Here is a 72,089-nt window from a genome sequence, read left to right as displayed (position 1 = left end):
TACCCGTTTCCTGCTGTGATGGTGTTTCCCCCTGAAGTCAGGCAAATCTGCTAGCTATCATGTACACACGCATGACTCATCCCCTCTTTCCTTTTACTCATTTTACTGACGATACCTTAGCATGAATTTTCCCCTGATGTCTCTACTTCATATCATTTCTTTCCTTGTTTCACTCTCAAAGCTCCATGTGACCTTCCCATTTCCCAGATTTTTCTGCCCCGATACTTCCAACAACTCCTTAGAATATATGCATCTATATTAAAAATGATGCTAGTAAGTCTCTTATCATATCAAGAAATTGATATTTCTAGTATAGAATTTTGAGACTGGGATACATTTTAGAAGTTACCCAACTGTAACCCCTTCATTTCCCAGGAGAAAAAAACTTGAGATCTAGAGATCTTAACCTGTTCAGGATCAAAACTTCGGTCTCCTGCACAGGGTTTTTCTGCTACCCCTTGTTCTATTTTAGAGTTACCTCCCTCAACACAGTTATTTTAATCTGGTTACTAGCACAACTCAACTACATTAACGTTTCCTATTATGTTAGAGTTTCCGTCTTCCGTCACTTACTAGCTGTTAATATCTGGATGTTACTTAAACTCCTTAAGTCTCATTTCTTTCTGTGAAATGGGGACCTTATCAGGTGATTGTGAGGTTTAAATGAGATGATCCATGTACCTGGCACTTGGTAGATGCTCAATAAGTGTTAGTGGTGGTGGAGATGATGATGAATATAGTGGTGAACACAAAATATTTGTACTAGGTTGATTTCATTTATTCTTTGAAGGTTACTGCCTGGTTCTCCTACCTTTTAAAAAACATGCTCTCTAATCAATGAATATAGTAAAGTTGCAGGATATAAAATTAACACACAGAAATCCCTTGCATTCCTATATACTAACAATGAAAAAACAGAAAGAGAAATTAAGGAAACAATTCCATTCACCATTGGAACAAAAAGAATAAAATACTTAGGAGTATATCTACCTAAAGAAACTAAAGACCTATACACAGAAAACTATAAAACATTGATGAAAGAAATCAAAGAGGACACAAACAGATGGAGAAACATACCGTGTTCATGGATTGGAAGAATCAATATTGTCAAAATGGCTATTCTACCCAAAGCAATCTATAGATTCAATGCAATCCCTATCAAGCTACCAATGGTATTTTTCACAGAACTAGAACAAATAATTTCACAATTTGTATGGAAATACAAAAAACCTCGAATAGCCAAAGTAATCTTGAGAAAGAAGAATGGAACTGGAGGAATCAACCTGCCTGACTTCAGATTCTACTACAAAGCCACAGTCATCAAGACAGTATGGTACTGGCACAAAGACAGAAATATAGATCAATGGAACAGAATAGAAAGCCCAGAGATAAATCCACGAACCTAAGGACACCTTATCTTTGACAAAGGAGGCAAGGATATACAATGGAAAAAAGACAATCTCTTTAACAAGTGGTGCTGGGAAAACTGGTCAACCACTTGTAAAAGAATGAAACTAGAACACTTTCTAACACCATACACAAAAATAAACTCAAAATGGATTAAAGATCTAAATGTAAGACCAGAAACTATAAAACTCCTAGAGGAGAACATAGGCAAAACACTCTCTGACATAAATCACAGCAAGATCTTCTATGACCCACCTCCCAGAATATTGGAAATAAAAGCAAAAATAAACAAATGGGACCTAATGAAACTTAAAAGCTTTTGCACAACAAAGGAAACTATAAGTAAGGTGAAAAGACAGCCCTCAGATTGGGAGAAAATAATAGCAAATGAGGAAACAGACAAAGGATTAATCTCAAAAATATACAAGCAACTCCTGAAGCTCAATTCCAGAAAAATAAATGACCCAATCAAAAAATGGGCCAAAGAACTAAACAGACATTTCTCCAAAGAAGACATACAGATGGCTAACAAACACATGAAAAGATGCTCAACATCACTCATTATCAGAGAAATGAAAATCAAAACCACAATGAGGTACCATTACACGCCAGTCAGGATGGCTGCTATCCAAAAGTCTACAAGCAATAAATGCTGGAGAGGGTGTGGAGAAAAGGGAACCCTCTTACACTGTTGGTGGGAATGCAAACTAGTACAGCCACTATGGAAAACAGTGTGGAGATTTCTTAAAAAACTGGAAATAGAACTACCATATGACCCAGCAATACCACTTCTGGGCATACACACTGAGGAATCCAGATCTGAAAGAGACACGTGCACCCCAATGTTCATCGCAGCACTGTTTATAATAGCCAGGACATGGAAGAAACCTAGATGCCCATCAGCAGATGAATGGATAAGGAAGCTGTGGTACATATACACCATGGAATATTACTCAGCCGTTAAAAAGAATTCATTTGAATCAGTTCTAATGAGATGGATGAAACTGGAGCCCATTATACAGAGTGAGGTGAGCCAGAAAGATAAAGAACATTACAGTATACTAACACATATATACGGAATTTAGAAAGATGGTAACGATGGCCCTATATGCAGGTCAGAAGAAGAGACGCAGAAGTACAGAACAGACTTTTGAGCTCTGTGGGAGAAGGGGAGGGTGGGATGTTTCGAAAGAACAGCATGTATATTATCTGTGGTGAAACAGACCACCAGCCCAGGTGGGAGGCACGAGTCAAGTGCTCGGGCCTGTTGGGCTGGGAAGATCCAGAGGAATCGGGTGGAGAGGGAGGTGGGATGGGAGACTGGGATGGGGAATTCGTGTAACTCTATGTCTGATTCACATCAATGTATGACAAAACCCACTGAAAAATAAAAAAAAATAAATAAATAAATAAATAAATAAAATTAAAAAAAATAAATAAATAAAAAAATTAAAAAAAAAATAAAAATAAAAAAATAAAAAAGATGCTCTCTTCCTTATGGGATTCTCATGAGTGACAATTTGCATCCAGTGATTGTATGAAGGTTGAGAACAAAGGAAGTCATCAGTGTTAGGTCGCAGAAGTAGTGAGTAGGAATGGGTCAGCTGGCTGGGATGATGATAGAAAAATAGGGGAAAGCTTATTCTCGTCTTCAGAGGCAAATCAGATCTAAAACACCAGGAATGAAGTATAGTTAAGCACCAACACTTAAGTGACTTGAGGTGCAGCGGCTGATTGGAGAAAGACGCGCCAAACCCGAGTTTGCGTGGTCAGGGAGGATTTCTGATGACAAGGGACTTGCCCCAAGCCCTGAAGTCTCAGCGTAGAACAGGACAGCCCTCACCTCCCAGAAGTGCTCTGTGCACGCAGAGGGGGGTGGCCTGGCTAAAAAGCCCGCGTCACCGTTCATTTCTCACTCACTGAATCGCAAAGCTGTGTCTCCATCTCAGACCCCATGACTCAGCCTTAAGTCTCATCTGTTAGCTTTTTCCTTTTCATTTCCCTCACTGTTTCCTGCACTGAGACTCAACGCTCTCGCGCGCTCTCTCTCTCTCTTATGAAGAGCTGCTCAAATATCATCTTGTCAGTTTCTCTTGGCTTCTGTTCACTTCTTCCCAACAGATGTATCTGAACTAAAAACACAAGACTGATGAAAATAACGACAGTCGTAATGCACTAAGCACTTAGATAATCTTTTTAGTAATCCAGAGGTATCCCCTTTATATAGGCAAAGGCTCAGACTTGGAGGATTTAAATGACTGGCCCAAGGCTACATAACTGATGAAAGTTGGATAGAAGATTGAAACTCACCTCATTCTGACTCTAAGGTCCATGCATTACCCCAAGCCACATGCCTGGATTACTTCACATAAACCAAACACTGGAAATAGTGACAGTTTATTTGCTTATGGTCCCTAATGTCTCCAACTCCAACTGCCTGCATGCAGTCTCTGTTTGTCCCTCATCACTGGTTATAAGCTCATGGTCCTTTCCCAGAGTAAACTCCACCTGTGCATACAAGTGTGTATTTGCACATGCATACACAGTCTACTTGTGCACCAAACTTAGTAAGATTTAAATTGTTAGTAGAAGTTTCACAGTGAACACCTACAGCTTTCTGCCAACTCCTGGCTTACCTTTGCTTCCTTCCCTATTTGAACCTTAAGTGCTCATTTATTCCAATATTGTTTCTGGAATCAACAAGAAGTTCTGTCCTTTGTCCTGCACAGACCAGTGCTGCTTACACCCAGGCCACAAAGAGGTCTCTGCTTTGACCCCAAGAAGAATGTCAAGAAACAGCATTTTCTCCCTCTTCTGGCATTGGGAAGAACAAACCACTCTGTGGTTATCGAGCTACAAGTAGAGAGAAGCATCAGACTTTGGTCTAAAATATAATCACTTCCTGTAATCCAAGAACTTTATCTTTAAATTAGTTTATTTGAAAAGTTCAACGAGGGATATGCTAGGAGATATGAAGATGAGTAATTCCCATTCTGCCCTTGAAATGCTTAGCCTTGTGGGGATGACAGATATAGCCACAGAAAGATGGCTCAGTGGTAAAGAACCCACTGCCAGTGCAGGAGATCCAGGAGACTCGGGTTTGATCCCTGGGCTGGGAAGATCTCCTGGAGGAGGAAATGGAAACCCACTCCAGTATTCTTGCCTGGAAAGTTCCATGGTCAGAAGAACCTTGCAGGTTACAGTCCGTGGGGTTGCAAAGAATCAGACAAGATGGAGCACATACACACACACCTAACATGACACTGTGGCTTGTTCTATATTGTTGCTCAGTTGCTCAGTTTTGTCCAACTTTTTGCAACCCCATGGACATCCTTCACTATCTCCCGGAGTTTGCTCAAACTCATGTCCATCGAGTTGATGATGTAATCCTACTGTCTCATCCTCTGTTGCCTCCCTCTCCATCTGCCCTCAATCTTCTTCCTCAGCATCAGGGTCTTTTCCAATGAGTCAGCTCTTCGAATCAGATAGTCAAAGTATCAGAGTTTCAGCTTCAGCATCAGTCCTTCCAGTGAATATTCATGGTTGATTTCCTTTAGGATGGACTGGTTTGATCTCCTTGCTGTCCAAGGGACTCTCAAGAGTCTTCTTGATGTTAGCAGTATGCAAAGAGGAGATGCATTTAAACAAACTTGAGAGATTATATTCTGTGGAAGAAATGGTACCCAGGTTGAGCTGGACAGATATCTGGAGTTGTTAGACATAGATTTGAGGCTGAGGGGATGGCATGAGCAAAGGTAAGGAAGAGAGAAATAACATGTTGTATGTTGGAGAGGAATAATTAACTGTTTAGAAGAAGACATGGGTGGAGAATTTGGAAGAGGTCAGGTCTAAGGGGACTTGTTTGTCATGCTGAAATGCTTGGACAGTGTCCTAGAGGTGACGATGAGACGGTGAAGCACTCTAAACCAGACAATAGCACTGTCAGGTTTGTGATGTAGATACAACACTTTCATTCGTGATCTCTGATGCAGAGAATAGATTTAAGGCGGGAAAGACTAGGGGCAGGGAGTTCTAGGGGCTATTGCAGTGTGTAGCCTTAGACAGACTTGTGTGGCATAGAGGGACAAATTGGAGAAGTGTTTCGGAGGTAAAACTGATAGGCCTTCATGATAGACTGAATGTGGGAGCTGGTGGAAGGGACTGGGTCAAGATGGCTTGGGAGACCAGTGTATGTTGGTGCCATTCACTAACCCAGGAACCGTAGTTCACTAACCCTGATTCTTCTCATGGAGAAGAAAGGTGATGAGCAGTTCTGAGCATGCTGATTCTTGGGTCCTTGGACATTCAAGTGGAGAAGCATTAATCGTTCAGTCTCTCACTTCCTCAGGGTCTTTACCCATATGTTAGCTTCTTAGTGAAGACCTCTCTGCACACCCCGAGCCCCAGCAATAACAGTCCCGTCCAACCTTCCATGCTGTTTCCTCCTTAACAGTTTTCATCTAACACACTATTAATTTCCCACTTATCTATTTTTCAGTCATCTGCCTTCTCTCATTAAAATGTAAGCTCCATGAGGCTAAGTTTTTTAAAATATACTTAGTACTATCACCTCTGTACCTAGAAGAATGCCTGGTTCACTACAGGCATTTAATAAATATTTGAGAAAAGAATGAATGAATGTCAATGTAGACAGCTGATTTTATGAGCTCTCCAGGGATAGCTGAACAACTGCCTACAGATAGTAACCTCTGTGAGCATCCACTGCCTTATCACCTTGGATCTACTCTGATATGTGCCTCTTCCTGCTGCCTTCTCAAAAAGAGCTTCCCATCTTACTTTCTTCACTATTTGTTTCATAATTTTATAATGATTGTGGTTTTGATTCCTGGAAAAATAAAAACCTCTGGAAATCTAACCTATAGTTTTCTAAGTGTACAAACAAACTCCGAGGTCAACTCTTGATTATTTTTCTACAGCTGAGCCATGAAGTTAAATAAACAAAACAGTCAGCTGCTTGTTTGGAATCTGAGTAATTGGTCTGAATACTTTCCATCACAGCTACTGAGAGAGACCCTGCTGAATTAAAATGCAAAAATGATTGTTAAATCATGAAAATCTAAAAGGCAATACGATTTTTTGTATCTTGTGCTTGTTTTTTTCACCCGTTTCAGAAGTAAAATTCCTTTTTCTGAGATGAATGCTTCTGCCTGTGTGCTAGACTTCATTTCTTCCTGACAATTCGGCGATGGTCTTCATCTCTTCTTACCTGGATGTCACGTTGCTTTGTAACTGGAATCCTTGCCTCCAGTCTCTGTTCCTCCTCCACCCAGTACTCACACCGTTGCCAGACAGATATTTCTGGCACATGACTCAGATAACGTCACCCTACCCTCCTGTTTGCTTGTATAGAAATTATCTACCTGTTGATCTCATTGACTAGACTATGAACTCTTGGAACTCTAGTATCACTTCGTATCAGTGATTAGTGTGCACCTGCCATATAATAACTCTATTAAAAAGTCTTTTATTGGTTCCCATTTCCTATGAAACAAACTCACTTAAATGTTATTCCAAGTCCTTTACAGTTTCACTCCATCTGCGTTTTTAAAAAATCCATGGCTGATTCATGCCAATGTATGTCAAAAACCACTACAATATTGTAAAGTAATTAGCCTCCAACTAATAAAAATAAATGAAAAAAATAATTTAAAAAAATCATCTCCCTCCATACTATCCAGGATTTGAACAGGATATTCTGGGAAATGAGAGATATTTTCACAAATATCTTTTCAAAATGGCCACATCATAATGTTAATCACTATATTTTTAAATCACCCAATAACCTGGGAAACAGGTATCCTATCCTTGTCCCCATTTTTGGCACGTGTCCCTTATTGAATCTCCCCTAACCCTGAACTTCATCACATTCTGAGCCATGATAAAGTGCATTTAAACATTCCTGCTTGATAATTTAAAATGTGGAAAAATTTTTGTGTTTAAGGCCAAGTCAAAAATTCTGTAACCAAATTGGTCGCATAAAATGACTATGTTCATACTGCTGTACACTTTTGCTTCTTTAGTTCAAACATGAATGTTCACATTTGTACCTTATGTCTTTCTTTTTGTCTTGCACTCCACTGCACACCCCACTATTCCCTTCCTGGTTTGTTATTGTTTGGTTGCTAAGTCGTGTCTGACTCTTTGTAACTCCATGGAAGGGTTGCTTCCCTTCCTGGTTCAGTTCAGGTCAGTTCAGTTGCTCAGTTGTGTCCGACTCTTTGCGACCCCATGGACTACAGCACGCCAGGCTTCCCTGTTCAACATCAACTCCCAGAACTGACTCAAACTCAAGCCCATCAAGTCGGTGATGCCATCCAACCATCTCATCCTCTGTCCTCCCATTCTCCTTTTACCCCCAATCCCTCCCAGCATCAGGGTCTTTTCCAATGAGTCAGTTCTCCCATCAGGTGGCCAAAGTATTAGAGTTTCAGCTTCATCATCAGTCCTTCCAATCAATATTCAGGACTGATTTCCTTTAGGATTGACTGGGTGGATCCCCTTGCAGTTCAAGGGACTCTCAAGAATCTTCTCCAGCACCACAGTTCAAAAGTGTCAATTCTTCAACACTCAGCTTCCTTTATGGTCAAACCCTCACATCCATACATGACTACTGGAAAAACCATAACTTTGACTTTACAGACCTTTGTCAGTAAAGCAATGTCTCTGCTTTTCAATATGCTGTCTAGGTTTGTCATAGCTTTTCTTCCAAGAAGCAAACATCTTTCAATTTCATGACTGTAGTCACAATCTGCAGTGATTTTTGGAGGCTTAGAAAATAAAGTCTGTCACTGTTTCCATTGTTTCCCCATCTTTTTGCCATGAAGTGATGGAACTGGATGCTATGAGCTTTGTTTTCTGAATGTTGAGTTTTAAGCCAAATTTTTCACTCTCCTCTTTCACTTTCATCAAGAAGCTCTTTAGTTCCTCTTCACTTTCTGCCATAAGGGTGATGTCATCTGCATTTCTGAGGATATTGATATTGATATTTCCTACAATCTTGATTCTACCTTGTCCATCCAGCCTGGCATTTTGCATGATGTACTCTGCATATAAGCTAAATAAGCAGGGTGACAATATACAGCCTTGACATACTCCTTTCCCAATTAGGAACCAGTGTGTTGTTCCATGTCCAGTTCTAACTGTTGCTTCTTTACCTGCATACAGATTTCTCAGGAGACAGGTCAGGTAGTCTGGTATTCCCACTTCTTGAAGAATTTTCCACAGTTTGTTGTGATCCACACAGTCAAAGGCTTTAGCCTAATCAATGAAGCAGAAGTAGATGTTTTTCTGGAATTCTCTTGCTTTTTCTATGATCCAATGGATGTTGGCAATTTGATCTCTGGTTTCTCTGCCTTTTCTAAATCCAGCTTGAACATCTGGAAGTTCATGTACTGTTGAAGCCTAACTTCTGGTTCATGTGCTGTTCATGTACTGGTTCATGTACTGTTGAAGCCTAACTTGGAGGATTTTGAGCATTATTTCTCTAGCATGTGAGATGAGTGCCATTGTGTGGTAGTCTGAATATTCTTTGGTGTTGCCTTTCTTTGGGATTGGAATGAAAACTGATCTTTTCCCTTTCCTTTTTTTTCTTTTCCCTTTCTGATTAGACCTGTCCTTCTCAACTTTTCAACATAATGCAAGAGCTACCTCCTCGGTACATACTTCACTACTGCCTCTTGGCAGTAATTTTCCACTCCTTGTTTGCACAAAGAAAGTTTTTCCTTTATCATTTCTGGCCTCTTTCCCCTCCCTTACTTCCCCCACAGAGTAAGCATGCAGTCAGTGGGTGACAGCTTTTGGTCCAAGTGTCTGAATTGGATGGTGTTAATCTATCAGTGGTCCCAAGGTTGCATGTTTGGTCTCTGTTCTCATTGCCTCTCTGCTTGACCAGTGGGAGGGAAGACCTGAAGTAAGTGTGTCTACTTTACAGATTTAAACTTTCCATCTGTTGAACTGTTCCCAGATATGAACTAGAGGATAAAGGAATGGCAAACCCAATTTGGTTTTCAAACTAAGCTTTGTCCTTCAATTTAGTTTCTGTTGCTAATGAAGTTGATATACTATTTACATTGTTTTGTATTTTTTACCTTACCTCTGAATTTGATCTGAATTATGGTGGAGAAGGTGTTACTTTTTGAAAAGAGCTCCCTTTATTCCAGTCTGCTTTATATTATTCATTAAGCTCCTAGAGCTGAGACCATGTCAGATTCATCTTGTATCTAATATGTTTGGCTCAAGGACGCATGTTAGGTACTCAGCATGTGTTTCTTTGATTAAATTAAGCAATGTGCAAACGGGGACCTTAAAACTTAAAACTGTGGTGAAGCAGACATGATGGGGTCTCCTGCTGCATATAAAGAGTACAAGCATTTGTTTGTGTAATTTCTGTGTGATTTTGACATTAATTAGCAACAGTGAGCCTGAGAGTTACCTGAAGTAATCTCTGTGTAACCCGATAATCGACAGGCATTGACCTCTGATCTGCGGTGTTCTCTGCCCTAGGGAAGTATGGATCTGACAGCATCCTGAAGGCCTAGGCTTTACCCACTTGTGAGAATACAAGAGACCACATTCATATTAATATTTGAATATCACCAGCACCTGATCCCTACCTATGACCAGCCTCCTCACCTTATTTTGTGTTTTCTCCAAGTGGTTGGAGATCATTGGTGCGTGCGTATCTGCTCAGTTGTATCTGACTCTTTGCGACCCCTTGGTCAGTAACCTGCCAGGTTCTTCTGTCCACGGAACTTTCCAGGCAAGAATACTGGAGTGAGTTGCCGTTTTCTACTCCCAGAGATCTTCCTGACCCAGGGATTTAACCCACATCTCTTGCATTTCCTGCCTTGGCACTGAGCCACCTGGTAAGCGCGGGATCAGGTACACAGGGATAAATCCACTTTGTGTTCTTTGACCCAGTCATTTGAAAGCTACCTTAGGCATGTTCTCTGCTTTCCCAGCCTAGTGTGGAAACACATGCCAGAGTAGTTCTGGATTTTGTTTGCATTTCACAGGGAAACAGTAAAGAGAGGAGTGCTGAGGCCACAGGATTGCCTGTTCTTTGAAGAATGGCTGAAGCCAGTGAAGGGAAAGGGAAGTAGAGGAAGATGATCAGTGACAGACAGAACTGGTAAATTTCTACAGCTAGTTTGGCAGAAAAGCTGAAATATGTTTAAAAGTATTTAGCGATTATTTTTAATTGAAGGATAATTGTTTTAGAGAATTTTGTTGTTTTCTGCCAATTATCAACATGAGTTAGTCATATATATATATATACATATATATATGTCCCCTTCATCTTGAAGCAATTTGTTTTTAAAGATATCATCAGAGATTTTCATGGGCTTCCCGGATATTTCAGTTGGTAAAGAATCTGCCTGGAATGTGGGATATCCAGGTTTGTTCTATGGGTTGGGAAGATCCGCTGAAGAAGGGAAAGGCTACCCACTCCAGTATTCTGGCCTGGAGAATTCTGAGGACAGTCCATGGGGTTTCAAAGAGTTGAACAGGACTGACTTTCACTCTCACTTTCACAGAGATTCTCATAAAGATTTAACCTATGGATTTAGCCAACATTTTTTCTGAGTCACTTCCAGAGTGAAATTTTGGTCAAGTGGTAGAACAAAGTTCTGATTGCAGTGATAAGTGAGTGAGGAGGAAACAGAGGCAGTAAAAACCTGAGGAGAGAAATGTGACAGGACCTTGAGGAGAGAAGTGAAAGTTCCCCATCAGAAACAGAAGGGGAACCAACATGACTGAGCGTACGGAAGAGAGGGTGGGTGGAGATGAGGCTGGAGCACAATCAAGCAGGACTTCATAAGCCAGGGGTCGGGGACTGCGTTTTATTTCAAACGGGATGTTAATAGAAAATAATAATAAGACTTGCTAGGGAGTGAGATGAACTCCCAGAAGTTCAAGCTGGATTTAGAAAAGGCAGAGAAACCAGAGATCAAATTGCCAACATCCATTGGATTGTAGAAAAAGCAAGAGAGTTCCAGAAAAAAACATCTACTTCTGCTTTATTGACTACACCAAAGCCTTTGACTCTGTGGGTCATAACAAACAGTGGAAAATTATTCAGGATATGGGAATAGCAGACCACCTGACCTGCCTCCTGAGAAATCTGTATGCAGGTCAGGAAGCAACAGTTAGAACTGGACATAGAACAACAGACTGGTTCCTAATTGGGAAAGGAGTACATCAAGGCCATATATTGTCACCCTGCTTATTTAGCTTAAATGCAGAGTACATCAAGTGAAATGCTGGGCTGGATAAAGGACAAGCTGGAATCAAGATTGCTGGGAGAAATATCAATAACCTCAAAAATGCAGATGACATCACCCTTATGGCAGAAAGTGAAGAACTAAAGAGCCTCTTGATGAAAGTGAAAGAGGAGAGTGAAAAAGTTGGGTTAAAGCTCAACATTCAGAAAACAAAGATCATGGTATCTAGTCTCATCATTTCATGGCAAATAGATGGGGAAACAGTGGAAACAGTGACAGATTTACAATCTTGGGCTCCAAAATCCCTGCAGAAGATGACTGCAGCTATGAAATTAAAAGACGCTTGCTCTTTGGAAGCAAAGCTATGACCAAACTAGACAGCATATTAAAAAGCAGAGACATTACTTTGCCAACAAAGGTCTGTCTAGTCAAAGCTTTGGTTTTTCCAGTAGTCATGTATGGATGTGAGAGTTGGACTGTAAAGAAAGCTGAGTGCTGAAGAATTGCTGCTTTTGAACTGTGGTGTTGGAGAAGACTCTTGAGAGTCCTTTGGACTGCGAGGAGATCCAACTAGTCAATCCTAAAGGAAATCAGTCTTGAATACTGATTGGAAGGACTGATATTGAAGCTTAAACTCCAATACTTTGGCCACTTGATGCAAAGAGCTGACTCATTGGAAAAGCCACTGATGCTGGGAAAGATTGAAGGCAGGAGGAGAAGGGGATGACAGAGGATGAGATGGTTGGATGACATCACCGATTCAATGGACATGAGTTTGAGTAAGCTCTGGGAGTTGGTGATGGACAGGAAGGCCTGGTATGCTGCAGTCCATGGGGTCACAAAGAGTCGGACAGGACTGAAGACTGAACTGAGATGATCCTGTTGTAAAATATTTATTTAAGCTATATTTGAAGGATAAATTTTAAGGAAAAAAAGTGGAATTAGTGGGAACCAATTAACAGGTTAGAGCAAAAGATCAAAGATTGGACAGCTAGCTGTCAGTGTGAGCCTAACTAATCTGTATTTTCCCCACAATTACACTGATAGCCTTGAAATAAACATATGATACATATTTTCCCATATTTTAAGTTTTTCCCTTCAGAGAGGATTCCTGCATTAGAATGATTAAGAAATGCAAACTTTTTTCTTAAATGTGGTCTGTGTCAGGACTGCTCCCAACAGCCAAAAGATGGACACAATAGAACTATCCATCATGGGATGAATGTGTAAACAAGTCATGCTATAAACCATATATACAGTAGGGTAGTATTCAGCTATACAAAGGAATGAAGTACTGATACATGCAACAAGATGAGGAACCTTCAAAACATCATGCTGATTAAAGAAGCAAGACACAAAAAGATAACATGTTTCATGATTTTATTTGCATGAAATGTCCAGAATAGGTAAATCCTTAGGCAGAAACAGGCTGGTGACTGTCGAGGGATGGTGGCAGGGAGGCACAAGGGGTGTCGGCTTAAAGAGTCCAGGGTTTTCTTCTGGGAAGATGAAAGTGTTTCGGAGTTCAGTATATGTGATAGTTGCCCAACATCGTGAGTGCACTAAATACTACAGAATCACACACTTAAAGGTGGTAAATTTTGTTTTATGAGACTTTCATCTCAACAAAACTTTTAAAAAATTCATTGGGCCATTTCGTAACTTTGAGAAACCTGATTTGCAGCGTTCTCGATGGTGCTTTCTGAAAGGGTGGTAGTGAGTTACTCTTGGTGCCAGCAAGATGCAAGGTCCCAGTTTCACCCTGTGTGCCCACCTGCATGTGTGCAAAAGGCACTTCAGTTAAAAATTCCCATTTCCTCGATTGTCACTGAGTCACATTTTCTCTTATGAAAATTGTCTCTTTTTGTCTTGTATTTATTTACCGAAGTACTATGTTTCTGTTGTCATTTTGTATGTATCTTGTGAAATAAACATATTATTCCCTTTTCTGTTTTGTTTTTTCATGGTTATTTGTCCATAGCTTGCCTTTTTTAAAAGTATACTTTTTAAAAAACTTTTATACCATTAAGCTTATTTTTTTTCCATTGTGATTTCTTCTTTTACCTCTAGGCTGAAAGAGTCACCTCTTTCAAAAGGTCTGACCAAATATTCCATTCTATTTTTATCTGGATTTTTCTATGGTTTGATCTGTCATAAGTTTAATAGCTAAATGTTTTTATGATATTTTCTATGGGCAAATGAAAAGTTGTGATTTCTTACCAGAATAATGTTACTTTGAGTATGGTTTCTCAAAATTGAGTAATCTGCAGACCACTTTCAAAGGAAAACAATGATCTTGACTCTAATGATGACAAATGACTTTTATTATGTTATTTCTTACAATGGATTGAATTGTGTTCCCTCCAAATTTATATGTTGAAGTCCTAGCCTTAGTACTTCTGAAAAATATGACCTTATTTGAATATCAAGTTGTGGTAGATGTAATTCGTTAAGATGAGGTCACACTAGAGTAAGGTGGGTCCCTAATCCAATGTGGTATCCTTATAGATGCAGAAGGGTATAGCAACCCACTCCAGTATTCTTGCCTGGAGAATCCCATGGACAGAGGAGCCTGGCAGACTACAGTCCATGGGGTGACAAGGAGTTGGACACAACTGAAGTGACTGAGCATGCACATGCATGCAGAAGCCAAGGAACTACTAGAAGTTAACAGAAGGACTTGAGAAAGCTTGCTCCCTATTGCTTTTAGGGAGAACATGGCCCTGCTGGCACCTTGTTTTTGGACTCCTAATCTCCAGGATTGTGAGATATTAAATTTCTGTTGTTGAAGTCACCCAGTATGTGATGGTTTATTATAGCAACTCTAGCAAACTAATATACTTATGTATGTATCAATATCCTCCATTAACTTGCAGTTCTTTTGCAGCTATCAAAGCAAAGCAAATTTAAAAACTACACATATTTAAATTTATAAACCCCCAAAAGTTTGCATGAGAGATGCTAAGTTAATGTGGCAATTAGCATAATTTTGCTACAACTGTATCACGGCTCCCAATATGAATATATTCTTGAGTACACGTTCCTGAATGCAATTCTCCCAGTTTTTCTCTACTCCAGAACTTTCCTTTGTAAAATGCTCATGACATCATTTAGTTTTCACTGAGCATGTTCAGCTCTCCCCTGTTCTCAATAATTTATAAACACAACTGCAAATATGGGCCGGGAAACCACAGCACAGTTCCTGGTTCCCAGGTGGTCATCCAAACAACCCAGGATATGGTTATGCTGATCACTTTTTAGAAGACCATTAAAATCAAATGCAAAATAAAAATTTCTCATGGAACCTTGCAGAGGCCTAAGAACACAAGGTACAAACTACCAGGTATACAGAGATTTCAGTTTGAGAAAAGTTTAACCCTGAGGGACCCTCCCATCCGGCAAGGTTTACACTGGAAATGATTTGTCCTGCTCTTTGCTTATTCAGTTGATGAATTAGATCCTTGGGACAGAGACGCTTTCCTGGTGACTTCATTCTGGTTTGATTTTCTTTGCTTTGTTGACTTCTTCATGGCCTGTTCCCTCCTCAGAGAGTCCTGAGGATGCTGTGCTTACTTGTTTCAAAGTTGGCTTCCTTGCTGCCACTGGTCACTAAAAAATGTGAGTTGTGAATATGGTTTGATACAATGTTATCATGACCTAGGGCAAAACTTTCTTTCTTTCTTATTTTTTTTAACAACTTTGGTTCAGCAAAAAATGTGAGATGAAAACAGATCAGTCAAAGACCCACAGGAAAGGATGAATTTGCATAAGCATTTACTGAAGGAAAAAAAAAAAATCCCAGCAATGTAAATCTAGACTGCTGTGGTCTTACTTCCCAAAATGCCCAGGGTAGGAACCGGAAAGCCAGCAAACCATTTCTCACGCTCTATAATTTGGAAGAGGAGAGAACTAGATTTCACAGTGTTTGGACACCTTTGCTCAACTATATTGTAAGCACATTTCTCTTCAAATTTCTGGGAAAACTAGTGTTCCTCTAAAATGAAAGATTTTGCCCAAACTTGGGCCAACAAAATGACTTGAAGAATTTATTCAAGGTTTTTTGTAGAAATAAGTATGACAATCATTGAAACATTCTAAATTAATTTTACCAGTGTTTGCTAATGGGATAAACCAACACAGAGTATGCTGGTCGACTCCCTCGTGCAGTGCCACAGCCTCAGACCGGATGAGAGAAAGGATGTCTGCAAGCTGGGAACACTCAGCTGTGTCTCTTCCCAAGACAGCTGTGAAGGCAAGGTGATTCAGTCAACCCAACAGTCTTCATAATGGGGAGCCTGGACAGAGTATGTACCACAGGGAAAGAAAACTAAATCTGAATCCTGGAAGACCTTAGATAAACTGCTATGCTTTCTTACCTTTGGTTTTCACACGCGTGCCTCGAAGAAATTGACATATTTCACAGGCTATTGTAATAATTACTGAAGTAAAATATGTAAAGTGCTTATGCCTCAAACACACACACACATACAGACACAAACATTACATAATACATACACATACACACAAATATTAGGTTGAACTGTTTGAAATTGCCAGTATTGGCCATTTTGGATGTACACAAACAGCAATTTTATATGGCTTGACCTAATATGCATACTATAGGGTAGGTGACTCAGATGGTAAAGAATCTGCCTGCAATGCATGAGACATAGGTTTGATCTCTAGGTTGGGAAGATCTCCTGGAGTAAGGGCATGGCAACCCAGTCCAGTATTCTTGCCTGGAGAATTCCATGGACAGAGGAGCCTGGTGGGCTGCAGTCCATGGGGTCATAAAGAGCCTGACACAACTGAGTGACTAACTCAGACACACAGTACATATATAAAGAGTTATAAACAGTGGCAAAAATGCAAGAAGCACTGCCTCTTTAGGGTAAAGAAAGCACACATCTATACTTAAAGACATGATGGAAGATTCCTGACCCAACACAACACCCAATACACAGTACAATGGGAGAAGAGAAATAAAAAAGGTAGTGTAGTAGATGCCTATGTCCCCAAAATATGTTTAAGAAAGAGCGCCAAAAGAGAACCAAACTGGTAGTAGAGCCATCTTTGCATACAGAGGCTACGCTAACATTAACTCTTCAGAGGAAGCAGTTTGTGAGCTTACAAAAGAATACGCCCAGCTTTCCAAAGCAAACTAAAAATTCACCTTGACATTGCCCTGCTATTTATTTTTTATTTCCTTAATTAATTAATTTATTTCCTTAAAAGGTGTTGTCTAAGGCCAGGATGTGAGTCATAATGTTTTGCTCATTCACTTCTATTTGCTAGCACAATGGACTGGGCTGGCCCTACAATAGTTCGTCAGCGTTTCAGACTTGCCATGAGCAATGTCCTATCAATTTGCCACCCCCACATTCAGTCTCCTGGGATGACTTGCCACCCCCAGGTCTTGTCTCCTGATTAATGGTTCAGATCCTAACTTTCCAGCTACACAAACTTCCCACCCAGTGGCCAGATGGATTCCTGTGGCTTTGTCCATTGAGGAGACCGAGCTACCGCTAGTAGGAACTGGGTTGGAAAGGTGAAGATTCAGGTCAGGAGTGATTTATTAATTGCAGCCAGCATGACTAAAATAAGGTCAGGAGATCAATTCAGTGTCTGTATTGAATTCTTACCCGTTAGACTTAAAAAGTGAAAAGCCCAAGACATAGGTATTGTGATGGGGGGAGTGAACTGTCAGCAAGGAGAATTTCAGAGCAGTTTATACCCCAATTTCCATTAATTTCCTGAGTTTTCTGGAATTAGGAGTTCAGGGAAACCCTCCAGTAGTTTAGTAAACACAGAAATTTCATCAGGTTTCTTACCAGACAAACACAGACCCAATGCATTGCTCAATGTCTCTATGGCAAAAATTATATGCTGTGGTGTCTATAAAAGAGGAAAAACCGTAAGTGGAGGGCACCTCACCCCACAGTAAAACAGTGCCAACTTCGGAGGGTAGCACCACAGTGGCTTCCAGTAACCTAAAGAAAAATATCATGTTAAACTGTTTCCCTAATGTGATGCTTTCTTCAAAACCGAAACAGTAAAACATTTGACTCAATAACAATACTCTAGATTTTATAACAGGATCTTGATCAACCGTTACTTTTTGCTTGTTTTTAAGCTCTTTTTACCTGGTTAGTTTATTGTTGGTGATTTTTATAGAGATAGAATCTGAGTGACAAACCCTCTTTAGTTTGACTTGGAATTTTTTTCTGTCCTAAATCATTAGAAATCTGTCCCAGTAATTATATAGGACAGATTTATCCAAAGGCTAGTTAAGAGTGTTATGTGGAAATAGCATATGTCGAATATAAGTCAGTATTCATTTGGGAATGTTATTTTTGATCTGAAGAAAATTGGGTTTATATAGGACAAAGTTTATAGTAGTAAAGACATGATCAAATTGAGAATTATGCAGTACAAGTGAGTGTACAGTTTGCTTTCAAGATGCTTCCTCAGTGATCACTGTAAAATACTTTAGTATGCATCAACAGGTGAAAAATATTGGAGTAACACCTTAGGAAATCACCAGTCTAGGATAACTCTCAGATTTCTCCCAGCTTGATGCTTAGGAGCTCTCACGGCAAACAGGTCACTGAGTCAGCAGTGTATGTTGTTAACAGCAAGGAGAAAGTGACTTGTCTGGTCTTTGTGCTCTGCTAAATTGATGGTGCAAGAGCTGTGGAGAGATCTTTTGTATCTTTCAGTCTTGAGTGGTTAGCTCTTGATATTCCAAATCTGAATTTTGACTCTAGCCTCAGGTTTCTTCTGTGAGATATGCTTCTTTTTTTTCTCTTCAAATTCTTTTTCTTAGTTGACCAACAATTCAGAATAGTGGTTAAGAGCATGGGCTTTAGCGCCAGAAAGAACTAGGTTTAAATTCTTCACCTACCGTATATTGGCTTTAAGAAGTGTGTCTTTTCTGAATTTGTTCCTTACCTGTAAGAAAGGAATAATAATAATTCTAAAATGAGGCATGTATTATTACATAAATGAAATAAGATTATTTAGCCTAGTTACTAAACAAACATTAGGTGTTATCATTTTTCTCATTTAGCTTCTGTATCATTGTGCATAATGCCGCAGAGTTGTATGGGAACAAACTAGTCAACATAAATTGTTCTTAACATGACAGTTACTAATTTAAGGAATATCCTTTGGGGAATCCTTAACTTGGGCTGCTTCCTCACCCTCTTTGCTCATTCTGCACCATCTTTCACATTCTAATAGGATTCGCCAACCCTAGGGAAGACTGGGAAACAGCCTCAGAATTTTACGGGAGTTAATGCTTTTCTCAGTACATACCATGCTGACAGCTTCCAGTCCAGAAGGGACTCCTCACACATCTGTCACCATAGTTTATGTGGACCACAACACCATCATGCCCACCGAATTTAACCAGGACCCTTGAAACCAAAGGTAGCCATTCATAAGCTTGCCAGAAAACTCTCTGCCCGAGGAGCAATTCTATATTGGAGAGGGTCTAAGAAATCAATCCGATTTCCTCTCAGAGTGTATCAGAGAGAGAGGGGAGAGGCCGCAAAACCTGCAGCCAGGAAGGTAACAAGCGGACGCTGTGAGAACAGTATCAGAAGCTCTGGAAACAGGAGGACGGGGAGAGGCAGGGCTAGTGCCATCAGCGGAGAGGAGAGCAGGAGCAGAGCCAGCGAGGGGCCCTGAGTGAGGACCGCCACTGGCGGGGCGTCAGCGGAGCTGCTGCAGACAGCTGGAACTGCCGCTGACCTCGGAGAGCAGGTGGGTTCTCCACAAGGCCTGCTAGGTGACTGTAAATATATTAAAGGTAACAGCCGTCCATAAGTCCCTTCAACTATTCTCAGAGATGACTACTTGGTGATCAAGTTCTGATTTCTTTCCACTTCTTCCTTTCTGTTTAGCTAGCAGATAACCTGTCAACACTGCAGGCTTCTGTATCCAGGCATCCCAGGAGCAGGCATTTCACACCTTCAGTCACCTTGCAGGTTGGCCTTGATTTCGAATGGCCATGCATCATGTACTCGAAAGTAAACACTGGTGATGTGAAAACTCAAGGAGAAGACTTCCATGAATGCATTAAAACAATAAAGAACACGATTCATCTACAGAAACCAGCTTATTTATCTCTGTACGTCTGCCTCATACACCCTCTCCTAAAACGCCCCTTGCCCTTTTCTCTACCAGTCCAAGCCCCTCACCAGAGCCCTGCAGGACCTAATGAGAATTCACAGCCTCCAAGAAGTGCTTTCCAGTTGACAGACTTCTACCGGATCTGCCCTAGCTCTTGATCATTTCTGCTGTGCCTTGTTAGAATGAAATAAGAGCAATAAGGGCTTCCCCAGTGGCTCAGCTGTAAAGAATCCACTTGCAACACAGGAACTGCAGGAGACACAGATTCAATCCCTGGGTCAGAAAGATCCCTTGGAGAAGAGAATGGCCACCCGCTCCAGTAGTCTTGCCTGGAGAATCCCATGAACAGAGGAGAATGGTGGGCTACAATCCACGGTGTCAATCCAAGAGTTGGACGTGGCTGAGTGTGCACACATACACATTAGTATTGTTTATTATCTGAAATATGAGTTTTGCAGTTGTTTATTTTGAAAATAATTTGCTCTTCTTTCTTAAATGATTTATGAGAAAATGAAAATCATTTATCTGTTATCTACAGTGCTCCCTCTGTCTCTTCCTCCCCCTCAGTTATGGAAAATCCAGTGGTGATTCATACATGCAAAATCAATTTCAGTTTTTGCTAAAGGTATGCAGCACCCTCTTCCCTGTTCCAAGGGCATGGCTCACAAACACTTCATATCGTTTATACTTTGATCCAATGTAAGCCACAACTGTTGTCTGGAGTTGAAGCCAGACATATGACTCACAGTATTTAGTGACTCTTGGTACCTTAAAATCTTACTAACTTACAAGAGGTTGTAAACAGCTTGTTCAAACTGTATGTATAAATGTCAATAGTATGATAATAATATTTAGATCACTAACATTCTAAGTGAATAAGTCTACTTACAATTTTTTAATACATTGTCTAGGTTGGTCATAACTTTCCTTTCAAGTAGTAAGTGTCTTTTAATTTCATGGCTGCAATCACCATCTGCAGTGATTTTGGAGCCCAAAAGAATAAAGTCTGCCACTGTTTCCCCATCTATTTGCCATGAAGTGATGGGACTGGATGCCATGATCTTAGTTTTCTGAATGTTGAGCTTTAAGTCAACTTTTATAAAGCTGAGTGCTGAAGAATTGATTCTTTTGAACTGTGGTGTTGGAGAAGACTCTTGAGAATCCCCTGGACTACAAGGAGATCCAACCAGTCCATCCTAAGGGAAATCAGTCCTGGGTGTTCATTGGAAGGACTGATGTTGAAGCTGAAACTCCAATACTTTGGCCACCTGATGCGAAGAGCTGAATCATTTGAAAAGACCCTGATGCTGGCAAAGATTGAAGGCAGGATGAGAAGGGGACGACAGAGGATGAGATGGTTGGATGGCATCACTGACTCAATGGACATGAGTTTGAGTAAACTATGGGAGTTGGTGATGGACAGGGAGGCCTTGTGTGCTGCAGTCCATGGGGTCGCAAAGAGTCGGACATGACTGACTGAACTGAACTGAACTGAACTGACTTACAATTTAAACTGAATTTGACCATAGGTGACTTTTCTGTTTAATTTATCCATCAACCAATAGATTTTGAGCACTAAGTTCATAAATAACAATAATTAATAAATATTTATAGACAGCATGCAGACCACAGAAAAACTGTCAAGAATTATGAGGAAGATAGGTTCACAGAGAGTTATCTTCAGACAACTTAAAAAATCTCTAAAGCACCTCCTGATTAATTATATCCTGATCAGGTTGTTGCTTGTAACATGTTTTGTAGTATTTGTTTTCCTGAAACTCAAACATGTGCTTTTTAAAAAGCAGCTGCATTTCTATTGCAGAGCAAAGAGCAGATAAACACACTTTATAACAGGTAATCTGGGTTAGGCTGGTCTGGGAGGGAAAAGTAGTTATAAAGCTCAACTAGGTCATCATCATCCACCTTCCTGTATCTCTACTGCTCTGACATCCTTTACCTAAAAATCATCTCTAGATCATGGCAGTTTAATACAGACCAGAGCTCTTCACAAGAAACTAGTGCTTCCGTGTTAATTTGGACAGAAGAATAGTTGTTAGGTAAAAATATGATTAAAGAATCATATCCAATAATCTATGCATTCTTTTCCACTGAGAGGTACCCATATGAGGATATAGTCAAGAGCAGGGTTTTCTTGGTTTGTTTGGAAACAGAGCAAAAGGCCCTAGGTGATCTTAAAGGATTGTTCCTTCAGATTTTTTTGGTTCCTCTTTTCTCCCACACAAATAGTTACTGCTGCAGACAAAATGGCTATATGTCAATTCTTACTCTGTTACAATTATAAGAAAGAAAGAAAAGTTACAAAGCTCTAAAAGAACCCAAAGAATGGGCGAGTTCAGTAGCACTTGAGAGATTTCAACAAATTTATAAAGTTAACAAAATGATAATACCAGTGTTTCATCACTTGTTTCACAAAATTCTGTGTTTTTTAAAAATTCTATCTGGACAGCACCTTTTTAAATTAATTAATCTGGCCCACCACGCGATACGTAGGATCTTAGTTCCTCAACCATTGCTTGTGTCCCGGCAATGAAGGGTGGAGTCTTAGCCCCTTGACTGCCAGGGAAGTCCCTAAAATTCTAGGCTTGATACTCATATTTTATTTTTAAAAACACATTAGTAATTTTAAAAATTTGAAAAATCACTGAAATTAAGTAGTTAATGTACTTAAAATTTATAAGCACATTCTTGGACATAAAATTTATTATTGTTGTTTAGACTCTCAGTCATGTCCGACTCTTTGCCACCCCATGGACTGCAGCACGCCAGGCTTCCCTGTCCTTCACCATCACCCGGAGTTTGCTCAAACTCATGTCTGTTGAGTCAGTGATGCCATCCAACCATCTCGTCCTCTGTCGCTCCCTTCTCCTCTTGCCCTCAATCTTTCCCAGCATCGGGGTCTTTTCTAATGAGTTGGCTCTGCTCATCAGGTGGCCAAAATATTGGAGCTTCAGCTGCAGCTTTAGTCCTTGCAATGAATATTCAGGATTGATTTCCTTTAGGATTTCCTTTAGGATAAGATTTATGAGCACTTGTCAAATAATACATATTGACATTCTAAAGTAAGTTATAAAAATAAATTGCTGAAATAAAAAACATTATTTTCATAGTCTTCAGTTTCAGCATTTGTAAATGAACTCTTCCTCTATGTGAATTAATTTCAATATTTGCATCTTCATACCTGAAATTTCGGGGAAAGCCTCCACTTTGCTGTCACAACTCAAGAATTTGTCTCCATTAATTGTGCAATGTCAGGCATGAGCAATAATAAAGTGCTGGATTTTTCAAACAATTTATACTTTTACATTTGCTATTTTATTTTCTGGGCTCTCTGTTTTGATATTGTCACTCTTATTGTTTTCTAGTGTGTTTCCTTGAATTGGAGAGAAAAAGGTAGAAATTCACTGGTGCCCTGTGCAGTTCAAGAAAGTGTGTGCTGCATAGGAATGGTACTGTTGCTCAGGACCACAGAACATGGTGAAAAATGGATGCATTTACCTGGATCTCACCTGCAAGACATTTTTGACCTCCACTGGTTTCTGGGAACCATCTCTGATTTAGGGCCTAAATTTAGGGGGTAAGTCATCTTATTTTTTGAGATTGTGACCTATCTTCATTCCCATCAGCTGACTAAATTCTTTAAGATAATGAAAAATGGTGGAACAAATTGGTTCATTTAATCTGGATATGGCAGAATACCCTGGGAGCAAATGAAATTTAGGATGAATGCCTCTTATGCAATGTGCTTGCCTCTTCAAGCTGAAAGCTCTCTAAAGTAACCCAAAAACTGGCGGGTGTAGGACTTTCCAAGATGTGTAAATTGTTTATCATTGGAGGAAGAGTAGATCAAATTCTGTATTTAACCTCTTGCTTGATGAGTTTCATCAGCTTGAATATTTGTACAAGGAAGAATCAAGATCCACTTAATCATTTGTGTTTGTCAGTGTTTTGGAAATTTTGAAAAAAAATTTTGGTATTGGAAAAGTTGACACATATCCTCAATGATGCTTTACAAGAAAATGGCTCATTTCCTAACATCTGGCTTCTATTAATCCTGTTTAGGGTTGGACTTGCTTAAAATGGTCCTGGCAGCAAGGCGGTTAGATGAGTTCCCCAAATGAGGCAAACTAGCCTTGAGTGTGCTCGGGTTGTGATCCGTAGGGAAAGTTCTTCCCATCCCTATAGTCCCGTCTAGCGTTAGTATCTTTGGATCTAGGTGTCTGGGACAGGCTCACTCAGATTCTTGGCCACTCTCTAGTGAATAAGAGTCAAAGCAAAAGGACAGTGCTTGGCTCTGCCTTGTTTCAGAATAACTGTCATCTTCTTTCTAACCCACTTCCCATCCTTCCCACCTTTGCGCCTTCCTTCTTTTTCTATTTTCCTGCATTTTCCTCCTCCTGCCCTTCTTCCCTCCCTCCCTTTCAGCCCTGCCTTTCTCACTTCTTCCTTCTCTCCCTGCCTCTTCTCTCCCTTCCTCCTTACCTTCCTTCCTATGTCAGAGGGCAAATTACAAGATCCCTGTTGCTCAGCCAATTTTAGAGATAAAAGCCTCAAAAAAAAAAAAAAAAAAAGGAAAACCTACATTCTACGTTGAAGGTCATTAAGGAAAGAATGAAAACCTTTACTTCTATCCATAAACCTTTACTTTGGACCAAAGAATGTCTTATACTTGCTCTGTCACTGAACAGACAGCAGTGCAAAAAATAGTGATAAATGAATCAAACTCCAAGATTTTGATCCTGTAAAAGCTCAATGGTAGTGTGGTACAACAAATCATTTTTCTGCAAATTTAGAGAGATCAAAAGTAACAAATGTTGAAACTATATTATTGGGCAGAACTGATTATTTCTCAAGTGAGATTGCAAATTACAACTCAAGTAAAGAAAAGGATTAAGACATAATTTCGGCATGAAATCTGTAGACACTCACCTTGAGCTTATCTTTATTTGCATCCCTTCATTTGTTTATCCATACAACACATTATATCTGAGTAACAAGTGTGGGTTGAATCTCTGGGGTTATAAAAATGAGTAAGAAGCATTTTTGCACTCAGTCTCTAGGACATCAGAAAGATATTTCTCCACTAGTGAATGCCTTTTAAAGTAAAATTTCATTGATTTAAAAGCTGCTGATATAGTTAAATAGTTTGTAGAGTATACATAAATCTCATTTAGCAATATGTTGAAGGAAAAAAAACACCTCAACATTTTCTGGGCTAATGTTTAGTTTTTCTTGGAAGGCAAGTTAGAGTGCAGCAGCTATTTTTCCCCCATGAATCTATGAATTTAACAGTTCTTTAATACTTAAAAAAAAATGTTTTGTCTCCAAACTTTGGGACCACCAATTCAATCATTTAGTATATAACTTATTGATACGTAGCATAGGCTGAATGTTAATTTATTAGTTGCATTGAATTATCTCTTGCCTTGTACTTCAATTGAATTTTAAAAAATCAGATATTTTATATTAAGTAGAATTTTGCACCCTTATTCAAAATGACTAATGTCTTATAGGAATTTTAAAATAATAGGTAATTATAGTGCAGTTGAGTTTTTTTTAACTCAGGATACTTGTAAACACATCCAAGTTGAGGCTCCCTCTAAACAAATTTTAATATACCATAGTGTACCTTATAGACCTCCGATTCTATAAGGAAAGAAGAATCATGAAAAGGCTAGATTCAAAAAGTACAATAGTCTTTAAAAGGTCACATTTCAACGCCTGTGTGTGTTAATCAGGATAGCGAATTATATTCCAACTCTTTCCCCTGAAACTGTGGACCATGCTCTCCAAGCAGTATTCAAGGTTCAGAGTGATAAGACCCAACTCAATTTCACTAGAGTTTTCTGGGACACTCCTTACACAGGATCTTCTTCAAAAGCAGAGGCAATGGTGATGGAAAGATGTCTTTATTGAGGAGGTCTTGTTTTTTAAAGCACTCTACCAGAAGTCAGGGCTTCCCTGATAGCTCAGTTGGTAAAGAATCTGCCTGCAATGCAGGAGACCTGGGTTCAACCCCTGGGTTGGGAAGATAGATCCCCTGGAGAAGGGAGCAGCTACCCACTCTGGTGTTGTGGGCTGGAGAATTCCATGGACCATATAGTTCATGGAGTCACAAAGAGTCAGACACGACTGAACGGCTTTGACTTTGACTTTCACCAGAAGTCATAGGTTTTGTTCTTGTCTTGACAATTTCCCCACAATTATTTTCTGAGTTATTTCCCATTTGGAATATGGAGATTTCTTCCCCCACTTCATGGGTGCTTTGGAAAATTGGCTTATGCTTTTTCTCCTAGTAAGGGTCTGGGAGACAGTGTTCACTTCGTTGATGATAAACTCTGGACAGATGATTCCAAAGGTAAGGGTGAACATTCTTCAGTTAGAATTCATATAACTGTTCATTAAACTTGTGTAATCATTGACCTCAGAGAGTGGTGAAATTACAGAAAGCTCCCATTTCGGAGAAAATTGCTTTGTCCATTAAATGTAAATAAGATGTCAAAACATTGAGTTTTCCATCTCCTATCCCCAACAGCAATTAAGGCAATAAAACAGAATCAACCAAAATGCTTTTTGAGGTCTTGGAGGGTTAAGCTGACTACAGGGATTATGTGGTAACTCTACAAAGTTTGATTTTAATCCAGGATTTTCTTCCCTATGTTTGAAGAAAGTGTAACATAGTTTACTAATTGCTGATCATTAAACTTCAGTCAATTCAGTCGTTCAGTCATGTCTGACTCTTTGCGACCCCATGGACTGCAGCATGCCAGGCCTCCCTGTCCATCACCAACTCCTGGAGTTTCCCCAAACTCATGTCCATTGAGTCGGTGTTGCCATCCAACCATCTCATCCTCTGTCGTCCCCTTCTCCTCCCACCTTCAATCTTTCCCAGCATCAGGGTCTTTTCAAACAAGTCAGTTCTTCACATCAGATGGTCAAAGTATTGGAGTTTCAGCTTCAACATCAGTCCTTCCAGGGAATATTCAGGACTGATTTCCTTTAGGATTGACTGGTTTGATCTCCTTGCAGTCCAGGGGACTCTCAAGAGTCTTCTCCAACACCACAGTTCAAAAACCTCAACTCTGCTGACTCAGCTTTCTTAATAATCCAACTCTCACATCCATACATGACTACTGGAAAAACCATAGCTTTGACTAGATGGACCTTTGTTGGCAAAGTGATGTCACTGTTTTTTAATATGCTGTCTAGGTTGGTCATAACTTTTCTTCCAAGGAGTAAGTGTATTTTAATTTCATGGTTTCAGTCACCATCTGCAGTGATTTTGGAGCCCCCCAAAGTAAAGTCTCTCACTGTTTCCACTGTTTCCCCATCTATTTGCCATGAAGTGATGGGACCAGATGCCATGATCTTAGTTTTCTGAATGTTGAGTTTTAAGCCAAATTTTTGGGTGGTGGAATTAGTTTACAGTGATTTGCAAATAAAACAATAAAACATAATATATTTAAATATGAAACAATGATCTTTGTTTCATGCTTTGCTGATTTATATTTTATTCCTATTCTTCACTAACATTTTGACTAAAAATCATATTAAGAGGTGGACGACACAGGTATTAAGGGCTTCCCTTGTGGCTCAGATGGTAAAGAATCTGCCTGTAATGCATGAGACATGGCTTTGATCCTTGAGTTGACAAGATCCCCTGGAAACGGGAATAGTAACCCACTCCAGTATTCTTTCCTGGAGAATTCCACTGATAGAGAGGCTGGCAGGCTACAGTTCATGGGGTTGCAAAGAGTTGGACAAGACTGAGTGACTAACACTTTCAATTTCAATACAGGCATTAAATATTGATCTACAATTTTTCTTCTTTTTTATTAGAAAAGCAACATGTCATTCTGTCCTTGAACTGGCATAGAAAATATATCCTTCATAATAAACAAATGAGCATTAAAAAAGCTTGCTATTAAACCTTCTCTAACCTGGGCAAATGTGGAATTAGGAGAATGTGCGTTTGTATCAACTACATACTAATAGCCATGTTTGCCAAGTACTTTCTGCCAGAAAGCTTGCCAGAATCAACAAGAATTAGTGTAATTGACATGCATCTTGTTTTTATGCAAATGTTGCTAAATGCTTTAAAACAACCTAAGGCTTCAAATTTGAATCTCCCTCATGTGTCCATTATTGCTTGCAGCTCAGGAACTGTTTTCATAGTGACAAAATAAACTCCAGATAAACTCCATTATCACTAATTCAGATTTTAATATTTGTAGCTACTGTATGTTAAGCACTTATTTTTTGGGTGGGCTTCCCTGGTGGCTAGATGGTAAAGAATTTGCCTGTAATGCAGCAGACCTGGGTTCAAACCCTGGGTCAGGAGGATTTCCTGGAGAAGGGAATGGCAACCCTCTCCAGTATTCTTGCCTGGAGAATCCCATGGACAGAGGAGCCTGGTGGGCTACAGTCCATGGGGTCACAGAGTCAGACATGACTTAGTAACTAACACTTTCACTTTCTTCACTTGCTGGGCACTTTGAATATTAACAATATAAACAACAATCTCTAATGCAGTGATTGAATTCCTATAATGTGCCATATATTTTACATTGAAATTCTGTCACTAATCCTGTAAGAATGATTTCAGTATCCTAACTTCACAGATGAGGAGATGGACTTTGTTCTGTCTGATTTCAGGGTCCATATCCTCTACCAGTACAGGATTTGCTATTTCTTTTATTTATTCCAAATTATTTTTGATATAATTATATAGCTGTGTGGTGCCCACATATTCTTTTTCACGGAAAGTAAAGTGGCCGTAGATTTCTCTTATTGATTAATGCCTGACAAGCAAGGAGTCAAGGGGCACAGCAAAATCAACTATAGAACCTCAGTGACTCCAACCTGCCCCTCTGGACACTGGCTGTGTCAAGGTCATTGGCCCCAAACAGCTGATAGAGGTAGCTCGGCAGATTTTGGATTTTGTTCTTCTTCACTAAATATGCAACAAGGAAGGGACATAAATAAAGCTCAAAAAAATTCATCCCACAAATCCTTTAAAAGAACTGATTTTGTGTGATTCTACCTAGGTCATCAATGCTGTGTGTCTTTATTAACCTCTTTCCTGTTTTTGCACATGAATTTGGCCACACCTTGGGCCCCCATCACTCCAGTAATCCCAAGGCTCTGATATACACCCACTTGAGCCAGAGAAAGATCTTCTCCAAGGATGTTGGCAAAGGGCATCAAGGCTCTGTTATTTGCTGAAGTTTGATTTTCTTCGCGTTCGAGAAGTATTCCTTCACCTTGGTAAACTCCTAAAATAGCTTTTCCCAAACTGTTTACTCTGGAACTGTAATGCTGTAAGAAGCAACTGAAAAGAATGTTCCAAGATCAAATACCTGAGGGAATCACTCCAACCTCTAGCCCTTTTCTTAAATTTTCATGATGTTATGAAACTGAGAAGTTGTCTAGTCATGAAACCAGTTCACAGTTGCTTAACCCACTCTCTCATAAGTTTATTTGACCATGGACATTTTTCTCGCTTCCTCATTCCTTCCTTTAATAGCTTTCTTCCTTCTTACCATTAATATTAGTGGAACACCTCTGATATCTTGTGTAGTGGAGTTTCACAGCACCTCCTTTGAAAAATGCAGTCCTAAGACACATAATAGTGAGGAGTGTTTTTCTTCATGAATTTGTGGAAGTCCAGATCTGAAAGAATCAAGATTATCAGGTTGGTCTCCATTTATTTTTCATCCAAACTTTTAATCTTATTTCAAAAGGCATATTTTACAATAATTTTTCTGTGTATCTCTAGTTTAGGATTCTCCAGATCTTTTGCCCATCTCAGGAGAGAAGTTCATAATTTTATGTTGCACTTTAGCAAATGCATGGCTGGTGCAGACTACAGAATTTTATAAAATCTTTCCTGTTAAAAGTCATATAATTTATGGATTTGGATACAGAACTTCACTCCAAATTTTTTGTGAGAAAAGAAATTTCTGAGAGTTCCTTGGTGGCATAGTGGTTATTATTCTGGGCTTTCACTGCCATGGCCTAGGTTCAAACTCAGATCCTACAAGCCTAGTGGCATGGCCAAAAAAAAGGTAATTTTTATTAATGGCGGGCTCTTTACTAATTGGACTTCTCAGGTGACACAGTGGTAAAGAACCCACCTGCCAATGCAGAAGATGCAAGAGATGTGGTTTTGATCCCTGGGTCGGGAAAGTCCCCTGGAGTACAAAATGGCAACCGCACCCCAGTATTCTTGCCTGGAAAATTCTATGGACAGAGGAGCCTGGTGAGCTATAGTCCATGGGGTCGTGAAGAGTTGGACATGACTGAGCACCTTAGTATGGACATATGCATGCAAATTTTTATTAATTGAAATATATAATATAATTAATATAAAACAACATATCAGTTCAGTTCAGTTCAGTCACCCAGTCATGTGCAACTCCTTGCAGTCCCATGGACTGCAGCACACCATGCTTCCCTGTCCATCTCCAATTCCTGGAGCTTGCTCAAACTCATGTCCATTGAGTCAGTGGTGATATCCAACCATCTCATCCTCTGTCGTCCCCTTCTCCTCCTGTCTTCAATCCTTCCCAGCATCAGGGTCTTTTCCAGGAAGTCAGTTCTTCATATCAGGTGGCCAAAGTATTGGAGCTTCAGCTTCAGCATCAGTCCTTCCAATGAATATTCAGGGCTGATCTCCTTTAAGATGGACTGGTTGGATCTCCTTGCAGTCCAGGGGACTCTCAAGAGTCTCCTCCAACACCACAGTTCCAAAGCATCAATTCTTTGGTGCTCAGTTTTCTTTATGGTCCAACTCTCACATCATAGATAACTACTGGAAAAAGCATAGCTTTGACTAGACAGATCTTATTGGCAAAGTAATGTCTCTGCTTTTTAATATGCTGTCTAGGTTTGTCATAGTTTTCTTCCAAAGAACAAGTGTATAATCTAACTTAAAGACTATGACTGAAGTATAGCTGATTTGCAATACTGTGTTACTTTCAAGCATATAGCAAGATGAATCAGTTACGCATACACATCTATCCATTCTTTTTTTAAAGATTCTTTTCTGTATAGACCATTACAGAGTTCTGAGTTGAGTTCCCTGTGCTGTGCAGCAGGTTATTATTAGTTAATCTATTTTAAATATAGTAGTGTGTATAGGTCCGTCCCAATCTCTCAATTTATCCTCACCCAATCCCCTTGGAATCATAAATTTGTTTTCTACATCCCTGACTCTACTCTTGTTTTGTAAGTAAGTTCATTTGTACTCTTTTTTTTTCTTTAATTTTTAGATTTAGCATATAAGCAATATCATATGATATTTGTTTTTCTATGTCTAACTTAACTTCACTCAGTAGGACAATCTCTGGGTCTACCCACGTTACTGAAAATAGCATCATTTTGTTCTTTTTTTATTGCCAATTTGTATTCCATTGTATATACATACCACATCTTCTTTGTCCATTCCTCCGTTGATGGACATTTAGGGTGCTTCCATGCTCTGGCTGTTGTAAATAGTGCTGCAATATTGGGGTACATGTGTCTCTTTGAATTATGGTTTTCTCAGGATTTATGCCCAGTGATGGGATTGCTGGGTCATATGGTAGTTCAATTTTAAGTTTTTTAAGGAACCTCCATATTGTTCTCCATAGTGGCTGTATCTATTTACATCCCTGTTAACAGTACAAGAGGATTCCCTTTTCTCCACACTCTCTCCAGTATTTGCTGTTTGTAGATTTTTTGATAATGGATATTCTGACTGGTGTGAGATGATATTTCATTGTAGTTTTGATTTGCATTCCTCTAGTTATTAGTAATGTCGAACATCTTTTCATGTGCTTTTTGGCCATCTGTATGTCTTTGGAGAACTATCCACTTAGATCTTTCACATATTTTTTACTGGGTTATTTGTTTTTTGTTATGTATATATAAATATATATATATATACACATTGACCTGCATTAACTTTTTGTAATATATAATCTAATTAGGACATGGCATCAGTCTTTGGCCAGATCTAGGAGTAAATATTCCTTACCTATAGGTCTTGGGGACAGGGTAAGATAATTATTACATTTGTTGCCAAAATAAAACTTTTGTTACATTTCATTTCATTTTCTTACTCTGTGAAATTTGAAAACAGAGAGCTGTCATCATTGTATCTGAAAATAAATATGTAATTAATACATGAAGATATACATTAAACTACACAAGAAGGCACAGTAAGTCAGGGTTGAAAATATATTATAGTTTTCTCATTTTAATCCTTCTTCTGTCAGTTGTATCAGCTAGGACCCAATCAGGAACCAGATTAGGTATTTCGGTATTTAATACCTCTGGGTTTTAAAACAGGATTAGAAGATAAACAGAAGCATAGAACAACCCACAAATTCAGTTCAGTTCAGTTCAGTCACTCAGTTGTGTCTGACTCTCTGTGACCCCATGAGGGAGGCAGCACACCAGGCCTCCCTGTCCATCACCAGCTCCTGGAGATTACCCAAATCCATGTCCATTGAGTCTATGATGCCATCCAACCATCTCATCCTCTGTTGGCCCCTTCTCCTCCTGCCTTCAAGCTTTCCCAGCATCAGGGTCTTTTCAAATGAGTCAGCTCTTTGCATCAGGTGGCCAAAGTATTGGAGTTTCAGCTTTAGCATCAATCCTTCCAATGAACACCCAGGACTGATCTCCTTTAGGATGGACTGGTTGGATCTCCTTGCAGTCCAAGGAACTCTCAAGAGTCTTCTCCAACACCACACTTCAAAAGCATCAATTCTTCTGTGCTCAGCTTTCTTTATCATCCAATTCTCACACCCATACATGACCACTGGAAAAACCATAGCCTTAATTAGACAGACCTTTGTTGGCCAAGTAATGTCTCTGCTTTTTAATATGCTGTCTAAGTTGGTCACAAGTTTCCTTCCAAGGAGTAAGTATCTTTTAATTTCATGGCTGCAATCACCACCTGCAGTGATCTTGGAGCCCCAAAAAGTAAAGTCAGCACTGTTTCCACTGTTTCCCCATCTATTTACCATGAAGTGATGAAACTGGATGCCATGATCTTAATTTTCTGAATGTTGAGCTTTAAGCCAACTTCTTCACTTTCACTCTTTCACTATCATCAAGAGCCTCTTTTGTTCTCCTTCACTTTCTGCCACAAGTTGGTGTCATCTGCATATCTGAGGTTATTGATATTTCTTCCGGCAATCTTGATTCCAGCTTTTGCTTCCTCCAGCCCAGCATTTCTCATGATGTACTCTGCATATAAGTTAAATAAGCAGGGTGACAATATGCAACCTTGACGTACTCCTTTTCCTATTTGGAACCAGTCTGTTGTTCCATGTCCACTTCTAACTGTTGCTTCCTGACCTGCATATAGGTTTCTCAAGAGGCAGGTCAGGTGGTCTGGTATTCCCATCTCTTTCAGAATTTTTCACAGTTTATTGTGATCCACACAGTCAAAGGCTTTGCCATAGTCAATAAAGCAGAAATACATGTTTTTCTGGTACTCTCTTGCTTTTTTGATGATCCAGCAGATGTTGGCAATTTGACCTTTGGTTCCTCTGCCTTTTCTAAAACCAGCTTGAACATCTGGAATTTCGTGGATCACGTGTTGCTGAAGCCTGGCTTGGAGAATTTTGAGTATTAGCTTACTAGCGTGTGAGATGAGTGCAATTGTGAGGTAGTTTGAGCATTCTTTGGCATTGTCTTTCTTTGGGATTGGAATGAAAACTGACCTTTTCCAGTCCTGTGGCCACTGCTGAATTTTCCAAATTTGCTGGCATATTGAGTGTAGCACTTTCACAGCATCATCTTTTAGGATTTGAAATAACTCACCTGGAATTCCATTACCTCCACTAGCTTTGTTTGTAGTGATGCTTCCTAAGGCCCACTTGACTACACATTCCAGGATGTCTGGCTCTAGGTGAGTGATCACACCATCGTGGTTATCTGGGTCATAAAGATCTTGTTTGTACAGTTCTTCTGTGTATTCTTGCCACCTCTTCTTAATATCTTCTGCTCCTGTTAGGTCCATACCATTTCTGTCCTTTATTGTGCCCATCTTTCCATGAAATTTTCCCTTGGTATCTCTAATTTTCTTGAAGAGATCTCTAGTCTTTCTCATTCTATTGTTTTCCTCTGTTTCTTTGCAGTGATCTCTGAGGAAGGCTTTCTTATCTCTCCTTGCTATTCTTTGGAACTCTGCACTCGATTGGGAATATATTTCCTTTTCTCCTTTGCTTTTCGCTTCTCTTTTCACAGTTATTTGTAAGCCCTCCGCAGACAGCCATTTTGCTTTTTTGCATTTTTTTTCCCATGGGGATGGTCTTGATCCCTATCTCCTGTACAATGTCACGAACCTCTGTTCATAGTTCATCAGGCACTCTGTCTATCAGATCTAGTCCCTTAAATCTATTTCTCATTTCCACTGTATAATCATAAGGGATTTGATTTAGGTCTGGTGGTTTTCTCCCCTTTCTTCAATTTAAGTCTGAATTTGGCAATAAGGAGTTCATGATCTGAGCCACAGTCAGCTCCCGGTCTTGTTTTTGCTGATTGTATAGAGCTTCTCCATCTTTGGCTGCCAAGAATATAATCAATCTGATTTTGGTGTCGACCATCTGGTGATGTCCACGTGTAGAGTCTTCTCTTGTGTTGTTGGAAGAGGGTGTTTGCTATGACCAGTGTGCTCCCTTGCCAAAATTCTATTAGCCTTTGCCCTGCTTCATTCTGTACTCCAAGGTCAAATCTGCCTGTTACTCCAGGTATTTCTTGACTTCCTTACTTTTGCATTCTAGTCCCCTATAATGAAAAGGACATCTTTTTTGGGTGTTAGTTCTAAAAGGTCTTGTAGATCTTCATAGAACTCTTCAGCTTCTTCAGTGTTACTGGTTGGAGCGTAGGCTTGGCTTATCGTGATATTGAATGGTTTGCCTTGGAAACAAACAGAGATTATTCTGTCGTTTTTGACAAGTAACGCAAGTACTGCATTTTGGACTTTTTTGTTGACCATGATGGCTGCTCCATTTCTTCTAAGGGATTCCTGCCCACAGAAGTAGATATAATGGCCATCTGAGTTAAATTTACGCATTCCAGTCCATTTTAGTTCGCTGATTCCTAGAATGTCGACATTCAACTCTTCCTGTTTGCTGCTGCTGCTGCTAAATCGCTTTAGTTGTGTCCGACTCTGTGCGACCCCACAGATGGCAGCCCACTAGGTTCCTCTGTCCCTGGGATTCTCCAAGCAAGAACACTGGAGTGGCTTGCCATTTCCTTCTCCAATGCATGCATGCATGGTAAGTCGCTTCTGTTGTGTCTGACTCTGTGCGACCGCATAAACGGCAGCCCACCAGGCTCCTCCGTCCACAGGATTCTCTAGGCAAGAATACTGGAGTGGGTTGCCATTTCCTTCTCCTGTTTGATCACTTCCAATTTGCCTTGATTCACGGACCTAACATTCCAGGTTCCTATGCAATATTGCTCTTTAGAGCATCGGACATTGCTTCTATCACCAGTCACATCCAAAACTGGGTGCTGTTTTTGCTTTGGCTCCATCCCTTCATTCCTTCTGGAGCTATTTCTCCACTGATCTCCAGTAGCATATTGGGCACCTACCGACCTGGGAAGTTCATCTTTCAGTGTCCTATCTTTTTGCCTTTTCATACTGTTCATGGGGTTCTCAAGGCAAGAATACTGAAGTGGTCTGCCATTCCCTTCTCCAGTGGACCACATTCTGTCAGACCTCTTCACCATGACCCATCCATCTTGGGTGGCCTCACACGGCATGGCTTAGTTTCATTGAGTTAGACAAGGCTGTGGTCCGTGTGATCAGATTGGCTAGTTGTCTGTGATTGTGGTTTCAGTCTGTCTGCCCTCTGATGCCCTTTCTCAGCGCCTACTGTCTTACTTGGATTTCTCTTACCTTGGACGTGGGGTATCTCTTCACGGCTGCTCCAGCAAAGCTTAGCCACTGCTTCTTACCTTGGACGTGGGTTGCTAACCCACAGATTAGCAACACTGAAAACCTCTACAGCCCCTGGGGCTAGAGGGACATAGGTAAGAACAGATGAAATGAGCAGTCAGAAGCCTGAGTGATGGTGAATTAGAATCCATGGTGAGCTGCCCTGGGGGGAGTTGGATCACAGAGGGAGGGACTGTCTGTAGATAACTGGTGAGAGCTACCTCACCTCTGGAGCAAGAGAGAAGAGGGTAAGTAATCCTGGCTTTTCTCCTGCTCTCCAGTGCCTTCCTTTGGCTGAACCTACCTGGAAGTCATTTGGCAAGAAGACCCATGAAAAGTTATTGATAGCTATTAATAGCAGAAGAAGGGTTGAGTACAGGAAATTAAGAACATTAATTTCACCTTAAAGCTAACAAGTGACCGACTTACACAGGGAACCATAGGTCAGTATTTGAGAGTAAGAGTTAAGAATAAGCCACAATATACAATCTGAAGATGTCTTCCTATATCATTTAAATCCAGACATAAAACTAGAATATTAATGGCTATTTTGCTTTTGAAAAGAATCTGGAGACAGTTTGAAGCAAATCAATGGCTCATGTTGGGTCATTATTTTCTAACTTTTAGGTCCAAGAAAGAGATCATTCAACGACCAAACCTCAGAGAAATGTGATCCCGACTTCACACTTGATGCCATAACACAGTCCAAGGAGAAAAAGTTAGCTCTAAGGACAAAATATTCAAATTTGTGCCTAGTATTTGTGGAACAGCCTGGGAAACACTCCAAGCTGACAGTCTGCAAATCCCCTAGTCCAGCTTTTCGCACCACTCTCCTCGCTTGCGGTATTCCGGCGCACAATTCTTCCTGTTCCCTGAACAGAAACCTGCTTCCATCCAGTGCCTATGTGCTGTGGTTCTTTTTGACTAGACTAACCCTCTGTGCCTAGATGTTTGCATGGCTGAAACTCTTGTCATCTGGTCTCAGGGTTTTTTTTTTATTTAATATATTTTTTATTGAAGGATAATTGCTTCACACAGAATTTCACTGTTTTCTCTCAAACCTCAACATGAATCAGCCATAGGTTTCCAGTAGTCATGTATGCACGTGAGAGTTGGACTATAAAGAAAGCTGAGCACAGAAGAATTGATGCTTTTCAACTGTGGTGTTGGAGAAGATTCTTGAGAGTCCCTTCGACTGCAAGGAGATCCAACCAGTCCATCCTAAAGGAGATCAGTCCTGGGTGTTCATTGGAAGGACTGATGTTGAAGCTGAAACCCGAATACTTTGGCCACCTGATGCAAAGAGCTGACTCATTTGAAAAGACCCTGATGCTGGGAAAGATTGGGGACAGGAGGAGAAGAGGCCGAGAGAGGATTAGATGCTTGGATGGCATCACCGACTTAATGGACATGAATTTGGGTAAACTCTGGGAGTTGGTAATGGACAGGGAGGACTGGTGTGCTGTGGTTCATGGGGTCACAAAAAGTCGAACACAACTGAGCGACTGAACTGAACTGAACTGATACATATGTCCCCTCCCTTGTAACCCTCCCTCCCACCTCCCTCCCCAGCCCACCCCCCTGGGTTGATACAGAGACCCTGTTTGAGTTCCCTGAGTCCGACAGCAAATCCCCACTGGCTATCTATTTTACATAAGGTAATATAAGTTTCCACGTTACACTCTCCATACATCTCACCCTCTCCTCCCCTCTCCCCATGTCCACAAGTCTAGTCTCTAGGTCTGTTTGTCCACTGTTGCCCTGTAAATAAATTCTTCAGTACCATTCTTCTAGATTCCGTATATATGTGTTAGATTAGGTGTTTATCTTTCTCTTTTGGACTCACTTCACTCACATGTATCCCACTGGTCTCAGTTTTAAATGTGTCCTTTGACAGGTCTTCCTTGACATTCAAGAGAAAGTGTCTACCCCCTGAGCCCTGTCTCCAAACATTCTGTATCATCACTTCATGTTATATTCATGATAATGTTTCTACCTCACCAGAATTGCCTCCTTTTTCTTGCAAGGTCTACTCTCTCCTCCTTCTGATCTCTAAGCACTCTTGGCAGTATTGCTTATACTGCCCCATGTGCCCACAATAGTGCTGGCACAGCGGTGCTGCCGAGTGTCATGTAGGTGACTCTGCGACCCCCTGGGCTGTAGCCCACCAGGCTCCCCTGTCCGTGGAACTCTCCCGGCAAGGATACTGGAGTGGGTTGTCGTTTCCTACTCCAGGGGATCTTCCTGAACCATAGATTAGTTACTGTGACTCAATGATAGGTGCTCAAACATAGGTACTGTGATGATCCCATTGGTACTGTGGTGATCTCATTCGCATAGTTAAAATTAAGTAACTTTTCTCCTCACTCTGCTCCTTGCAGAGCGCTGGCCTCCCTGCAGCTTTCCTCAAATCCACCTGCACACTGGTACCTCTGGCCGTCTCCCTTGTTGTTCTTTCAGCCGATAGTATTCTTCTTCCAGACAGTTTCATAGCTCATGCCTTCCCCTCCCTCACGTCCTCTCTCAAACCTCTCTGTCTCACGAAGCCCTTCCCTGCCGTGTGTATAAATTACGGCAGTCCTTCCTATCTTGCTCTATTTTGCTCCTTTTCTCTCTCTACTAGAGTGTTAGCTTCATAAGGACCAGGATTTTGATGTGTTTTGTTCACTGTTGTGTCACTGAGATTAGGGAGCTAATAAATGACAGAGTTGGGATTTTGGCTGGTGTAGTTGATTTTTCAAGAGGCTTCCCAAGTGACTCAGTGGTAAAATAACCCACCTGCAGTGCAGGAGATGCAGGTTTGATCTCTGGGTCAGGAATATCCCCTGGAGAAGGAAATGGCAACCCACTCTAGTGTTCTTGCCTGGGAAATCCCATGCACAGAGAATTCTGGTGGACCACAGTCCACGGGGTTGCAAATGAGTTGGATGGGACTAAACAACAACAGTGAACTGATACCAAACTCCGTGCTATCCATCTCTGCGTGAGCCTCACAGACTTAGTTAAGGACTGGGTCACTGGAGAGGTAAAAGGAACACATATCTTATAGTCCATAACTTTGGAGGATTTCCTTGTAATTCATCTTATATTTAGTCAATTTATTATGTTCTTTGCCTTAGATGTGTCCCTAGCTTGGTCATAAATTTCCAACCAAAATAAGGTCTTTCTTTGATTCATCATTAACAGGAAAAAGCCTTAGGGCCTTTGCGTCATGCTATATGAATATTCCACGGAATTAGTGAACTTGGATTTCCAGGAGAAACCCAAGAGACTGATGCCGCTGTCCATGAACCTAATACTGAGATGACCACCTTTTCCACTGCAGATAGGTACTGAAGGGATGAAATCATCTAGCAGGCAAGTTGAGGTGGAAGCCTGTGTTGGTCATTCATGGTTGCAGTGAATTCCTGTCTTTAATCTTCTGAAATTAACTAACTAGAACATACAGAAAAAATTTAAATATTAGCCTCTTTCATGTATAGTGTTATTAAGATACATTTTGTGCAATTTTGAGTTCATTCTCAATTTTATGATGCATTCAAAGAAGAAAAGCAAACTATGGAAGATGGCTACTCCAAATTTATTAAAGATAACTTTCCTAGAATTGAAAATAAAATAGATGCAGCATATAACTAACCTGGCAGGTTTTCTATTATAGAAAGTACTGTTTTTTAAAAACCTTCAAGATTGACTGTCATCTAAATAAATGAATTTAAAGGATATTCTTAAAATTTATATGTATATGGGGCTATCTAAAAAATCTTGGGGTGTTACAGCAATTCTTTTAGTTTTCTCCCTATTTTCCAGTCATTATGCAATGTTTCTTTTTTGTATATTAATTTTTGAATAAAAAATTTTGTCATTTACAATATGTAACAACTTCCTGGGACTTCCCTGGCTGTCCCGGGGTTAAGAGTTCACGCTCCAATGCAGGGGGCATAGTTTTGATCCTTGGTCGGGGAACTAAGATCCCACATGTCCTGTGGTGCAGTCAGAAGGGAAAAAAAAAAAAGGTAAAATTATGCAACAACTTCTCCATTAGGAAATTGAGGTAACAAGGTGTTTTAAAAATAGAGTTTCTCCCTCATTGTTTAAATATGAGGGATTTTAAAATACACTAAAAGTGCTTGTTGTTAAACCCACTCAGGCTCCATTTCTCTAGCTTGTTTCCCTCTCTATTATTTACTGCCAAACAAACTTTTCAGAGACATTTGAGCAAGAGGAGGCTAGAATGTGTATTCTATTCCTGGTTGTTTTCTCCTACAGTATTTGGTTAAACCTGTCAGAGGTGGCCATTCAGGAACCACTCTTTTTAACAAAACACAATAAAAATTAAAATTTATTAGGAACAAGCCCAGGAAATTGTGTTTTGAGTTTCAGATGTCATACTCAAGTAAGAACTAAAAAGAATTTCACTTTTTCTTGCAGATTCTAATTATTTCTTTCATGGGCCAACCCAGTATGAACGCAAGCTCTCTGAAGATCACGAAGTTCAGATGTTAAAAGGAAAGGACCTCCTGAATTGTTGACCTTCTGTTTTGCAGCTTCAGTATCTAAAATAGTGGATTATGTCATGATTGTGCATAAGTAAGTTGGGTGGGGTACTCTTATACCTTAATCTAGAGTGTAAATATGATTAAGTATTTAAATTCTAGCTTCAGTTCAGTTCAGTTCCGTCTTTCAGTCGTGTCCAACTCTTTGCAACCCCATGAACTGCAGCATGCCAGGCCTCCCTGTCCATCACCAACTCCCAGAGCTTACTTAAACTCACGTCCATTGAGTCAGTGATGCCATCCAACCATCTCATCCTCTGTCGTCCCCTTCTCCTCCCACCTTCAATCTTTCCCAGCATCAGGGTCTTTTCCAATGAGTCAGCTCTTTGTATCAGGTGGCCAAAGTATTGGAGTTTCAGCTTCAACATCAGTCCTTCCAATGAATATTCAGGACTGATTTCCTTTAGGATTGACTGGTTGGATCTCCTTGCAGTCCAAGGGACTCTCAAGAGTCTTCTCCAACACCACAGTTCAAAAGCATCAATTCTTCTGTGCTCAGCTTCTTTTATGGTCAAACTCTCACATCCATACGTGACTACTGGAAAAACCATAGCTTTGACTAGATGGACCTTTGTTGGCAAAGTAATGTCTCTGCTTTTTAATATGCTGGCCAGGTTGGTCATAACTTTCCTTCCAAGTAGTAAGTGTCTTTTAATTTCATGGTTTCAGTCACCATCTGCAGTGATTTTGGAGCCCCCCAAAATAAAGTCTCTTACTGTTTCCCCATCTATTTGCTGTTAAATGATGAGACGAGATGCCATGATCTTAGTTTTCTGAATGTTGAGCTTTCAGTCAACTTTTTCACTCTCCTCGTTCACTTTCATCAAGAGGCTCTATAGTTCTTCTTCACTCTCTGCCATAAGGGTGGTGTCATCTGCACATCTGAGGTTATTGATATTTCTCCCAGCAATCTTTATTCCAGCTTGCGCTTCATCCAGCCCAGCATATAAATTCTAGTTTAGTTCTTTTTTTATAGAGCACTTGTGAGCACATTTCATGGGGTTGTGGGCCAACCAACCAAACAGAAAGACAGAAGGAAAGAAAATGAGAGACTAGAGCAAGGCAACCATCAGTGTTTATAAAAATCATTATTTTTGTGTTGGTGTCATTGTTCAGTCACTCAGGCGTGTCCAGCTTTTTGCGACCCCCATGGACTGCAGCCCTTCCCTGCCCTTCACCATCTCCTGGAGCCTGCTCCACTGAGTTGGTGAAGCCATCCAACCATCTCATCCTCTGTCGTCCCCTTCTCCTGTCTTCAATCTTTGCCAGCATCGGGTTCTTTTCTAACTCTAACTACTTCATGTAGTTAGAGTCAAATCATTTACCTTTTAGAAAAATAAAGATACTACTGTCATGTCAACACCAATAATTTACAACATGCTAAACTGAAGCAAAATATTTTAGCTTGAAGGTTCTTTGATTTATGAATTTTTATAATTTTAACCCAACTCAAATGGCTCATTGTTTCTATTATTTCTAAGTTGGAACACCCTTATGCTTTACTAAAGGGTTATTCATAGATGTTTTTGGTTCTTTCCTGGGTGATGTTTTGAACTTAGAAACTGATGATGACATATGTTTTAAAAAGTCCCATATTGCTTATGTCTGAATCAGCAGTAGACATATACCTACACATATCTAATTTCCTCTGCAGTCTTGTTTGCTCATTCTACAGGTTTTCAGATTTCCCAGTGATTCGTCAGCTTGTTAGAACCATTTGTACACACTAGCTCAGCCTCATTGTGTTAAAGGTGTCATTTGAAACCACAAACCACTTCACCAGAAGGCCTGTTAAAATGAATTTTAACAATTAATCTGAGATAAGGACTTGTGTTGACAAGAAGCTTGCCAACAAATTTCCATGCGATGACACGTCCTAATCACTGTATGAAACCACTCCTCTCTGAATGATAGCCTATAGGCAAGAAATTTGATGATTTTTCTAAGGAATTGATTTCTACTTTAATCTGAGGAAATTTTATTTATTCCCCTGAGAAAATTATGAAGTGTGCAACAGCATGTTCTCATTAACCTTTCTGTGTTTTATTTTTTGCACTGAAAAATGCAAATAAATGAAATGAAATAAGAAATTAATAACCTATTAAAGCTGTTTGATGGTAAGCATAATTTTTAAAGTTGAAAAATGGTGACATTGATTTTTATTGTTTATTAAAAATGTTTCTTTGTGGAGGAGAGAATGTTGTAATCACCCCAAGAAAAAGGCTCTGATCTTATTCTTTCCTTCATCTTCATAGTGACTAGTGATGTATCCTGCATTGTTGATGCCCAGTGTTCACTGATTTAATAACTCAAAAATTCTAGTTTAAGATGGTGCCATTTCTAGATATAAATGAAGATCTATAAATACAGTTAGCCTACTTTATTCTTTTCACCCACTTTCAAACATTAAATATCACTTGTTTTTAAATTTCTTGTTCAAGGACTTATTTTTTATTATTTAATGTGATTTTATAAAAATGTATTGGTAAAAACAAATGCTTTCTACTGAACTGATTTCCTATAAACTTAATAGATGAATCAAATTTTTGGATGATTTTCATTTACTCTCAAAATAAAATGTTGTACATGGAAGAGGCTTAGAATGAATTATTATTTTGCATTGCTGATTGAGCCTAAATCAAATCTTGAGTTCATAGGAAATAATCTACTGTAGGGATCTATTTGGCTCTATTTTGGATAAAAGCATAATAAAATTCCCTCAAGTGGCTGGCTACATTTGATAGGTTTTTCTGGTTTTCTCTGAGGTACTGGTTAATATAGATTATAGCACTTTATTTTAAGAATATCCCTTCCCTTCTCACCCTAATCTGTATTCATGCTCCTTCTGTTTGTCTTAGTGTGTTTCTGACTTAAGCTTCTCTCTGACTCTTGGTCGCTTAAACTAACTTGCACTTTCAACAATTTGATCAATCCGAAAATCATGGCCCATATTGCTCTATCCATTTACATCTACAAAGAATCAAAGACGGCATTCTGATTTCATAGTATTAAATGTGTGAAGTTCTAAAAGGAATAATAGACTAGAGGCCCCTACAGGACTGTTTTGTGGAGTCATTGGACCAAAGGTACTTCTATTGTTTAAACTTGAAAATCAAGACACTTTAGAGTCCTAGCTTTCCTGAGCCCTCCCAGAGCTTTGGGAACCAAGCATCTCTGGGAAAATATCTGAGAATGGAGAGAGTAGAGGTCATATTCCATGGCAGGTAAAAACATGACGTCTTCAACTGGATGGCCGGGATTCAAATGCCAAGTAGTAGTGTTTTATTAACCATATCACCTTAAATGAGTATTTGACTTCTGCGTGTCTTGGATTATTTGTTTGTAAAGTGAAAACAAGTACCTTCCAACAGTACCTACTTCATAAGGCTGTTAAGAGATAACACCTTTTAAGTCTAGCCTGCAGTAATCCCTCAGTATGCTAGCCATTATATTGTATTCCAATATACTGTATTCTAACACGTCCTTCTATTTGTGCCTGGACCTGTAGGGAATTTGTGCAAGGCTCCATGTTGGTTGAGAGGTCACACCAGTGCTTTTAAATTCCAACCACAGCACTCAATCCTGTGATGAGTCTCTAAGCCTGGTTCTGGTCCAATTCTGTGACCTTTGGGTATACATAATATTTACCTCTTAGGTGCTCTGGAAAAAAATGAAGTTTAAAACTCACCAGGTTATAAACATTCTGGAAACAAGACTAGGTTTCTCTTTATGAAAGTAAGTGTACTGTCTTGATAGTCTTATCAGAAAAAGCAAAAGCAGTCACTCTCCTGCAAAGGGGAACATTTTTTTGCCAAGTGAAGTGAAATTTTTACTCCCTGTTTCTTCCCACAATAGCCATAAATATGCTGAGGCCGTTATTTTGCAAGATGGTTTTTGAGACCCTACTGAAAGGAGAGAAGCCCTCATATTATATTTCCCTCAAATTCTACCACAAACCACACTTCTTGGGAGGAAAAAAAAAAAAAAGTTGCCATGTAAGCATGTTTACCTTTAACTGACTAGGAAGTTGAAACTTGTCCATAATTGATGACTCACCACCATAGGCCTATAAAAGTAAAGGTACTTGTCTGGGAAAAGGCAGCTGCCTCCAGGCGCGATCATCCAAGATGCACCCAAGGGTCCTGGCTGGCTTCCTCTTCTTCAGCTGGACGGCTTGTTGGTCCCTGCCCCTTCCCAGTGATGGAGATTCTGAAGACTTGTCTGAGGAAGACTTCCAGTTTGCAGAGGTAGAGTATTTTAACAATTCCAGTGATGTGATATGTCTCATAAATGCCCTTCTCTTTAAAAGAGGGTCGTTTTGCTCTCTTTTTTTAGAACTACCTGAAATCGTACTACTATCCTCAGAATCCTGCTGGAATCCTGAAGAAAAGTGCAGCAAGCTCTGTGATTGACAGGCTTAGAGAAATGCAGTCATTTTTCGGCTTAGAGGTGACTGGCAGACTTGATGATAACACCTTAGATATCATGAAAAAACCAAGATGTGGGGTCCCTGATGTGGGTGAATACAATGTTTTTCCTCGAACTCTCAAGTGGTCCAACATGAACTTAACCTACAGGTAAATCATAGACTCTTCTTTCTTTAATATTTGCTGCTTTTTGTAGTATCGAATGTCTAATTTTCAGCACAAGCTACAGATGACAGAACATGTGTGGCCCCATTGTTTCCAGTAGGCCTTAGATTTTAAACTGGAAATTAAGTAGGTCTAGGAGTGACTTTGGGCTTCCCTGGTGGCTCAGGTGGTAAAGAATCCACCTGCAATGCAGAGGACCTGGGTTAGATCCCTGGGTTGGGAAGATCCTCTGGAGGAGGGCATGGCAACCCACTCTAGTATTCCTGCCTGGAGAATCCCCATGGACAGAGGTGCCTGGAAGGCTACGGTCTTGAGGGTTGCAAAGAGTCAGACCCAACTTAGCGATTAAGCACAGAGCATACACAGAGAGACAGGAGTAACTTTAATACTGTTGATGAGAATATCTTATAATAGCTATTATATAGTATTATTACATTCAGCCAGCATTATTTTTATTGCAAAACTAAATATATTTCTTTCAGCTATAAAATCAAAATAGAAGAGTAGTTTCAAGAAAATTTGAAAATGTAACAGTCATATTTATTATAAAAGTGCTAAAAGTGGAGAGTTTCACTCTCTCATGAACTTTACAGAACTATTTCATTTCTTTAGACCATAGTGATACAAAACTTTTAGCATGGCAGCCATATAAGTTTTAGTAAACATCTAAATACTTTAAATTTAAGATGTCAAATATTTGGAGATACTCAAGTATCTAATCAAATTCTCCATGGCATTGTATGTCTTTGTATGTATGTCTCTATATGACATCATAATTAATAAGTTATTTGAAACAATGGACCTCTAGTAGAACTTTTAGAGAAGCCATTGCATTTTGAGTTGAAAAGCAGTACTCCAAGAAAATATATTCTAAAAGAGTTTTCACTTTTCAAAAATTTGATTCAAGCTTTTTCTGTTAAATAGAATTGTAAATTACACACCTGATCTGACTCATTCTGAAGTGGAAAAGGCCTTCAGAAAAGCCTTCAAGGTGTGGTCTGATGTGACACCTCTGAATTTTACCAGAATTCACAACGGCACTGCTGATATCATGATCTCTTTTGGAACTAAAGGTAATGACGCAGAATAATTTTTAAACATTTTTATATTCTACTATTGGCTCCATTATTTTATTCCTTCTTTTAGTTATTCATTAGTTTTTACAGAATCCAACAAAAACTCACCAAGCACCTGGGCTAGGCACTACTGGTATAATTAGATTCCTAACTCTTGCTTTTGTGTGTAGAGCATGGCGACTTCTACCCATTTGATGGACCCTCTGGCCTGTTGGCTCACGCTTTCCCTCCTGGACCAAATTACGGAGGAGATGCTCATTTTGATGATGATGAAACCTGGACAAGTAGTTCCAAAGGTAATATTTCTTATAAAGCTATACTCTAAATTATATTTGGTACTTGATTATATTTTCCAAAAAAGTTTAATAAGTATAATAATCTTCTACTTAGTTTCTACAAATGGCATTTCTACAAGCCAATATGAAACATTAAAAATGAGCAAAATCTACTTAGTCTAGTGGCTTGAGGGATACTAGCTAACTCTGAAATAGGATCAAAATGGCTTTCTGTTAACCAAGGTGTTATTACTGTGGATTACTTCTGACATATGAAGAAGTATGGTTTATTACAAATATAAATCTAAAAACTATTAGGGCTAAATATGTAGATCATAAATAAGTTGGATATGAGTTGAAATAGATTTTTCCTTTGTAGAAATATTAATGGCACAAATCCAGTCATATTTCTATTCTCTGTTATATAATTACTTCTTTAGACTTATCTATTCCACTGATTTTTACAAATACCACTCTGCAAATCAATATAGTTTCTTACTTCAGAAAGTCTGAGACAAACCAGATTAAAATGTATTTGCAAAAGCAAAATGAAACTGTTGAGAGAATTCAGTCAGTAGTTGAATCTTCAAGGCTCAAAAAAATTGAGAATGCTAATTTAGGCATAAAAGCCAAATTATTTCAACTAGGACTTAATTTTGGAGCTATATGGACTCTTAATTGTGATAATTAGAGGGTAGTCCTCAAAAATATCTGGTCTTTATTATTCATTTAAAAATAGAAATTATTTTTCCAAAAAGTAAACCTGGGCCTTGAATAATCAATGTCTCAATGCCTATGCTGCCAATTTGTCTTTGGAGGGAAAGGTGGGAGTTTCCATATTTAAAGTCTGAATATTTCACAGATAAGGATGGTTTTGGGAAAAAGGAGCAACACCTAGTATTGTTAAGACATAGCCACAGTAAACCTCAGTTTTTAGTTCCTATGTAAATTCTGGGTTTGAAATGTTCAATTGAAATGAATGACCATCCTGCAATCTGCACAATTCGCTAAGTTGGTCACATATTTTCTTCATGTACAGGCTATGATAGCAAAGGGTATTTAAGGTCAAACTGAAACCACTGGCTCCAGCTTTCATGTGTTTTTTTCTCTCAGCATTTTATTTTTTTCCAATTTAAAATACCAGAAGCATCAAAAATTTGTGGGAAGAATGACTGGAGGAAATAATGTAAGCACAGAGACACAGTAGTCTTTGCCAGTAGAGGAAGGTTGGCCAATCGTGTCTAGAGTTTTTGCGTCTTTAAATTCTAGAGTATAGAGAGATACTGGAAAGGAGCATTTGGTAGGAATTTGTTCCCAAGTAGATTCTTGGAGACTGTATTTAGTGCATTCTCTATGCTTGGTCATCATACCTTTGATTGCTGGCTCCTATTTAGATGATTTTCTAGGCAGCACCCTAGATATGTATCACCCTGTTTTTCCCCCATGCATGTCCATTTAAGGTCATCACTCTCTACTTTTCCCACTGACATGAGAAAGCAAGGGGCAAATCAGGATTACTACTGTCTTCACAATAAAACCTTATTGATCACTAATCAATCTGTTGATGATCGGTGTAGGCAGCTGTAATTAAAGGGTTACCAAATTATTTACAATGATTAAATCAACGTTTTAAATCTTCCTTTAAGCAACTGAATATTAACTTTAAAAACTGAGTCAAATAGGCAAGGAGAAATGACGACATAATAACTAGAGGAAGAAAAGAGCATTTATTCTGTGCATCGGTCACTGGAGGACTTTTTTCTCAGTTCCTTTGTTTCCTTACAGGCTACAACTTGTTTCTTGTTGCTGCCCATGAGTTTGGCCATTCCTTAGGTCTGGACCACTCCAAGGACCCAGGAGCACTCATGTTTCCCATCTACACCTACACTGGCAAAAGCCACTTTATGCTTCCTGATGATGATGTCCAAGGGATTCAGTCTCTCTATGGTAACTACTGATAAATCAGCTTGACAGCAGAAGACATAACACATTTATTTTCTAAATTATTAATGAATCTACCATTAACAATATTACTGTCCTGGTTTTGTTAGTAACACATGGAGAAGCATGCTCAGTTTTTCTTTAGATATCAGTCTACCTGCTCAAGTAGAAAATATTCCATTCCCCAAAGTTTTTGTAGAATGTATCTCCTTGTATTTGTATTTTATACATTGCAAGGTACATTTGATATCCTGACAATACCTCTGACATAAGAAATGGCAATATTTTATTCTTCATTTGATGAATGAAGAAACTAAGGCTGTAGAGTTTAAATAGTATATCTATAGTAACACAGCTGGGTGAAACACAGCTAGATAGGAACACAGATTTTGGGATAGCTTTCACAGGGAGAAAGTGAGATTTCAACCAGCTTTTATAAATTGTGGGTATTCTTTCAACTACTTCTTTTTATTTACCACAGTAGAAACCATTCAAGTGGCCCGTGGTAGTTTTTAACCAATATCTACAGTGAATATTTGTAAGAATTTCTTCCTTTATTTTCCTTCCAAATTTTCAATAATATTTACAAAATAATTAAACCTCAACCCCAACAAGCAAACATACCTACCATAAATAGAAGTACAGCCATAGTACACAGTCATCAGTGTAAACACTTCTAGAAGATAGAGCTCAGAAAACTGGGTCAGGCCAGCCCCAAGCTATTTTCCCTTCTGGATTGAAATCTACCGCAATAGCTCGTGAGGGCAGAGGCGAGAATTCTGCAGTTTTTACTATTTCTACTGTATCTTGGCTGAGGGACTTAATGACAGAACTAATAGGATATAGGTAGTGGAAAAGAAGTTTAGCATTATTTTATGTCCTGCAACCCTTTTGCACTCATGTGAGCTGGCTGGAAAGTTACCAACAAGCTGCAAGTCATACCAGAGTGGCTGGGGCCTGGCCTTTCACTGAGATGCAGACGCACAGTGATAAACTCTAAAAGCAAGGTGAGCTGATGCTGGCAGCTGGTCAAGTAGGCTCGAGAAAGAGCCCAAAGGAGGGCTCCCACAGAGACGACGTGCCTCCAGAAATGGCTGTGAGCAATGTGTTTCTCAGGAGAAGTCTGAATAGGTTGTGCAAAGCATGGGGAAGTTTTCCCTAAAGTCTCTTGCTCCCCCAGCCCATTTCTATCATCAACCTCAAGAAGGCTAAATTTGGAGCCGAGATGATTCTCAAGGGTCTTTAAAGTTGAAAACATAAGGGAAAGTCCCATAGGCAAGACCGTGGTAGCCCTGGAGGAAGGAGGTGGGATTACAGGTTCTTTGGCGCATTATGTAGGAGGTGGCAGGACCCACTGCCCTCCCTGGATGAAGCCCTTCCTGCTCTCCATTGGTAGGAGCAGGTCATCCTCAGTCACTTCCTTGACTTATTTTATGACTGCAGGTCCAGGAGATGAAGACCCCAACTCTAAACATCCGAAAACACCGGACAAATGCGACCCTTCCTTGTCCCTTGATGCCATTACCAGTCTCCGCGGAGAAACACTGATCTTCAAAGACAGGTACTTTGGTATTATTTTATGAAACCTGCACATAACAAATATTTCTAAAGTCATGTCTGAGATTACCAAAACATCTGGTCAGAATTCCAAAGGAGGTGAAGTTAGTAAAAATAATAGACTTTTGGACAGTTTATTTACATATATAAGATGAAATAAAATAACTGATGGATAAACATTTTACCTTTCAATGAATAATCTTGGCATTGTATAGCTTTCTTTTATGTCTTTGGTTGTAGTTTTTCTTATAAAAATAACCAATTAAATACAGGAATACAATTTATTTATTTAACAAAATATTAATTGAAATCAGTTACTATATTAGTAAGCTGTTTTTCATAATTTCACATCAATTCCTTTTGGTATGGAAAAGCTTTGGTTCTGGTAACATATAAGTATGTTACAGCTTAAATCCATACGTGATGAAAAATGAGATATTAATTTTTAATTTTGATACTGTTTTGATATCCTTATTTGTTCATTTACTGATTAACCCATTGTTTAATTATCTGTTAATTATCTGTATTATTCTCTCATCTGTGATCCAATAGCATTCCTTCCTCTTCTATTATAGCTCCAATTTCATTTTGCTCCAGTATTTTCTCTTGTATCAGATTCCCCAGGCCATGAGATCTTCGGAGCATAATTTGTGTCAGTCATGTTTTCTTTGCAGAGCCCGACACAGTGCCTGGCATATTTGCTTGTCACTTGCAAGATATGCAAAACTGACAAAGAATGATCCCAGCACACAAAGGACCTGGAGCCTTCACAAAGGCTCTGGGAGACTTTTGGACTTCAGTATTTAGGCTGGAGTTAAGACAGAAACAGCTTGTTTAACTGGCGTTTAAGCGGAAGTGGAAATCTTGCCCCTTCACAGGTGGTAGGGAATGGTTACGTCTGGCTTACCTGTGTTGATGTGGAAACAAGTGGCTAGCAGGATAGAAACACTGAACTCAAAGAAATGATGCAAATTCTGTGTTTTACTTTTGTGTCAGATTCTTCTGGCGGCTGCATCCTCAGCAGGTTGAAGCAGAGCTGTTTTTAACAAAATCGTTTTGGCCAGAACTTCCCAACCGTATTGATGCCGCCTATGAGCACCCTTCCCGTGACCTTATCTTCATCTTTAGAGGTAAGATTTCCACCAGCGAAGCTTCACATATGCCTAGAGCAGTCAGCGATGAACTTTAGCTACCAGAGATTTAATAAAATGATCATTGTCAAAAATATATATCTAAATTAAGAATCAAGTATAACAAAATGGAAGCCAGAAAGCACCTGAAACCTTTCTGAAACCAAGTATCCAACTGAAACCAAGTGTCCTCAATCTGACAAGTAAAAGTCTGCATTATTACTCATATCCACTCTTTGTTTCTCTTATTTCCTCTTAAAAATTATTTGTTGAGAAAATGTTATAACAATATACATTTTTAACAATTCAAAAAAATTATCCATAATTCCTCCTTCTGAAAGGTCAATTTATTTTCTCACTTAATTATCTAGTCCCTAATTATATGCAAAACATATATTAAACATTTCCATTCATAGTATGTATGCATTTTAACATTTTACTTGTTCCTTTGACATAGGTTCCCAAATTGCTATTCCAGCTTCATGATCATAATTTGTATTAACTACATAGATCCTACTACTGCTGTTTCTATTGTGTGACTGTTATAATTAACATTATAATGAAGTTACTGTTTAGAGAAGAAGATAGCTTTTGTACCAGTATAAAACTTGAGTTTTCAATCTATTTTCCTGTTCCTACTGTGAGGCTTCTTTCTATAGAAATCTTAATGAATTTTTAACCTAGCTCCAAACTTAATATTCAGAGTTAATAGTCAAACTAATATTCCATTTGCTATGCTTACATTTAGGAAATTAGGATCTTAATTTTTGAAGAATGTTCATACTTTTGTGTTTCTTAAACATGGTGACCACAAACATTGACTAATTTATTAATAAATGTGTAAAATAATTTTCTCTTTGCTAAAGTAAAGGTCTACATATGTGAGTTTTAATAGATTTCCTTGAATAATAAAATGATTCTTTCACTTATTCTAGGCAGAAAATTTTGGGCACTTAGTGGTTATGATATTCTGGAAGATTATCCCAAAAAAATATCTGAACTGGGATTTCCAAAAGATGTTAAAAAGATCAGTGCAGCCCTTCACTTTGAGGATTCAGGGAAGACGCTCTTCTTCTCAGAAAACCAAGTCTGGAGGTAAGGCAACCATGTTTACTCCCCATCGTGCGTCAGAGGGCGAAGTGAGCCTCGAGCATCTCCAGTTGCTTAAAATTATTATCTCATACCTTACTTTAAATGTCAAACCAGTCATTCATTTATGTTCCATGTCAGCTCCTGCAGGTAGCCCCTAAGACAGGCATTTGAAAGCCTCAAGCCTTCTTGAAAAATACACGTGTAATTCTCAACCCTTCTGGGCCACGCTTTTCTTTCTCAGTCATTTGTTGTACTTAAGCCATGGCAAAACTCTCTCTCTTATTTTGACGCGTTCGTTTCATCTTTCTCCTGGATTCTCTTTCTTGTCATCCTCTGCTAATTTCCATGCAAGTTCATCTTCTGTGGCCAGAGGAAACACAAGAATATGTACAGGACAAGACTGAGCGAGAGAAGGCCGCAGTTTCTAGTCTGTTGGTCCAGTGCAGAGGCTGGCCAGGAAGCTGCTAGGTCTATACTTTGCAAAGCCAGACCCTCGTGAAAACCAAGTAGAACTGGACTATCTGAAACATGCATACAGCTTAAGGCGGCATTGACATTGGCAATGTTTGTGAACCCGAGTCAATTCAGAGATGATTATCTCATAGGTATCCAAAACTTGAAATTTTTTAAATGGTAGCTTACTTCCTCTATGCACACACACATGTACACTCATGCATGCATGGTGTACACACACACACTCTTGTATATATCGTCTTTACCTTTTGTCTTCTTATTTGTGATAATGACACTCACAACTTTAAATACGACTATTAAATATTACTGTCTAGGTTCTACCTGGTCTAGTGTTTCTGTCCCTTTATTCTATATGAGGTGTGTGGTTTGGTCAAGATGGACTACTTACCATATCTCAAATGCTTTGTGCTTTTATCTCTTCATAACCTTCCATTATACAATTTTCTTTGCCCAGAGGCCTTTCCCTACATTTATCCTCTTGACATTCTATCTGTTGTTTAAAGTTAATTTGAAATACCATTTTATGTACAGCCCTTCTTGATCACCTCATTCAAAGGCTATCTCCCTTCTCATGTATTTCCCATGACATCTCATGTGTATTCTCTCATGATGTTTAGCCCCTATTGCTTAGTGTTCCAATGTCATCTGTGTATGTCTTAGCCTTCTTGATGGGCCAATGATTCTCAGCCTTTACCTATTGGAACTTACCTCAAGAATATAAAAAACTCTTATCAGTAACTGTAGGAAGAGTGCATCACGAAAGGTCTTTCTCCTAGGTTGATTTCAGAATGTGTTTGGTTGGCTAGAGTGTGAGTATGTGCTGGGGAAGAGGAGTGTGGAATATATAGTTACAGGAGGAGAATTCTGTGCTTCCCACCCTCGCTTTGTTACTACTATTTCCCTCTGTAACTTCCTTGTGTGGAAACTGAGCCTCAAATAGTTTTGTATCCATGACTGCCTTTAGTAAGTTGTCTTACACATAGTGAGAGACAATTGTTCAATCCAGAAATGTATTTATTTGACTCTAAAAATTCTTTCCTAATAACATACTTTTATAACAGATGTACAAATAAAATGGAAAAGAGTTTATAACCATCTTTATAAATATGGCCTTTAGGCAAGTCAAAATACTCACCAGGTATCTACTATATAGTCAGTATTATAATTCTTAATTTTAAGAAACTACCAGATGTTTCAAATGGACTTAAAAATTGGAAACTTTGTCAATTTTGAAAGTTGCCATTATATCCACTGTATTATTTCTAAAGTAATTTACCTAAAACCTACTTAAGAGCTTCTTTTTCTTATTATATAGCTATGATGACACTAACCATGTGATGGATAAAGACTACCCCAGACTCATTGAAGAGGTCTTCCCAGGAATTGGTGATAAAGTAGATGCTGTCTACCAGAAAAATGGTAACTATTTCACTGATCTTAATGGAGAGCTTCTGTAGTCCCTCAGTTGGAACTTAGATTCACTAATAAAAACCTTGCATAATTAAGGGATTACTTACTGTGACTACTTAGTCAGCAGGCAAAAATTAATATGCTTACAATAAACGGGAGCTTAACTTAATGACTGCTAGTTCTATGAATAAAAGATGACATATCTTAAACACGACTTTAAATTTAAAAATATTGAGGGCTTCCCTGGTGGCTCAGATGGTAAAGAATCACCTGCAATGTGGGAGACCTGGGTTCAACCCCTGGATTGGGAAGATCCCCTGGAGGAGGGCATGGCAACCCACTCCAGTATTCTTGCCTGGAGAATCCCAGCGGACCAAAGTGCCTGGCTGGCTACAGTCCATGGGGTTGCAAAGAGTCGGACACGACTGAGCAACTAAGCACAGCACACAAGATGCAAAAAGTATTGCCATAATTAAAATCAGGGATGAATGGGGAGTATTTTATATGTGAAGACAAATAACATCATAAATACAAAATGTTTTTTGCTTTAATTATGGAAAAGGACATTATCTCTAACTTGCAACAAATAACCAATATCAATAACTCAAGCATTTGGGGGCATTCCCTGGAGGCCTAGACTGTGTTTTCACTGCTTGGCATGGCCAAAAAAAATTTCAAACCTCAAAACTGGAACTCATGTCACCACAGCAATTAATTTGAGGTGACATTTTAGGAGCACTAGAAACTTTTATACATTTCCCCCTCTTTAAATTATAAGCAATACATTAAAGTATTAGTGATGTTTATAATGTAGGCATTGAAATGTTTAAAAAAGTGAATCGAACAGATTGAGCTTTTAATGTTAGCTAGAGTAAAACTTTATTTTCAACCTCTGAAATCTCTTTGGTCTTTTTCTTATAGGTTATATCTATTTTTTCAATGGACCCATACAGTTTGAATACAGCATCTGGAGTAACCGTATTGTTCGAGTCATGCCAACAAATTCCTTATTGTGGTGTTAAAAGTGTTTTTAAAATATTGTTATTTAAATCCTGGAAAGCATTTGAGATAATACTTTCAGACATTTGGGGGGTGAGTTATGGGAGAAGGATAGATATCAGGGGAAAGCTTAGTTCTGTGAACGAGCTTCAGTAAGTTATCTTTGACTATTTAGTATCTATACAACTATGCGTGGCTGGAACCACATTGTATTTTAAAATCATGAAATTCATTATCTTGATGAATCACCTAATTTTTGTGTGCTATGTAGAAGTAGTATTTGACAGCATTCCCATCAAAAATGAGATATATGGTGTGCCAAAGAGAGTTACTTAACATATTGTTTATAAGAAAACTTTGCAAAGACATAAAAGCAAACACATTTATCTAATTAATGATTTGTCTTTACTAAATGTTATAAAATAGTATGAAAATCAAATTTGGGGGTAGCATATGACATCCGCACACAAAAATAAACCAAAGGGAAATGTCTGCAGTAAATACATTTTAGACAACTTTCCAAAGAAGTATTTGGATTTTGCACTAAAAATATTTGGCTCTACATGCCCCTCTTTATACAGACAGTAAGGAAACATCACAGTCACTAATGATAGGAGGCAGAGACTAATGGTGAGGACAGAAGATGTGGCCTTTGGATTCTGCTTAATTTTCACTTTTGACAGTGACTCAAAGACTGCTGTCAAAGAAGACAGTTATTCCTTTTCATTTTTGTAGAAGACAAAGTATTAAAATATTTCAGGCATTAAAATATTTCAGGTCTTTCAAAAACATCAAAGTAAACTACAGTTGTTAAGAAAATGATCTAAGGCTGTAGGATCACTTTTTCATAAATCACTTGATTATTTAAAACTAAAAGTAGTGTTTTAATTTATCTAAAATTGTTTTAATTGTCCAGTTTACCTTGGATATATAAGCTGTTTTTGAAAGAAATACTCTAAAATGCATCTTATAAATTGGAAATGTGTATGTTAAAAATCAAAATTATCTAAATTATCTAAAATAAAGAAAACATGGTCCTTTTGAAGAATATAATTATTCCTTTTTTCTCCTTTTTTCCTCCTTTAATCCTTCATAACTTTTGACAGTGCCTTTCACTTGGTACTTGTTGAATATATAAGTGACCTTGATGGGAAGAACCATTGTATTGAGAGATCATGTTCATAAAAATTCAGGCAAAGAAAAAAAAGTGTACTGTATATGCAGCATGTATTAGGAAGTGTTCATGTTGTTTGTAATAAAAAGATATTTTCAACAGACATTGGTATATGGTATGTTTTTGTCTTTTGGTATAATTTTATATATAATTATATAATATATTTTATATATATTATATAATTTGTTATAATTTTTTTTCAAAGAATGTCTATTTAAATTATTCCTTTTTCTAACCATATGTTTCTTGATGAATGTAGCTCATTATTGGTTTTTGTTTGTTTGTTTCTTTGGTTTGTATAAAGACCCTAAATTCAAATCTAGTGTCAATTGTACCAGGTTTTGCTAGCTCAATTTCTGGTCGAGTTTGGCTGGCCTGGCGCTGATGGGCCCCTCTTCTGAGCCAGCTGCCCTAGACTGAGCCCACGGGGCCCTCAGTCTCTTTGCCGAGAGCGTTCCTTGGTCACGAGGAGGAGAGGGCAGCAGGTCTAAGTCAGGAAGGCCGGGTCCTGATGCTGCCTCTGTGCATCACTTCAGGCGGCTCCTTTGATCTGTTTGGGCTTTACTTTCCTGCTGTGTGAAGTGAGAGGCTTAGCCGCTCTGGGGAAACATGGGGAAACAGGGAACTCTAGTAAGGAGGATGAACAGAATCCAGGAAGCTCAGTGCACTGAGCGTGAATACTGGTTTTCTCTGTTTTCTTGAGCACTGTTCATTCCCAAACATTTAATAAGCACCTGTTCAATGTCGGGCACCTAAGATGCTGAGATAAATTAGAAAAATTTGGTCTCGATCTCTAAAGAGTTTCTATCCTACCATGGAAACAATGCAATTAGAATTGAGTAGATTAAGTGCCTTTTCAAGGGAGCAGTGGCCACCTGCTCTGAGTGCAGAGAAGACTGTCCTTTCCTCCCTCCCAGCATGCCCCAGTGTCACTTTATGCCCTTCTCATTTTCCTGGACAATTTAAGGGGATTCCTTATTTCTAAGTTTTGCTACTGGAGTAGAACATCATCCATCCAATAAATAAATAAAATGTGAAAGTGAAAGTGAAGTCGCTCAGTCCTGTCTGGCTCTCTGCGACCCCGTGGACTGTAGCCTGCCAGGCTCTTCTGTCCATGGGATTCTCCAGGCAAGAATACTGGAGGGGGTTGCCATTTCCTTCTCCAGGGGATCTTCCTGACCCAGGGATCGAACCCGGATCTCCTGCATTGCAGGCAGACGCTTTAACCTCTGAGCCACCAGTGAAGCAAATGTAGTAAATATTAATTCCTGTCCTGTGTCAGGAACTTAGGTCGATGCTGCGAGTACAGTGAGCAGGAAAACCGCATTGCTTTCTTGGAGCTCGCATTGTAGCTGGGGAGACAGACATCAGTCAAATAAGTATAACTTAAAACTACGATAAATGCTACAAGGAAAGGCAGCCTGGTGCTCCGAGGTCCTCCAATATGGGGAATTTTACCTGCTGAGTATGTGAGGGGAGGGGCACAAGAGGGTCGTTGGGGAAGGGCATTGCAAGGGAAGAGAGAGACCCCTGAGCTGTTATAAAAACAGAGCACAACCCAGCAGTGAAGGGATCGGGGGGAGGCCCCGGCCACGCCTGGAATGGAACTGTTGGAACCCAGGGGAGAATTACAGAGAGGGGATGCCATGCACAACCTGCAGGATCTCAATCCTGACCAGGGGCTGAAACCTGAGCCACAGCAGTAAAGGCCCAGAACCCCAGAATCCTGAATGCCAACGACTAGGCCCACAAGGAATTCCCCTACAGAGAGTTTTATGACGACATTGGTCAGGTATGGATGGATGAACTGTATCCAGAAATCCCCCAATCCAACCAAGCTCCTCCTGCCCTTCATAGCCTGAACACAGACTAGAGAATCTCTCTATGATAAACCAGGAGAAACTTACTGATTTTTAAAGCCTATTGGTTAAATTTTTTTAAAATGGCTAGGTCATTCTAGGGTTTGACATGTGAGTATGTAGTTCTTGGTCACTGAGTCAGCTGATGGAGACATGAACTCTGAGCATAATGGAGGCCCTCGCAATTCTGGAACAAGGTGGGGCTCTGTCTCCCTCAGAGCAGGGAAAAGTCCCCCACAGTAAGGCCCCCCGGCCTGGGGCCCAGCGGGCCATGCCTCATGCTGCTGTGGTCAGCTCACTGTCCCCACCCGCGTCTCAGGGATTGCTGGGCTCTCTCAAGGAGCTTCCCGTTCCTCTCTGCAAAGGGCAGTTGCTTTAGAATAACACGCACAGGGTGCTCCAAAGGCCAGAAGCATCCGTGGCGCCTGTGAGTTTGCTAAAAAGGCCCAGTCCGCGCCACCCTGAGCCAGGGAATGAGGAGCTGTGTGTTAACAAATCTGATCCCTCACGGCACACAGTCCCTCAGAAAAGGCCACGTAAGGGCTCCCGAGAGAGATGACATGGGGATTCTTGGGGTTCACAACTCCCTGCTGCGATCTCGGGGAACCCTTTCCAGAAGACTCATAGCATATATCAGAGGCTACAAACAGTTCTGTGTCAAAGAAGCTGTTCAGCCTGTTGAACAAGGTTTTACAAATATATCGGAACATGAAACTCATTTACATTCTTTTACTGTTGTTTTTTTTTTTAAATAGTGAAAACTTTTATATTTTGAATTAGCCAGCTGGACTTAGTTTAGATGATCCCAATTTTGTTGGCAACTCCCGAAGCGTCATAGTCGGGAGCCAGTTGAATGTCTGCCTTCTTCTCTCCACCAGGCCTGACCGGGGAGCTGAGCTTGGCCACGTCTCTGTCGTAGCGCCTCTTCACAGCCTGTCTAATTCGGAGCTTGGTTGGCCTTGACGCCCACAGTGAATACCAGTATGCTGTTGCTTCCTATTTTCTTCCTGGTGACTGCGGGGAGGGGGAGTTTGGTGACGGCATAGTCGTTGTTCATTTGTTTCTCCTAGGGCCACTCTTCTGAGGATATTTGGGCTGCCTCCCAAGCCACAGTGTTTTGGGCCACTGGAAGGTGGGTGACATCCGCATCTCCTTTTCTGTTGCTGTGGGTGCCTTTCAACCCTGCTTTCCTGGCCCTCGAAGCCTTTGCTCTGGCTTCAGCTTTGGGAGGGGCAGGGGTCTCCTTCTTCTTGAAAAGGCTACTCTATTTTTAAAAAAGATGTTTAACTTGACTTCAGAAAAATTTTCATTTGCTTTCTTATTTGCTTGTGTGGCCTTGCTCATGGATGGCTAGATCGATCAATGAATAGAGATATATGATCAGGATTATTTTCTAACACCCATCTCTGCTCCAGTCTTAATTTCAGGTTCCCAATCTAACTGGTATAACCTGGATCAGTGTCTTTCTCCTGTGGCCAGAACACCAAATTCAAACTACACCAAATTCAAACTACGCCAAAGTTTCCCTTTGGGAACGAGGGTAGTATTAAAAAAAAAAAATCTCAATACAAGTAGAGCAGTTCATCCTAATAGGCTGTGCTATGAAATACGTTACAGTTAAAATACAAAAAGCCTGTTCACACAGATATTCATGTGTGATGTGAGGCGACCAGATGAATGTTTTATGAAAGGTAACACTGTGTCCACAAATAATAGAATGCATTTGCCCAGGGTTAATGCCATGCAGGCTATAGTCCATGGGATCGCAAAAGAGTTGGACATGACTTAGCAGCTAAACAACAATAACAACAATGCTTTGCAATCAAGTTGAACTGCAGCTAGTAGCCTCTTCATCACACATAATGAGGGTGAAAAGTTTGAAAACCCCCTCGAAGTGAACCAAAAGTTCATATAGTTTTTAAAGAGCAGCAGCTGACAAGATTCTTTGCTGGTGTAATAAATTTTGCCCTTGAAATGATCCTGGGAAAATTTTCATGTTGTTAATAAATTAAAAATAGTGTCTTCGATCTCTGCATCCTCATATCAGAATAAACATGCCGAAACATATTCAGCAGATCTCACAGAAAGATAGTCGCCATACCTCTCCACCAAATTTAGTCTCAGTTGTAGAAAACACCTTGATATTTAAGGGTTGAGCGTGAGGCTGTGAGATTCACAGTAGTTCCAGTAGGTGGCATCAGCCACCTCTTGAAAATGTTGAATCAGATGATTTAAGGAGCAAAACCAGCGCTTCGTTCTCTAATGCAGGGACAAGGATTCTGGCCAGATCGCTGATGGCTTAATTGCTGACTTTATGTCACTCACTTTCAAATAGGGTTTAACAAGCTTTCTTATTTCATCCCCCTAAGGAATTCGAGAACAGCTTGCTCTAGTTTTCTTAGTCACAGAAGTCTCCCTGCCATTCATCTCCTCAGCGGTGAAAGCTTTTTTCACAGAGAGGAGAGGCTGGATGTGGGTCAGGCCAAGCCACCACGGCCGGGCCCTGCACGCCACCACAGGCTTCTGGGTAACGGACCCCAGTGGAAGCCGCCAGATACTCCCGCACACACAGAGAACAGAGGCGCTCTGACAAGAAACCGGGCCAGCTGGCAGCAGGAGGGAGAAAACCCCGAGTCACCAGGCCTCTCACCCGGGGACGGCGTCAAGATCACAGAAGGAGAACGCTTGAGGTTTCCAAGGTGTCTCACGTGGGCTAGCTTTTCTAGCTGTTTTGGATTTTATACCTGCCTGATGGTCTAGGGCTCATGAAATGCTCGTTTAGGGTGTCTGGGCTTTGTTCTTCCTTGCTGCTCACCAGGCACTTAAATGGGACCCCAGCTATTCTGTTAATGGCCTCCGGAGAACCAAAGATAAGCTGCAGTCACACCAACAGCATGACCTTTCTTGGAAGAGTTTATCATGCTGTCTTGTTTGCCTTAAATGGTCACAATTATGTCCTAAATTTACATGATGTGAGGAAGAAAATTTCTCTCCCATACATCTAAAATTTGTTATTACCCACTCCAGAAATAATCATTCAATAATTTCCCTACACGTCAACTGAGCAAGAAATGAGCATAAGTACTTGATATCCAGTGAGTCTGTGAGCCTCTCAAATCTTGGTGAAATGGAATTGGACTCACATTAATGAAAATCCACCCGTTATACTTTACAGTTGCTTACAAGTGAAGGTACTGCTGCTTCATGTTCATGGCTTCATGTTGGATTAAAGGACGTCCCCCAAGCATCCTTAGCTGTGTTCCTACCTGCTGTGACAAAAAGACTTAAAATAAGTATCTAAAAGTGTGTTTTGGGTTTTGCTAACGTTTACACAGACCAGTAGCCTTCCTTTTCTTGATGACCTTCCCTTTCCTTCAGCAGACTAGGCATGGAAAACAGCAGAGTGCAAGCTGACAGAGCCTTCCCGTCCACCTGAGGAGGACGCTGCTGTCTGGTGAAGGACTGGCCTTTCTGGGCTGTGTCCTCTAGCCAGACAGCGCCTCGGCTTAGTGAGTGCCAGTGGCCTGTGACTTTGCTTTCAAAGCAACACAAGGGAAAAGGAACTCTGTGAGTTCCAAGGAATTCAGAGCACATGGGCACAGTGTGTATGCTTATGCTGGCTCTGTTTCTGGCAACTTCTGGTTTGGATCCTTTTGAGTTAAGCAGAGGGCTAAGAAACAGCAGCTGTGCCTCCAGCCAGGCCCACTTTTCTGAATCCACTTATTAGAATTTATCCCATAATAAATAATATACTTCCTAATATTATGGAACCCAGGTCCAGCTGCTCTCCGCTCAAAAGTCAAGAAAAAGCCCAGACTGGTGGAAAGGAAAATTTGCTTTATTTTGGATGCCAGCAACTGGAAGGGAGGGGGCCAAGGGATAGGGAGGGTACACTCCTGTCCAAAGGCCAACTCCTCCTCCCTGCAATCAGGGGACAAGAGCTTCAGTAGACAGAAGGGGCGGAGGGTGGGGGGTACATGCAGAAACAGCACAGTCAGCTCTGACCGTCATCTTGAAATTGGTCATTGGTGGCCTAACCAGCCTGGTTGTTTGAGGCACAGTTAATCTTCAGTCCCAGGGTCGGTGTGTTTCCATTTCCTTGAGGCCGGTTCTTGGAATTGTGGCAGCTTATGTCACAGCCTCAGTCTGACAATCAGGTAGATATCTTCTCCCATTTGGTGGGATTTTCAGTATCTAAGACAGCTCACAGGATATGGCTCAGAATATTCTCTTTAGCCCTTGAGAAAGAAATAAAGGTCTCTGAATTTGCTTAAAGACTGAACTGTTTTTATTTGGTTTCCTTTTACTGTTTTCATTTGTTTCTGCATGTTCTCAATTCTCTGATTTTAAATGTATTCTTTGGCTAAAGTTTTTTCACAGACATAAGGCAGGGTGAGAACAGGACCAGGGGTCCTGCTCCATTTCACTAAGTAGTTGTATTCCCAATTTCATTGTTGCTATTGTTGTTTAGGTGTAAGTCTTGTCTAACTCTTTGCAGTCCCATAAACTGTAGTCACCAGGCTCCTCTGTCCAAGGAATTTTCTAGGCAAGAATACTGGAGTAGGTTGCCATTTCCTTCTCCAGGGCATCTTCCCAACCCAGGACTGGATCCCATGTATCTTGCATTGGTAGGTGGATTCTTTACCACTGAACCACCAGGGAAGACCCTCCCAATTTCATAGGGAATGAATAAACTGATTTATGGCTTGAATAACAGAGATAAAATAAAGACCAAGGGAGCAGGGTAATGAGAGAGTGAAATAATGGGCAGTATTTTACGGTAGTGGTGATGGAAGCAGAGTTCTTGGGCAACAGATATACCCAGGGATTACATGGAATCAACTGGATTATGAGTGAAGAACTAATATGCTTCTTCTTAATACTTACATTTAAGTTCAAAACATTCCCTAAAATATTTCAATGTGGTAAATCTGTGGGCTGGGGAGATGTGGCAACATTTTATATCCTGTGTTTACTTAGGATGAAAATAACTAGAGGAATTAGATCATCTGATTCATCCTTTTTTTTTTTTTTTTTTTTTTTTTTTGCAAATGAGAACCAAGGCTAAGAGAAAGGAAATGACCCCTCTAAGACCGTACAGTAATGTTGGAGCCTGGGCCATAACAATCATCCCACTTTCCTCCTTACAGCTCTTTAATTTTTCTCCACCTTCCACAGTCCACTGTGTGTTTAGATATTTAGTATTTACCAGGGGTCATGAAATACATTTAATTCTACCATAAGGGTACCACTAATCTGACGGTGCAAGGGGGAGCTGAGTCCACGCGGCTGCGTCATCTTGGATAACAGCCAGGCTCCACCAGGTCCTCAGCCTTTGGTGGTCATCCTCTCCCCATAGCTCAGGGCTCTTAACGACTGACATTAAGGCTCTGGCTCAATTGACTGAGACTCTGTAAAAAATTTTCTTTGCCAGGACAGCTTAGGTTTTGCATCCAGTTCTGACAATTCAGTTTCTGTGATTGTCTCAAGATTGAGTCCCTATCATTGTTACAAACTGTCCCTTCCTTGGGTCCCTGTGTCAGAATCCCTGCTTCTTAATAACCCGTGTCCAGTAGATACTGCCTTCTTTTTTCCAGACCTTACTGATTCAAGTTCCGGTCCTTACCTCAGCCCAGGGGCTGGGCCCCACTACTTACTGATGAAAGGTGGCCCTCTTCCTTCAGTGAAGACACACTCATTGGGAAAAATGCATACAACTGTCTCAATTTTGTCTGGTTCATCCCAAACTTTATCTTTTTCTTCCCCCTCTCACCCCCAGCCTTCCAGTGGGCTTCTTCAGAAGAAAACACAGATACAGCTACAAAAAAAGCGCACGTCACAGCACCTGAGTGTCCACTCCAGCACCGCTCTGGACATCTCGCACAAGAGCCAACCACGGCTGTCTGTCGCAGAGAAAGACCCTTTCCTCTACCCTTCTAGGTTCTTCTGGCTGGTGTAAGAATTAACTTGATCTGAGACAGATTAAAAGAAAGCAAAACAAAAGCTTAATATCATGTACACATGAGACAGACAAGGGAGAACAGAGCAACTCATCTGCAATGAAGGGCTGGGAAGATCTCTGGAGAAGAGACAACCTACCCATTCCAGTATCCTTGGCTTCCCTGGTGGCTCAGAGAGGAAGGAATCTGATTGCAATGCAGGAGACCTGGGTTCAGTCCCTGGGCTGCGAAGATCCCCTGCAGAAGGGCATGGCTGCCCACTCCAGTATACGTGCCTGGAGAATCCCATGGACAGAGGAGCCTGGCAGCCTGCAGTCCATGGGGTTGCAAAGAGTCGGACAGGACTGAGAGACTTCACTTGGTTGCAAAGAGTCGGACAGGACTGAGAGACTTCACTCACTTCACTCACTCACTGCTTTATAGCGTTGCGTTAACTTCTGTTGTAGAGAAAAGGGAGTCGGCTTCTGTTCACATGTATCCCCACTTTTGGATTTCCTTCCCATCTAGGTCACCACAGACACTGACTATGGTTGCCTGTGCTGCAATAGTTCTCATTACTTATCTATTTTATACATAGTTTCAATAGTGTATATATATCAATCCCAATTTCCCAGTTCACCACCCCCCCACCGTAGTACCTATGTGTTTGCTCTCTACATCTGTGTCTCTATTTCTGCTTTGCAAATAACATCACTGATACCATTTTTCTAAATTTCACATAAATATGTTAATATATAATATTTTTTTCTTTGTGAAATTGCACTCTGTATGATGCATCTAGCTCCATCCACATCTCTGCAAATAGCACAATTTCATTCCTTCTTATGACTAATCCATTCCTCTGCTGATAGACCATTAGGTTGCTTCCACGTCCTGGCTGTAAATAGTGCCTCAGTGAACATGGAAGGGCATGTATCTTACAGAATTATGGTTTTCTCCCGGTATATGCCTAGTAGTTGGATTGCTGGGTCACATGGTAGTTCTATTTTAGCTTTTTAAGGAACCTCTTTACTTTTCTCCATAGTAATTTTATCAATTTACATGTCAATGGAATACATCTTAATAAGATTTATGGGAGGAAATACATTTTCTTTACTAGATATATTAAAATTTATCCATATTTCCTTAGTATGTACAAAGCTTGGAGGGAAGACTCAGAGGCTTCTAAGTTGCACAAAAGAGTAGCCAGTCATCAAGGACTTCTCCCATGGAAAGGGAGGTCTGGGGGGCATGGCAGATGTGCTCCACTCTGGTGTATAGCCCATCTGAGCCTGAAATCCTTCTGGATCCTCAGGGTGGGTTTGACCAGAAACAGTTGGCACCCAGCCCTTTCCTAAACCCATTTCTTCCCATACTTACACAACTTAACCATCACATGCCCAGTCAGCTGAAGCACAAGGCAGCTAGTTTTTCCAGCCATGTGCCTGACTTTATTTCTCCATCAGTGTTTGAGTCAAGCCTGAGCATTCACACTGTAGCTGAACAAGCCAAATCCTCTGCCCTTCACCCACATGGAGTGGATGTAGTCATCCCATAGACAGCACATGGACCATGGCCACACCCTGAGGTTACAGCATTACAGGTCAGTCTCACAATCCCTGGAGGATATGCTGACCTATTTCTGCCCCCTCCAACCCCAACTGACAGGTGAGGATATCAACTCCCAATACCTCCTCCCTGGAAAAAGAAAGAAGATGGATTGAGGTGTTCCTTTTGGTGATATAATCATTGATGATTCTTTACTTAGTGAAGATGAATTAAGACTTTTGACCCAGGGGGCAAAACACGCCCTGTAAAAACATGGTTTCATACCAGCTGAATGCTGTTACTGAACATGAAATCATGATAATCAGAGTTGAGTCAAGCTTGACAAAGCCTCTTGGATTATGCCCTCCAGTAGAATTCTCACAGCTGAAGCTCTCAAAGATTGGCGAGTTCACCACTGATAAGACTGTCTTCCCAATTTCTTAGACTAAGATTTAACTCTTAGGGTGCATGCATGCGTGTTCAGTCATGTCTGACTCTTTGCAACCCTAGGGACTGTAGCCCGCCAGGCTCCTCTGTCCATGGGGTTTTCCAGGCAAGAATACTGGAGTGGATTGCCATTTCCTTCTCCATTTGTTTCATTACTTCCTCATTAATTAACAAAGTAATTTCACATATTTTGCAGCCTAATTTTGCTTACTGAGGTTGTGGGTATATTTCTCGGAAAGGAAATTAAGTTAGATTTAGGTGTAAAACTGTGCCAAGGTACCTAGGCAAGAAGTTTCACTATTAAGTGCCAGGACATGAAATTGAGTCCATGTAAAACTAAGCTTTCCTGCGAGTTTATGATTACTCTCTTTATCTAAAACTTAAGTATTACCTTTCTTGTCTGACCCCTGTTACCTTCAGGATTGAGGAGTATCAAAGGAAAAGGGGAATTGAAATCAAAAGGCACCCTGCAGGGCCTTCTTGGGTACAAAAGCCCCTCCATGTTCCCCGTTTCTTGTTTGTATTTAAAGGTTTTGCTCTCCTAGGCCTTCCCTGAGTTACAGAGAGCAGACTCAAGCAGTTAATAATTAGAAAAGAAGAGTCACAGGACTCCTGGATCTCCTGGAAAGGATAGAGGTATCTGATGCATGTCTTTGAATTGTTCTGCAGAAACTAGCTCCCACCCAGTGGAACGTGGTGACAACATGCTGGACACCAGACCCCAGATGGAACTAGAAGACTGATGATGGAGATTCCCAAAATATCACCCTGCTACTTCACCACTAACCAATCAGAAGGAGCGCCACAGGCTGATCAGGCATCCTATGGCCCTCTCCTCTAACACTCTTTGAAAACCCTTGCTAAAAGCCATCTAGGGAGTTTGGGTTTTTTGAGCATGAGCTTCCCGTTCTTCTTGCCTGGCACCCTGCAAATGAACCCTTGCTTTGCTGCAAATACCTGCTGTCAGAATTTGACTCTCTACACTGTGGGCACAGCCCCCTTGTTTGGCAACAGACACGTTTAGTCAATCACGTGAATTGATTTGTAGGTTACAATTATAAAATACCAGGTGATTTGATCTATGTAATTTTACAATTAGGAAATTAAACAACTTCCATGGCAGAAGGGTGGCGCTAGTGATAAAGAACTTGCTTGCCAAAGCAGGAGACACAGGAGACAGGAGTTTGATCCTGGGTCAGCAAGTTCCCCTGGAGGACAGCCTGGCAACCCACTCCAGGATTCTTGCCTGGGGACTCCCATAGACTGAGGAACCTGGTGGGCCCTGAAGAGTCGGACACGACTGAAGCAAATTAGCATGCATGCATGGCAGAATAGGTAAAAACTCATGGTTTCTGATCACTGCAAACACAACTGGTGGGGAGAGGGAGAGTAGGTTGGGAAATAGCATGTCTTTGAAATCGATAGGGTTTCTCTTCTCACTCTCAAAGAAAGGACAAAAGGTTCCAATGATTTCCCCTACAGAGCTCCTCTCTCTCTCTGGGGTGGTATAGCTCCTCTGTAATCCCCATTCACTGAATTAAGGAAAGTAAGACAAGTGCTCATCCTCTATCTGCAGCACTAAGAGATTTCTGTCCTCACCTGCAGCAAAGGACAGGGGCCTCAGTGTTTTCCTCCCACGGTTGATGGTCCTCACGTGGGGTGGTTCTCATGGCCCTGGTCATGTGAGGAGGTGGCTGGATGGCATCACTTTGGGGCCAGGGCCAATTGTTCAGTCTTTAATGAATTTGGCATTCTGCTTTACAGATAGTCATGTTGACTACAAAGCTCCCCAGGTTATGGTCTTATTCTGACTCAGAAACACCCTTGTACATAAAATGCTACTCACTGGCCTAGAGGAGGGCTTGCCAAGTAGGAGTAAGGAGTTACAAAGGGCAAGGAGAAAAGGAGGGGGAAATGGGAGGAGATGAGGGGCCTTTGGAAACAGAAACCGTATGTCCTTTTCAGCTAGTTACCCTGCCCTAATTGCTGCACAGGAAGGATGCTTGGGAAATGCATCTGCCCAAAACAAGGCACAAGTCAGACAGTATAGATGTGTAGTTTTGTCTGGGATGTGTGTATGTGTGTGTTCCTGGCAGGGGCCGTGCTGCAAACATCTAGTCCTACTCACCTCCAGCATGGGCCACAGGAGCCAGGAGCCTGTAAACATCCTTCCAATATTGTCCTATCTCTAGGGCCAACCTCTGTGCAGAGGGGGGTTCAGCTTCCATCACTGGGGATTACTGGTCAGATTATCTCACTCTGAATGAATTAGTTTAAATTTAAACCCAAGGAATCATCAAGTAACAAACCAGTAGGAAGAATGGGGGTTCCTGGTAGCTCAGCTGGTAAAGAATCCACCAGCAATGCAAGAGACCCCAGTTCAATTCCTGGTTTGGGAAGATCCCCTAGAGAAGGGATAGGCTACCCACTCTAGTATTCTGGCCTGGAGAATCCCCATGGACAGAGAAGCCTGGCTGGCTACAGTCCATGGGGTTGCAAAGAGTTGGACACGACTGAGCGACGAAGCACAGCACAGCACCCAGGAAGAGGGGAGGCACAGTACATTCACATATTGCCATTTAGAGCTGATTTATTATGTAGAAAAGCATTTTTCATATCTTTCATACTGAGAAATACTTTGTCCTTTGCTTTAGTTCCCCAAGTTTCTTTCATCAGCTCTTTTCCATTTCTCCTCATAGTCTTGCAAACTTTGGCTACCTGATGCACTTCCAGAGTTTCAAATGACTCTTCCCTGAAAAGATACAGTCTTGGAAACATGTATCTCTATCCTGATCTTGATCCAACTTCCCAGTTTCTGCTGGCCCTCTCCATTCAAACGTCCTGCTGGGGACTTTCCTGGTGGTGCAGTGGATGAGAGTCCACCTGCCCGTGCAGGGGACTCGGGTTCAATCCCTGACCTGGGACGATCCCACAAGCCACAGAGCAGCTAAGCGCATGCGGCGCAACTCGAGCCTGTGCGCTGGACCTCATGAGCTGCAACTGCTGAAGCCTGTGTGCTCAGAGCCCGTGCTCTGCAACAAGAGGCCACGGCAATGAGAAGATTGCGCATCACAGCTAGAGAGAAGCCCCCGCTTTCTGCAACTAGAGAAAGCCTGTGCCAGCAACCGAGACCCTGTGCAACCAAAACTCAAATAAATTAAATAAATAAAATACTAAGAAAAGTCTTACTGGCACACCAAATTTCACCAAGCAAGAGCGTGCATGATTGGCCCTAGTTTGCTCCTTGGAAGTCATTCACTTCTTACCATTTTCCCCCTCATTTATTTACTGCCTTTCAGACATTTGGGTGCCTTTCTGTTCTTCAAATATTTCCAGTTCATCTCTGCCTCTGGGTATTTCCAATTGCTCTTCCTTCTTGGAGCCCACTTCCCCTGTCTTGTCATTACAGCTGACTCCTTCTTATCCCTTACCAGCCCAGCCTGCTTCCCTCTCCCAGAGCAGTCTGTTCTGTTTTCTCCAGAGGACTCACCATTCTGAAACGTATCACTTGCTTGTTTAGAATATAGATTCTATGACAACAGACTCTCTCTGTCACACTGTAGCCTTAGCTCAGGGCCAGGCACACATTAGTTCACACACATTTGTTAGTGAACTGTGCATTAGGAAACCTGGGGTTTCATCCTAGACCTTTTACTGACCAGCTGTAGGCCCTTGGGCAGTTCATTTTCCTCCTTGGAGAGCAGGTTTCTCCATCTACAAAAGATGGAGCACTTTTCCCAACATCTCTCCATGCATCGTTGAGATGCACTTAGATATGTGTTAGAAGTGAGGAAGCAATAAAAGCAGGGTGAGTAGGGAAGCTCTGCTTCCTTGGGTAGGGAAGCTCCTACCCAAGCCCACCAAGAAGAATAGCTTCATTTTATTTTGCTTGACATATTGATCTTCCACTTAAAATGTCATCTGAACAAAGCTTTATGCATTAAAATTAAAAATATGAATTTTAAAAATTACTAATTCTGATCATTGTGAGGCAACTTCTGTCTTGAATTATGACTATGTCCAAAGTAGAATTCTTCCTTCCTGTCCTCCTACAAGCCAGTTTGAATTTCCTATTCCTCTATTTGGTCTTGTGACACAAATTCAAATCTTCGGGGTTATTTTTGATGGTTCTGTCTTCTTCTCCTCCCTTATCCAAGCTGGTGCCTCATTGTTCTAAATGCCTTTCTTTTTTTAATTTCCATTCCCCAGGGAAGAAGGTCCTGCCTAAGCCCTAGGTCAGGATCTGATAGCTTCTTACTTGGACTCTTGCACATTTTCCTTGGAGCTCTGCACTGCCCTCTCTGTATTCTGCACTGATAGTCCTATTCCACAGACTACTAACTGATTTTTCTAAATAGAATTCTAGTAGTTAGTCTTTTGAAAACCTTCAGTGACCTTTTATTGCCCATGAAATGAATCCAAAGGACGTGCCCTGGAGCCTTTCCTGCACATGGCACTATTCATGTCTGCTGTGTCCACAGCACTCTTCTCCAACACAGGGGTCTCTGTTCTCTGAGACCTGGGAGCCCTCTCCTGGCCGAAGCACCTGGCCAGACCTCAGAGTCTGGGTAGTGACTTCTAAAAGGTCACCCTGGCAAAACAACTTTGTCTAAGAGGTGTTTTAAACTGGATGACAGTTGACTGACCAAGCTGATACTTTCTCTTCGGAAATTTAAATGCAAGATTTGACAGAATTTCCAACATTAGGATGGAAAAGAGTGAAGAGAAACATAGAGAAGAGGCATTGGACAGAAGCCACGAGGCAGGAAAAGTCATGAGACCATCAGGCAGAGAGCAAAGGGCCTTGATGGCAACAGTAGAAATGGACTGGAGATAGAACATGACCGATCCATCTGATGGACCCCTGTTGATACGCCACCCCCTCCATGATGCCTCCCCTCTGCGGCAGCCTGGCGGAGCAGGGACCAGAACCTGCCCCAGGGCCGGGGTGCGGCACACTGCGCCCTCCTGATGGTCCTGGGAAGCAAGCCAAATGGGCATTCTTGGGGCAGGACCTGCTCCGCTTCGCTGCCTGCTCCTGCCTCCGTCTCCATGGAAACAAAACAAGATGTTCCTGATCAACAGCAGAGCCCTAACTTGACTCCCTCTTCGTGGTGCGTGGATCAAAATCCCCAGGATAGCTATTTCTTAACGATCTGCTGTGACTTCTGCCAATAAAAGTGAGGGCTGAAAGGAGCTGTTCGTCCTCCCGCCACGGAGGGCAGGGGGCCCCTGACTCCCCGCTTGCCAGGTTACGTGTGTCTGTGTTTTCATCACGCGCTCGCCCAGTTTCAGGTCTTTCTCACCCGCTGTGCTGGGCGCAGCACACCTGGTCATGGCAGGCAAGAGTCATCCCCTTCTGAACCCAGCCCTTAGCCCGTCTAGCTTGGCCTTTACTGCACTTTGCGTCTCTCTCGGGGCTCTTTGAGTGTGAGAAATACAGAACTCAACTCTGACTAAGGAGCAGTCACAGAACTGAAAGAAATGCTAAACTCCTAGATATCAGAAAGGTCAACTTCTAGCCCAGTCCTGATATCTCAAGAGAAGGAATCCAAGCTTCCCCTAGGCAGTGTCACTGAAATGATTCTCCTTAACTGCTTCCACTTTATGTCAGTCCACTAGAGACTCCAGCAGAAGAGACTCGCCTTCTCCCAGTTTGGGGCCCCTGGCTCCCCTTGGTAGGGTAAGTGGCGGTGGGCTTGGACTGGACAGACAGTTCCGCAGCACAATCAGCCCCTGTGGGAAAGAAGAGAGAATCTAAGTGAAGGAGGATGCTTTTCACTAAAAGAAAGAGGAGAGGATGTTGTGCAGGCAAACACACAAAACAAAACCAGATGTGCAGAGCACACGCGCCTCTATTTCACAATTATCTGCAGAGTTGCCTTTGTCTCCTAGTTAAATGCCAGTAATACCTTTTCCTCTCAAGGGCAGGGTTCATTTACTACTCTTGCTTGATCTTCCAATAATCACAGCATTATTATTAATATCTAATGTTTATTGAGCACACAGTGACACTACGTTGAGTGTCTTATGTCCACTATCTTGTGTGATTTCCTCAGCAGACATTTACTTTATAGAGACTTCGTAGACAAGAAAACTATAACTCGAAGAGATTTCCTAAAACACAGCCAGTAAGAAGCTTGGTCTGTGTGACCCCTAAACTTGGGCTCTTAACCAGTCTGACATACTGCTGTGAGGCTGCGCCATGACAGGCAGCCTAGATTAGGAGTAGGCCTGGTTTTCCAGGGTAACATGATTATCAGGCCACCTGGAGC

The 72,089-nt window shown here is 40.6% G+C and overlaps 1 protein-coding gene across 1 annotated transcript; it reads left to right on the top strand.

Annotated features, from left to right (window-relative positions):
- Positions 1-44,378: 44,378 nt before the first annotated feature.
- MMP13 (matrix metallopeptidase 13) lies at positions 44,379-56,115 on the top strand. Its single transcript, XM_065944034.1, has 10 exons — positions 44,379-44,548; positions 44,637-44,878; positions 45,818-45,966; positions 46,140-46,265; positions 48,030-48,191; positions 49,629-49,746; positions 50,739-50,872; positions 51,808-51,967; positions 53,754-53,857; positions 54,770-56,115. The coding sequence occupies exons 1-10, from the start codon at positions 44,429-44,431 to the stop codon at positions 54,868-54,870; spliced, it is 1,416 nt and encodes a 471-aa protein (XP_065800106.1). The 5' UTR covers positions 44,379-44,428; the 3' UTR covers positions 54,871-56,115.
- The last annotated feature ends 15,974 nt before the right edge of the window (positions 56,116-72,089 follow it).

The sequence above is a fragment of the Muntiacus reevesi genome, chromosome 9 (genome assembly GCF_963930625.1).
Source record: "Muntiacus reevesi chromosome 9, mMunRee1.1, whole genome shotgun sequence".
NCBI lineage: Eukaryota > Metazoa > Chordata > Mammalia > Artiodactyla > Cervidae > Muntiacus > Muntiacus reevesi.
This window is presented reverse-complemented; position numbering and strand designations above follow the sequence as displayed.

Coding starts and splice junctions, on each gene's coding strand:
- MMP13 (XM_065944034.1), top strand. CDS start 44,429: ATGCACCCAAGGGTCCTGGCTGGCTTCCTCTTCTTCAGCTGGACGGCT. Junction 45,967..46,139: donor GATCTCTTTTGGAACTAAAG/GTAATGACGCAG, acceptor TTTTGTGTGTAG/AGCATGGCGACTTCTACCCA. Junction 49,747..50,738: donor ACACTGATCTTCAAAGACAG/GTACTTTGGTAT, acceptor CTTTTGTGTCAG/ATTCTTCTGGCGGCTGCATC.